Source organism: Monodelphis domestica, chromosome 8 (assembly GCF_027887165.1).
Source record: "Monodelphis domestica isolate mMonDom1 chromosome 8, mMonDom1.pri, whole genome shotgun sequence".
Lineage (NCBI taxonomy): Eukaryota > Metazoa > Chordata > Mammalia > Didelphimorphia > Didelphidae > Monodelphis > Monodelphis domestica.
In genome coordinates, this window is record NC_077234.1 from 41,681,629 (window position 1) to 41,733,320 (window position 51,692).

Genomic DNA, 51,692 nt, shown 5'->3' on the forward strand with positions numbered 1-51,692 from the left:
TCCAGAATACCTGGAAACTGACACCACCACCCCCAGACACCTCCAGGTTTGTGACTCCAGGCAGCCACTTAGCCTCAATTTCTTCATCTATAAAATGGGGATAATAACACCTCCTTCATGGGATTATTGTGAGACTCAATATATTGTTTAGGGAGCAGGGGCTATTCTTATGCCTCCTCTCTCCCATAGAAACTGCTCAGAGTTGCTCTTACTGGTTCTGTAAAGCTCTATAGAAATATCAGTTATTGTGTAGAATGTAAGTTCACAGAAAACAGAGATTGAGTGATGATACTCTGCAAAGAGCAGTGAAAATTATAGGGAATGGGGAGTGAACTAGAAGGCACAGAATCTGAGTTCAAATCCCAGCTCTGTGACTTACTCCTTGTATGATCTGTGGGTCTCAATTTCCTCATTTATAAAGGGAGGGAGGTGGATTAGATCCATGTTGGCAAAGGCATGGCACACATACCCAGTGTGCCAGAGGGGGCTGCTCCATCCCCTCTCTACCCACCTGAGGACAATTTTCATATGCCCCACCCCTCTGTCCAACAGTCCAGTGGGAGCACTTCCTCCCTCCTCTGTCTGGGGTAATGCAGGAGGCTCACAACTTCTAAAGGGTTTGCCAACACTGGACTAGTTGGTTTCTAATGTAACTTGGAGCTCTAAATCCATGATTACATGATTTTGAGGTACAATACTTGGTATATAGTGGCAAGTACTTAATAAATTGAATCAATAAAGTAGAAAATCACAGGACATCAGAGATTATGAAAGATACTTGTACGGAAGGAAAAGCAATGATTTTGGAGACAAAAGCCTTAAATTCAAATTTTAACTCTTCTATATGTCTCTTTTTTTCTTTTCTTATCTAGGTTATGCATCCCAGATTCCTTATATGGTCTGGCTTTCAGTTCTCTCACCATCTTAATCACCCTGCTCTAGACTCTATTCAGTTTGACATTGTCTTTCCTAAGAGGCGGCATCCAAAACTGAACATAATACTGCATGTAGCACCTAAAAAAAAATACACACACACACACACACACACACACACACATATATATATATATATAGTATATATATATATTGCGGATAATAATCTGCGAGATCTTAAGCAAATCATTTGTCCTGTCTGGGCTATGATTTCCTCATCTGCCAAATGAAAGGATTGGGAGATCAGCCAAGATGATAGAGTAGGAGAAAATTGTGTAGCCCAGTTCCCTTGACTACCAAACCAAGGAAGATCTCAGATGAGAACCAGATTGAGAAGTGACCAGAAAGCTAAGAACAAAACAGTGGCTCATTTTTTCAGCACAAGATCACAAATTCAAACCACATTTGGACTGGAACTCTGGAACTAGGGTGGTCTAGGATTGAAGAACCAGACCCCAGAAGCAGAAGGGGGCCATGTACTGTTTCTCTAACAAAAAGGGGTTTGTTCAAGATCAAGGAGCAGAAGAGGGCAGTTTTTATTTTTGCTCTGACCCCAGTAGTAGAACACTAGATAAATCAGGCCAGGATCATACAAGGCCATAGCAGTCTCATCAAAAGCACACAGACCCTACCCCTAACTTAAAGCAACAACCTGAGAAGAAAGGCTGGAAGAAAGAGTAAAAAGCAAAAACAATAGCATCCATAATGACAAAGGCAAAGAGCTATTATGGCACCATGGATGACCAAGACACAAACTCAGAAGAGGAGAGGGACTCTAAAAGACCTACAAGCAAAGAAAGGAAAGGAGGGAGAGTACAAGGGGGGGGGGGAATAGCTTTCATCTGAACTGATCAAAGGGGGGTTGAAAATATACTTAAAAGAATTTAGTACAGAAATAAGTTCAACTGAACATGAAAATATGAGAATAGGGAAAAGAAAAAATAAGAAAGAGAATAGATTCAGGGAAAAGATAGTTATAAACTCTTCCCTTAACCCCCCAAAAAGAGCTCTAATCTCAGATTTAGGAATAATGAAGATGGGCTTAAAAGGAAAGAAAGAAAGAAAGAAAGAAAGAAAGAAAGAAAGAAAGAAAGAAAGAAAGAAAGAAAGAAAGAAAGAAAGAAAGAAAGAAAGAAAGAAAGAAAGAAAGAAAGAAAGAAAGAAAGAAAGAAAGAAAGAAAGAAAGAAAGAAAGAAAGAAAGAAAGAAAGAAAGAAAGAAAGAAAGAAAGAAAGAAAGAAAGAAAGAAAGAAAGAAAGAAAGAAAGAAAGAAAGAAAGAAAGAAAGAAAGAAAGAAAGAAAGAAAGGAAGGAAGGAAGAAAGAAAGAAAGAGTAAATCCTGTGATAAAGGGGGGCCAAGGAGAAAAGAGAATAAAAATAAAAGATGAATAGAAGGAAATACACAATTAGCAACCATAACTATGAATGTAAAAAGTAAATGCAAAATGTAAAAATGTAAAAAAAAGAAATGTAAAATGGAAGAGGATAGCAGGATGGATTTGGGGCCATAATCCCATGATATGAGGCTTATAAGCATATTTGAAATACAGCTTCAGAGTCAAAAGAAGGGGTTGAAGAAAATCCTTTTATGTTAAACAAAAAAAGTCAAGGGGGAGTAATCATAACATCAGACAAGGGCATAGCAAAAAAAATGGCTTATTTAAAAGAGATAAACAGGGAAATTACATATCTCTGAAAAGTATTATGGATAATGAATTAATTTCAGTATTGAGTATATACACAACAAAAAGCCCACCATTTCAATTCTTAAAATAAAAGCTAAATGAGTTACAGAGAGAAAGAGACAAACATTAAAGCTATTATCATGGAAAACTTCAATGTATCCCTTTCAGAGCTAGACAAATTTGACCAAAAAATAAGCAAGAAAGAGTTAAAAGACCTGAAGAGAATTTAGAAACGTTAGATTCAATAGACCGTTAGTAGTTATTAAACGGAAATAGAAAGAGGAATACATATTTCATAACTCATCTTTACAAAAGTTATACATGTATTAGGACATAAAATCCTTACAAAATTGCAACAAACACATCATTTACTGACCATGATGCAATAAAGTTTACATTTTTTGAAAGGTAGTTGAAAATATATTGAAATTAATTGGAGACTAATATCTTAATTCTAAATAACTGTGGATCCAAGAAAAAAATCACAGAAAGGATAGATAATTTCACTAACAATCATGACAACAATGAGAAAACATTCCAGACTTTTTAATTGTGAGTGAAATTTTTCCTAAGGGAAGATTTATATCTCTAAATACCTTCATCAACAAAAGAGAAAAAACAGATCAACAAATTGAGAATGTGCCTAAAGATATTAGAAAGCTAACATTTAATAAGCTTCAATTAAACACCAAAATTGGAATCTTAAAAATTGAAGAGGGGAAATAAAATTGAAAGCAGAAATAGTTTAGTAAATAACACTAAGGAGTGGCCTCTTAAAAACAAAATAGATAAACTTTTAGCTAATTATATTAAAAAGAATAAAGACAAATCAAATTATTCATTTGAAAAATAAACAGAATGCATAAGAAATGAAGGAATAAGGAAGGGATGTTATTAGAACTGTATTATTTTTAGATTTTTTTCTAACTGCATACCAATAAAATTAGCAACTTTAATAAAATGGAGAAATTTTACAACCATATAAAATAGAAAGTAACAGAAAAATAGAGAAATTAAAATTAAATGGCAAAAAATTAAATAGGCCATAAATAAATTTCTTTTTTTTAATTTAATTTTTAATTTTTATTTGGTCATTTCCAAACATTATTCATTGGAAACAAAGATCACTTTTTTTCTTCCCTCCCCGCCCTCCCACCACCTCTCCCATAGCCCGCGTGATATTTCACTGGGTATCACATGTGTTCTTGACTCAAACCCATTTCCATGTTGTTGGTATTTGCATTAGAGTGTTCATTTAGAGTCTCTCCTCAGTCATTTCCTCTCAGCCCCTGTAGTCGAGCAGTTGCTTTTCATCGGTGTTTTTACTCCCACAATTTATCTTCTGCTTGTGGATAGTATTTTTTAGATCCCTGCAGATTGTTCAGGGACATTGCATTGTCCCTAATAGAGAAGTCCATTACCTTCGATTGTACCACAATGTATCAGTCTCTGTGTACAATGTTTTCCTGGTTCTGCTCCTTTCGCTTTGCATCACTTCCTGGAGGTTGTTCCAGTCCCCATGGAATTCCTCCACTTTATTATTCCTTTTAGCACAATAGTATTCCATCACCAACATATGCCACAATTTGTTCAGCCATTCCCCAATTGAAGGGCATCCCCTCATTTTCCAATTTTTGGCCACCACAAAGAGCGCAGCTATGAATATTCTTGTACAAGTCTTTTTCCTTATTATCTCTTTGGGGTACAAGCCCAGCAGTGCTATGGCTGGATCAAAGGGCAAACAGCCTTTTATCACCCTTTGGCATAGTTCCAAATTGCCCTCCAGAATGGTTGGATCAATTCACAACTCCACCAGCAATGAATTAGTGTCCCTACTTTGCCACATCCCCTCCAACATTCACTGCTTTCCATAGCTGTCATGTTAGCCAATCTGCTAGGTGTGAGGTGATACCTCAGAGTTGTTTTGCTTTGCATCTCTCTGATTATAAGAGATGTAGAACACTTCTTCATGTGCTTATTAATAGTTTTGATTTCTTTGGCTGAGAACTGCCTGTTCATGTCCCTTGCCCATTTATCAATTGGAGAATGGCTTGATTTTTTGTACAATTGATTTAGCTCTTTGTAAATTTGAGTAATTAAACCTTTGTCAGAGGTTTCTATGAAGATTGTTTCCCAATTTGTTACCCTTCTGATTTTAGTTACATTGGTTTTGTTTGTACAAAAACTTTTTAATTTGATGTAGTTAAAATTATTTATTTTACATTTTGTGACTCTTTCTAAGTCTTGCTTAGTTTTAAAGTCTTTCCCTTCCCAAAGGTCTGACATGTATACTATTCTGTGTTCACCTAATTTACTTATAGTTTCCTTCTTTATGTTCAAGTCGTTCACCCATTTTGAATTTATCTTTCTAATTCTTGCTGCTGAAATGGGTTAGAGATATATAGAAATGCTGATGACTTATGTGGGTTTATTTTGTATCCTGCAACTTTGCTAAAGTTGTTGATTATTTCAAGTAACTTTTTGGTTGATTCTCTAGGATTCCTTAAGTAAACCATCATATCATCTGCAAAGAGTGATAGCTTGGTCTCCTCATTGCCAATTTTAATACCTTCAATTTCTTTATCTTCTCTAATTGCTACTGCTAGTGTTTCTAGTACAATGTTAAATCATAGAGGTGATAATGGGCATCCTTGTTTTACTCCTGATCTTATTGAGAAGGCTTCTAGTTTATCCCCATTGCAGATGATGTTTGCTAATGGTTTTAGATATATACTGTTTATTATTTTTAGGAAAGGCCCTTCTATTCCTATACTTTCTAGTGTTTTCAATAGGAATGGGTGTTGTATTTTATCAGAGGCTTTTTCTGCATCTATTGAGATAATCATGTGATTTTTGTCAGTTTGCTTGTTAATATGGTCAATTATATGGATGGTTTTCCTAATATTGAACCATCCTTGCATTCCTGGTATGAATCCTGCCTGGTCATAATGGATGACCCTTGTGATGACTTGCTGGCGTGTTTTTGCTAGTATCCTATTTCAGATTTTTGCTTCTATATTCATTAGGGAGATTGGTCTATAGTTTTCTTTCTCTGTTTTTGTTTTTTGTTTTTTGACCTGCCTGGTTTTGGGATCAGTACCATGTTTGTGTTGTAGAATGAATTTGGTAGAACTCCTTCTTGGCCTATTCTGTCAAATAGTTTGTTTAATATTGGGATTAGTTGTTCTTTGAATGTTTGATAGAATTCATTTGTGAATCCATCTGGACCTGGGGATTTTTTCTTAGGGAGTTCTTTGATGGCTTGTTCAATTTCTTTTTCTGAAATGGGGTTGTTAAGATAATTTATTTCTTCCTCTTTTACATAAATAAATTTCTAAAAAATAAAAAACACCAGGACCATATGCACTAACAAGTTAATTCTATCAAACATTCTCCAAAAATCCAAAGTTACACAAATTATTTACAAAAATAGCAAAAATTTTCTATGATACAAATATGTTCTTAATACCTAAACTAGAGAGAGTTCAAAAACAAGAGTATCCCTAATAAAAATTGAAGTGAAATTTTTAATATTAACAAAGAGACTATAGCAACAGGTCACAAAAAAAAGTATATACTATGATCATGAATGCAGGATTGGTTTAATATTAGGAATTTTATAAGCATAATTGACCATATCAATATTAAGAATAACATAAAATCATATGATTATATCAACTAATGCTGAAAAAGACTTTGGCAAAATAAAACACATTTTTGGTTTAAAAATTCTAGCAAATAAGAATAAATGAATCTTTCTCTCATATGGTGTAACTGGTCTTTGCACATCCCCAGATCACCCAAGATGGATGCACCTATGTGAGAGAAGAGAAGAGGGTGGAAATCTGGAAAGCTGGGGGGGGGGGGCGGATTTTTTTTTTTAACATTCTGCATTCCCCTACCATGAGGATAGGAATAGCTTCTTGATTCCAGACTGGGTGTTGTAGTTAGCCCAGCAGGGAAGCCTTAAAAATTAGGGTGTCAGCTAAAAGACTGTCTGCCCTTTGATTCAGCCATAGCACTGCTGGGCTTGTACCCCAAAGAGATAATAAGGAAAAAGATATGTACAAGAATATTCATAGCTGCTCGCTTTGTGGTGGCAAAAAATTGGAAAATGAGGGGATGCTCTTCAATTGGGGAATGGCTGAACAAACTATGGTATATGTTGGTGATGGAATACTATTGTGCTAAAAGGAATAATAAAGTGGAGGAATTCCATGGGGACTGGAACAACCTCCAGGAAGTGATGCAGAGTGAGAGGAGCAGAACCAGGAGAACATTGTAAACAGAGACTGATACACTGTGGCACAATTGAATGTAATGGACTTCTCCATTAGTGTCAATGCAGTGATCCTGAACAACTTGGAGGAATCTACGAGAAAAACCACTATCCACATTCAGAGGAAACACTTTGGGAGTAAAAACACCAAAGAAAAACAACTGCTTGATTACATGGGTCAAGGGGATATGATTGGGGATGTAGACTGTAAATGAACATCCTAGTGCAAACAACATGGAAATAGGTTCTGATCAAGGACACATGTAATACCCAGTGGAATTGCATGTCGGCTATGGGAGGGGAGGGAAGGGAGGAATAGAATGTGATTCTTGTAACCAAGGAATAATGTTTGAAATTGACCAAATAAAATATTTAAAAAAAAATTTTTTTTAACCCTTACTCTTGGAGTATTGGTTCCAAGGCAGAAGAGTGGTAAGGGCTAGGCAATGGGGGTCAAGTGACTTGTCCAGGGTCACATAGCTGGGAAGTGTCTGAGGCCAGATTTGAACCTAGGACCTGGCTCTCTATCCACTGAGATAACCAGCTGCCCCGCAAATAAAATATTTTTTTTAAAAATTAGAGTGCCAGGACACAAGGTCAGGGGTTTTTACCTGGAACATAATGGAACCATTTTATATGGGAACTGAGTCAAACTGCAAACCTTATTCCCCTTCCCTTCTCAGACACTGAGATGGTAGACAGAGATTAACATCCTTCAGGTATTGGAGGTAGAGTTTTTATGTTTAGTCTTGCTGTTACCTTTAAAGCAAATATTCCTTTGCAAAAGTTAATCTGATTATCAAATAATCAAATGGAACTGGCATGCAGAGGACCCTTAAAAGTGATAGAATACCATTAGTGGAGGCTTATGTCAATAGATTCCCTAAAACCCCCTTACAAGTACTGAAAAACCCTGGAAAGGAATGAGAAGTAGTAAACTGGCTTCCAGGGAGTCAGGATCAGGGTAGTCATTGTTAACAAGGGTACACAATAATTATATATATATATATATATATATATATATATATATATATACCAACAGGTAACTTTAGATGTGATGGTGATAAACTAAAGACCTTTCTAATAAAATCAGGATATCTATTATCACCACTGCTATTTGAGATTGTACTACCTTTGCTAACTATGGGGGCGGGGGGGGGGGGAGGCAAACCAAGGTGGGGGCAGCTAGGGGATTAGTGAATTCAGAGCTTTGAGATAGGAAGTCCTGGGTTCAAATTTGGCCTCAAACTCTTCCTAATTCTGTGATCCTGGACAAGTCATTTAACCCCCATTGTTTAGCCTTTACCACTCTTCTGCTTTGGAGCCAAAACACCGTATTGATTATAAGACAGAAGGGAAGGTGTTTTTTTTTTATTATTATTATTATTTTAAGAAAAGAAATAGAAAGAATAAGTATAGGAGAAAGAAGGAAATTCTCTCCCTCCCTCCCTCCCTCCTCTCTCTCTCTCTCTCTCTCTCTCTCTCTCTCTCTCTCTCTCTCTCTCTGCAGATGCCATTATAATGCAGAGAACCCTAGAGAGCCATCTAAAAAATTAATTGAAACAATAACTTCAGTGATGTCATCGGACATAAAATAAACTCACACAAATCATTAGCTTTTCTGAATATTACCAATAAAATCCAGCAGGAGGAAACAGAAAGAGAAATTCCATTTAAAATAACTACAAAATATATACCATATTTAGGAGCTGACCTGCCAAGATATACACGGAAACTATTTGAATAAAACTACAAAGTATTATTTACATAAATAAAGATTGGTTCAAAAATAATTGGAGAAATATGCATTGTCCCTGAGTAAGATGATTCAATATAATAAATGTGATAATATTACCTAAATTAACTTACTTATATGATACCATGCCAATAAGACTACCAAAGGACTGCTTTACAGAAAAGGGGGGGGGGGGAGAAAATACATCTAGAGGAACAAAAAAATCAAGAATTTCAAGGAAAATATTTTTCAAGTGGTAAGGAAGGAAGCCATGCAGTACCAAATTTCAAATTATATTACAAAGTAGTAATCATTAATTTGTGGCTGGTTATAAAATAAAGGTTAATTAATCAGTAATAATATTCAAGCAAATAAACCTAGTAACTTAGTATTCTATAAACTTAAAGATTTCAACTACTAAGGTTAAGATTTAGATTTAGAGCAATGCCTTATACAAAATCCTAATTTAAACTCCAAAATAAAATATGGCCTATAGAGGCAGCTAGATGACTCAGTGGATAGAGAGCCAAGCCCAGAAATAGAAGGTACTGAGTTCAAGGCCTAGAGATGGGAGGTCCTAGGTTCAAACCTGACCTCAGATACTTCTAAGTTGTGTGACCCTGAGCAAGTCACTTAACCCCCATTGCCTGGTCCTTACCACTCTTCTGTCTTAGAATCAACACATAGTATTGATTCTAAGACAGAAGGGGCAAGGTTTAAAAAAAAATGACTTAAATATAAGGGTAAGGAAAGAAGAGTGAGCTCCAGATGTATAGAGGATGTCCACACGGAGAGAGAGGACCCATGTGTGGCAAAGGTTGTCATTGTGTGACTTGAATGGAGGCAGAATAGATGTTTTTCTAGACTCTTCTCATGTAAAACGTATTTTTCCATTATTCATTTTTGTAAGTGAATAATCTTATAGAAGCAAAACCCCCAAACATAAACCCAAATAAATGAGTGATAAGTCATACGTTTTCATCTGCATTCTGACTGACTCCAGCAGTTCTTTCTCTGTTTCTTTGTTATAGGTCCCTCAGAATTGTCCTGGATCATTGTATTGCTGAGAGTAGCTAAGTCTATCACAGTTGATCGTTCCACAGTATTGCTGTTACTGTGTACAATGTTCTTCTGGTTCTGCTTATTTCACTCTGCATCAGTTCATGTGGGTCTTTCCAGTTTTTTTTGATCAGGGAATTTTAAAATAAAAACTCCCCCTTCTCCTTTTAATGAAAGCAAAAGGGGGTGTGAGTAGTGTATAGATTGGACTAGCTGACTTCTGAAGCCCCTGAGTCCTCCTTCAACTGGCATCAGTATTATTTTTAAAACATTACAGATAACATAGAATCCTGTGGACAGAGAAAAAGCACTTTGAACTTGAATTAGCAGAAATTGTTACAAGGCAGAATTGACCCACCTACATTTTTAAAGGACCTTTTGAGACCGGCAGAAATGCTACTTACATTGTTACTTTGTTTATTGTAGTTACAATTAACTTTCCAATTCTGAGTCTCTCCTTTCCTGGATGGGAACATGCTCTTCTTCATCCAGGGGATTGTTTCAGAGGATCCCTACCCCTTTGTCTTCTTTCCAGGAAAGTATTGGTTTTCAAACAAGCTAATGAGCATAATGGGAATTCAAGTTTATTAATGCACTGAGTCACCAGCCTATGAATAGTCACCAGCCTATGAAACTAATAATGGCCCCCTAAGCTTTCTGTTTCTAGGTCATAATAAACTAATCAGAAGCTATCCTTGGCAAAGAGAAACTAGGTCTTTGGCATTTCTTTCTTTTTTTTTTTAACCTTTACCTTCCATCTTATAATCAATACTTTCTATTGCTTCCAAGGCAGAAGAGGGGTAAGGGCTAGGCAATGGGGGGGTTAAGTGACTTGCCCAGGGTCACACAGCTAGGAAGTGTCTAAGGCCAGATTTGAACCCAGGACCTCCCATCTCTAGGCCTGGTTCTCAATCCACTGAGCTACCCAGCTGCCCCCATCTTTGGCATTTCTTGAGAGTCTCCAGAAAACAATCAAATGCTTTCAAATCTTTTTTTTTTAAGCTTCCTGTCATTTATCTGATTCCTTGTTTTTATTTTGTTTTGAACCCATACTTTCTGTATTAGACTCAATACTGTGTTTTGGTTCCAAGGCAGAAGAGCAGTAAGGACTAGGTAATGGAGGTTAAGTGACTTGTCCACACAGTTAGGAAGTGTCTGAGATCAAATTTGAACCCAGGACCTCTCATTTCTAGGCCTGGCTCTCTATCCACTGCGCCATCTAGCTGACACAGAGTCACTTACAGAAACATGGGGACATTTGTATGAACTAATGAAAATGGAAAATGCGAAACCAGAACAATATCAACAGTGATTACAGCAGTCCAACACTACAGAGAAATAGTGTTCGATTTGGGGTTAGTGAACTTGGATATGAAAATGATGATCTGTGTGACCTTGGGCAAGTCACTTATCCTCTTTGTTTTTAAACTATTTTATGGATGAGGACTTGCATCCTTTTCCTAAAATGAGGAGGTTGAACTAGACAGCCTCCAAAATTCCTTTGCAGCTCTAAATCTGGGATCCCAGTATCCTAATATAAAAAAAATATATTTTTAAACCTAGCAATAAAGTTTGCCAGACAGTGATTAATGTAAATGATTAATCCCAAGAGCAGAAATCAGAGGAAGAAATAGAGAAGTGGTAGATTATGGATATGGAATATTGCATTCAACTGTCACTCAATGAACAAATATATTTAAACACCTACTATGTGTCGGGCATAACGCTAGGCACTATCAGATATGGCTACTGTGTCTGTTGGTTTTGAGTAACTGCTTTTCTTTGTTACAAAGTAGGGTTCAATTGCAGTGTGACCACAGAAATAACTGTGGAGTAAAAACAAAAAACACTAGCAAATTGTTTTTAGAAAAAAGAAAGCTGGTTAACTTGCCTCAGATTTGTAGCAGAGCTTTGGGAACACCCAAGTGTAGGGTGTGGGAACATGAATGGTCATCCAGCAAAGGAGACAGAAAGAGTGATCAGACAAGCAGGAGGATATCCAGAAGAGAGCGGGGCCAAGAATGCTCAGGGAGGAGATTAATCATCTGGAAACCCTGATTTTATTTGCTGACAGCCCACGTTGTGTGGTTGGTGGGGTTTTTTAAGAGTTAAGATTAGCTCATTAAAATCCTAGTAAAATCACACCTCCTGATGCACATTGCATCCATTTCCCTTTCAGAAGAAGGGCAAGTCCCAGAACTCCATTCTCCAGGCTGTCGGTCACTCCTTTTCATCATCTTTGAAGCCAGGGTACATAAAACAAAATGTCAGTGTCAACCAGAGGCTCTCCTTTGGAGCCACTCAAACCCTTACAATCTGCTTCCAAACCCATCATTCAGCTGAAACTGCTCTTCCAGGTTACTCATTGGTCTCTTAACTGCCAGACCTGGTGATTTTTTCTCAGCCTTCTTTCTTCTTGACCTCTCCAATGACAAACCTGCTCAGCCATCCCCTCCCCCTGAACACTCTTTCTTCTTTGGGTTTTTATGGCTTTGACCTCTCCTCAATCACCCCCTTCCTATCTGACTGCTCTTCCTCAGTTTCTTTTGCTGTTATCCTCAGTCCTCACTCTCACTCACTTTATATATCCAAACAGTAGCCAAATTGTGTTTCATTTAACTCCACAGTGTGTCTTGCATCCATCCCCTTTCTTTACCCAAATAGCCCTACTATAATTTAGGTTCCTTGTATTCCTTGCCTCTGCTAGAATAGGCTCCTAATTGCTTCTCCAGCCTCTAGTCTCTCCCCTCTCTAATCCGTCTTCTGTACAATTCCCAAGCTGAGATTTCTTTCTTTCTTTTATTATTTTTTTACCAATGACATGTAATAACAAATTTCCACATAGATTTTCCAAAGTTTTTGTCTCCCTTTCTCCTTCCCTTCCCACTCCTGGAGCTGGCAAGTAATTCAATCTGAGTTCCAAACTGAGATTTCTAAAGCATAGTTATGACCATGTCACTGCCCTATGCAGACCACATTGTCTCTCATCCCTCACCAAATTAGCTTGTATTTATTTATACATGGACCACCTCCTCTAAGCAAGACTGTGACCCCATGCACCCCCTTCCCCGCTGTGCTTCTTATTGTCACAGAAAATTGGGTCCCTCTGGAGAATGACTACATCAGATTCAAGGTATTGTGGGTCCACCCTCCTAAGATATAACCCCTTTGCAATGCTCAGGATACAAATCTGAGGACACAACTCAGAGCAAAGACACTTACTAAAATGGCATGGTAAAGGGGGAAGCTGGGTAGCTCAGTGGATTGAGAGCCAGATCTAGAGATGGGAGGTCCTAGGTTCAAACCTGACCTCAGACACTTCCTGTGTGACCTGTGTGACCCTGGGCAAGCCACTTGACCCCCATTGCCTAGCCCTTACCATTCTTCTGCCTTGGAGTCAATATATAGTACTGACTCCAAGATGGAAGGTGAGGGTTTAAAAAAATAAATAAATACAATGGCATGGTAAGAACATTTCCTCCATAAACCTGGGGCACACTCTACCATAAATACACATAGGCTGTTGGAAGAAGAGATACTCATGGAGTATACAGAGAGAAATTGTTGTTCATCCTTCATTTTCAAAGAGGACCAATGACATCATGAGGAAATGTCTTGACTTGCACATCAATTAGACTGAAGGATGACAGTTACACAAAATCCATGTCCTCACTCTCTCTACCAGAGCCATTGAAGTCCAGTGGCAAGACAAAATGGAAACACCTGGAAATGGCCTAGGATGTAGTGGATGACCTTGGCATCTTCCATGTCAAACCAAGCTCTAAATTCTCCATCAGTGTCTGCTTCAGCTTCCTTCATGGCCATTGGAACAAGCTGTTCTTATCCACCCTTTCCAATAGGGGAAGTCTTCACATGCTTGGGGTGGACATCCCCTAATTTACCAACAAGTATGAGGCCTGTTGGCTACCTTTATCCAGTTTTACTGGAGGGTGGCTGCTGTGCATGCTACAGCTTCTTGGAGCCAAAGAGTTGGGTGAAAGGTGCACAGCAGAGGTAGATGAGAAGCCCTGAAAAGGGATTGGTAAACCCTCAGAGCAGAAGTACTAATCCTGTAGGGAATATCCCTGGCTAAGGCAATTCGCCCCTTGGGCACTGCAGGATCCCAAAGTCTTTCCTCCCACTCCTCAGAATGAAGACGATTCATCTTCTTTGGAAGCTGATCCTTTGGGTCTTCATCTCCTCATAGTTTAACTCTCTGAGTGAGTTATTATGCTACAAATGGCAAAGAGTTAGACTTCTCTTCCATAGCTACCTTTTGTCTCAGTTGCCAGAGATGGTAGTCTTCATAGAGTTTGCTCATGCTTTCTAGAGTCCTCGGGGGCTGATAGTTCTGCTAGCTAATCACTGGCTCCCCTATAATTCCATCAAATTGATTGATTAAGGAAACAAATTAATTATCTTTCTAAAAATTGATTGATTACCTCCTAAAGACAAAGAAGTGTGAGAGACACTTTCTTTCCAATTATTTGAAGTCTTGAATCCTTTTAGATATGTATCAGTTGGCTTAGACCCATATCAGGAAGGTTTTCCTCTTGTCAAGACTAATAGTAATAATGGCTAGCATTTATGGAGTGCTTTTTGGTTACAAAAACACTCTACATGTGTTATCGCTTTTGATCCTCACAACCCTATGGGGTAGGTGTTGTTATTTCCCCAATTTTACAGATGAGGAAACTGAGGCATGCCAAGTTTACGTGATTTGCCTAGGGTCACACAGCTAGGGAGTGTCTGAATCAGGATTTGAACTCAGGTCTTCCTGACTCCATATCCTGAGCTTTTTCCACTGTACCACCTAGTTGCCTAAATTTGCCTCTTGGCATCTCCCACCTATTGCTCCTGGTTAAGCCTTCCAAAGTCAAGGAGAATGTGTCTGACCCATCTTTCACATGACACAGTTTCTTTCATTATTCCTTCCTCACGCTATGTTTACTCTGCTTTTCATTTCAGCAGTAGAATTGTGGGTGCTTCCTTCCATGGCCAGTATGTGATTAAAAACGCCCTCCTTTTTTCTTCTCTCACATTCTAGAGAGCAGGATTCAGATGGAGTAAGCGTACAATTAACCACGAAAGGGTTTCCAGCACCTTCCCTGAAGAGTAGATTGTCATTCTTTTCAAATGTCAGAGGCCACTTTGAAAACTCCTCCTGCTCCCAGCATGCCTCCTTTGACTTGAACTCCCCCTAAATAACATCAAAGGAGGTGCCTGGACTTAGTCATCAGCTCCCTGATAAAGCTGGTCTCTTGTAAAATCTTGCTTCTCCATTCTGGCTAACACAGTACTTAATCATTCCACCATCAGTTTCTCCCCATGCTGCCAGCGTACACTGTGCGCCCCTACTTTGATGACAAGCATTCTTTGCCCACAGCCCCGCTACCTGTCTTGCTTTCAGTCTTTACTAGGATAGTATAATTGGATATCATGGAGCATAGATTTGGAGATGGAAGAGACCTCTGAGTTCGTCTAGTCTAATGTCTCCATTTTGCATATGAGGAAACTGAGGTCTAGAGAGGTCCCCATTTCCGTCACAGAGACAGGAGAACCAGAATTTGAACTCAGGACCTTTGATTCGAAATCTCTTTTCAATATGCCAAGCTGAAACAAATATATTCTAGGTGTGAAGGAAGGAGAGAAACAAGCAGAAAACAAGCATGTTTTTATCTGCAGGAAAATATTTTCTACAAGATTGAATCTCTCAATACCTTCTTACTGGAAGGCATTGTCAGGAGCCCCCAAACCTCCATTGAAAGAGAGGTCCCAGCTGTCTTCTCCCCATTTATCCATAGTGGTACTGCTTCTGGATGTCTTGTATTTCTCCAAAATGCTCCTTTCATGGGTACTTCCTCTCCCCCCTTCTTCCTCTTACTTTTCAGCTTCCTTTTGTAAGCTGTCTCCCCCTATTAGATTGTAAGCTCCTCTGGAAAGATCCACTTGAACTGATGCAGGGTGAAACAAGTAGAACCGGGAGAAGCCTGTACACAGTAACAGCAATATTGGACGATGATCAACTATGAAACTTGGCTACTCTCCGCAATACACAGATCTGGAACAATCCTGAAAGACTTGGGACACAGAATGCTATCCATCTCGAGAGAAAGAACTTTTGAAGTCATTTTTCACATCAGTACATTTTCGGTTTCTTTTGGGGTTGTGCTTATGTACGGTATGCTCTTACAATGGTGACCAACATGGAAGTCTGTTTTGCATGACAATAAAAAATGAAGAAAAAAAAAAGAATGAAGATTCAAGGATAACACCCAGTTTTTGCACCTGGGAGACCGGAAGACAGTGGTGCCCTCAAAAGTGACGAAGAGATTCAGATTTCAAAACTCTTTGTAGCCCTGACCTCTCCTATCTTTCTAGTCTCTTTTTACCTCAAAGCCCAATATGTACACTTCTATCCAGTGGTTCTGGACTACTGGCTATTTCCCAACATTCCCCATCCCACCGCCCAGACTTGGAATGCTCTCCCACCTTCACTGACTAATGAATGGCCTCTCTGGTTTCTTTTAAGTCTCAACTCAAACCTCACCTTCTATATAGGAAGCCTGCCCCAAACTCTCAATCCTAGAGGGCTTTCCCTCTTTTAATTATTTCCTATTTGTCCTGTTTATAATTTGCTTTTTGCATGTTGCCCCTCCCCCCACCATTAGATTATAAAATCCTTGAGAGCAGAGACTGTCATTTGTCTCTTTTGGTTTCCCCAGGAAGTAATGCCTAACACATAGAAGGTGTTTAACCAATGTTGGTTGATTGATCAATTGATTAGGCATCCTAGACTCTATTACATTCTGCCTCCAAAATTCATGATCTAGATCAGTGATGGCAAACCTTTTAGAGATGAAGTGCCAGGTGCTGCCCCCACCCTATAGACTGAGTGCCATGCTGGCCCCCCCTTACCCTACACAGAGGAGGGAGAAAGCCCTCTCCTGGGGCTGCTGGGCGAAGGGGTGGAGAAAGTGAGAAATATCCTCAGCAAGTGTAGATGGGGAGGAGAGTGGCCTGAGCTCTCTGCTCTCCTCCAGCTTTGCCACCTGTGAGCCACCCACCTCACCCCCTATGCTCTCCCATTGGGCCATTGGGCAAAGGGGTGGGTGATGTGAAAAAAAAATGTCATCAGGCACAGTGGAGAGGGGAAAGGGAGCAGTTCCACCCAAGTCCCTCTCCCTTTATAGTAAAGGAACTATGAGGGGTGGCGGGGTGGAGGGCAGCCGAGTGCCCACAGAGAGTACTCTCCATGCCCTCTTTAGCACCTGTTCCATAGGTTCACCATCACTGATCTAGATGGATTTTTACCTGGAGCAGGAAACTGATGGTTTGGGAATTGGGGAAAGGATTGAGGATTAGGGAAAGGGGTGTTGCCATTTTGTTAAAGGAAAGAAGGATTGGAAATTAAGGAAAGGGGTGCTGCCATTTTCCTAAAGGAAAGAAAGTTTACTCCCCTCCTTTACATGCTGGTTTCCTTTCCATTTATTCCAAAGGCTCCAGGTTAGATTCTTTCCCTTTTCACTATGCCTAAGGCAGAACTGAAAGAGTGAACAGAATTTGCAGAAAGAAAGATTTCAGCTGTCTGAAAGGGCAGTGACCAGTGAGTCAGAGCCTGCAGCCCACCCCTCCCCCTTTTTGTTTTGGGTGAAACAAAGTTGGCTGCATAGAAAGGAGTAGGCATGACTAAGAGATCAGAAAGGAACAAGGAACAACTTTTCTTAAGTATTCACTATGTTCTAGGCATTGCACACTCTACCAATATTCTCCTATGTGTTGGGTTAGCCACGGGGACATCATCTGTCCCCTGAGCCAAACTCTGCCATTACAGTGTTTTCAAGGGCACCAGCATCCTGCCATTCACTGGATTCACAACCTTGAACTTCTCTTCCACTCCTCATTCGCATTCACTGCACAGATCTAGGCAGTTCCCAAATGTTGACCCTTCTCCCTCCACAATGTGTCTTACTTCTGGCACCTTCTTTCCACTTACGCTGGCAACACCCTAGATCAAACCTTCATCGCCTCTCACCGAGCTATAGCAATAACTAATTGGTTTCCCAGCCTCAACTCTCTCCCGACTTCAATCCATCTTCTTCTCAGTGGCCAAAGTGATTTACCTAATGTGAAGCACTGACCGTGTCACTCTCCCTTCTCCACCAACTTCAATGGCTTCCTATGGACTCTCGAATCAAATATTATTTAAATTGATCTTATCCTTTTACATTTTATTTTGGGGTGAACTTTATAATGTAGGTCACACATTAGCACAATAGTGCATGTATACAATTTTATATAAGCAAATATATGCATGAAAGGAATGAATGCTCATCAAATAGGACTTTTCTTCTAAAACTCTGAGATGAAGCTCTACAGTATAAGACAAATTATACTTACAAAGAGAGCAAACATTTTTTTTAACCCTTACCTGCCTTCTTAGAGTCAATACTAAGACTTGGCTCCAAGGCAAAAGAGCAGTAAGGACTAGGCAACTGGGATTAAGTGACTTGCTCAGGGTCACACAACTAAGAAGCCCATGAGGCCAGATTAGAATGTAGGACCTACAATCTCTCAGCTTGGCCCTCTATCCAATGAGCCACCTAACTGCTCCCTTGAACCAGCATTTATTAAGTGCCTACTAATTAGTCCATAGATATGATTAAGTGCCGAGAACTATGCTAAGCACTGGGGATCAAACAAATAAAAAGAAAGGTAGTTCCTGACCTCACTGAGTTTACAGTCTAATGGCAGGAAACTGTAGCTAAAGAAAAGCTGAAAAGCTGGAGGTAGGAGGAAGAAGGTACTCATACTGGGGCATGGTGGAGTTGAGTCTAAGGAATCCAATGGTGGGAAAATGGAGAGATGGTTGATCTAGTGGCTCTCTTTAAGTGGAGACTTTGGCAAAAGGCCTTTGTTCTGCTCTCCAACCTTACAGCGAGAGGGACAGAGGGTACTGACAGTACTAATGAGGGAGGAATGAGTATCAAAACTGGTGTGATCTTGTAAGATGCCAAGTTTCTTTGGGAGCTGTAAAAACTAAATTGGTTTCTCTTCTAAAAGTATTATATTTTTAGAGGTTTGTTAAAGATTATTAGAAATCAAAGATAAAGGAATACAAAATAAGAAGGCACGTGCCTAGAGCACTAGCCCATTCACAATTCACTTACTACATCTTGAGAGCAGCGTGTGCTTAGAAGCGGATGCAGAGAGAGAGCAAGTAGGCGGTATAGTCAGTTTAAATACCCATTTTGTTCTCTCCCCTTTTTTGTGAGATCATTTGTGAGTCATTTGTCCATCTTGATGTTCCCCTTTGAAACCCAAACCTCAGTTTAACTCTTAACTCTGTGGCACCTTGATCACTTTTCTGCTGCCTCCGTTTTATCATCAGTCAAATGAGGGAAGTGGCTGCCTTTCAAATGTTACAGGGTTGTTTGGACAGCAGCATTGTGTAGCAAAAATTGGGTTCAGATCCCCCCCTCAGCCACTAGCTATGTAAGTCAGGTAACCTTCCTGAGACTCAGTTTACTCATCTGTAAAATAAGTATTATAGTGCTTCAAAGGGTCGTCATGAGACTAAAATAAGGTAATTTTGCAAGTGATAAGGCATTACATAAATGTCTGTGATGATGATAATGATGATGAGAATAAAATGGTCCCTTGATCCTCCATTCTCTCCATCCCTTTCTCTCTGTCTCTCTTTTTCCCTGTCTCTATATTTATCTCTCTTTCCTTCTCTCTCCTCCGCATTCTGACAATTGGCCCCCAAGAGAGTATGGAACCATACACTTGTCTTTCTGTCTCAATGAATAAATGAATGAATGTCTCTCTTCTCCACCTTCTGGCTTCTTTTACTTCCTTCAAGTTCCAAAGCTAAAATCCCACATGCTACAAGAAGCCTTTTCTAATCCTAATTCTACCCTTGATTCTAGTGTCTTTTTCTAGTTTTCCCCCCAATTTATCTTCTATATGGTTTGTTTGAATATAGTTATTTGCAGGTTGTCTTCCCTCATGAGATTATGAGTTCCTTGAATGGAGAAATTTTCTTTTCTTTCCTTGTATCCTCAGCCCTTAGCACAGTGCCTGGCACCTAGTAGGTGCCTCACAATTATTTGCTGACTGTTTGAATGAATGAATGAATGAATGAATGAATGAATGAATGAACAAAGAATATCTCTACTATCCAAAGCACTAACACCAACCCCACCAGTTAGATCAGTCTCATGCAAAATGCCCCAAACTTGGCTAGAAATCCAAATGATAAATTTGTTATAATGGAAGATATTTAAAAGAAGAAAAAGTTCCGTATTCCTTCTCGGTTCCAACACAGCACCTTATATATAGTAGATATTTATTTGTTCCTCAAATTGCCAAGTAATTTGGGACTTGGGAGGTTAGAGAACCTGAGTTGAATCCCAGGTCTACCATTAATTATGTATTCTTGGGCAAATTACTGCACCTCTGTGACAAGGAAATCACTTTAAAAGACTGATATATATCAATTTAAGGTCGCCAAGGAATTCAGCTATGTAATTCCTAAATGAAAACTCAAGTCAGCAGTCAACCTTTTATGGAGTTTAATTACAAACAGGAGGAAGAAAGGAATTAGAGATAGAGAGAGAGAGGGAGAGAGAAAAGGGAGAGAAGGGAATAGGGCTTAAATACCCCCTCTGTTTAGGCTGGGCCAAAAGGCCCAAGCCCTTAGATAGCTGGGGCAAAGAAAAGAGATCAGTCCCTATTACTCATGTGACCAAAATGGAGAAACAGTCTCAGAGGCCCCCACCTTCAGCTTCCTTCAGAGCAAGCTTCTCAGAGCACACTCCAACCACTCAGACCAACTCCTCAACCACCACCCTGAGTCTTCAGACCCCTCTATCTTTAAGGAAACCATCCAAGTTCCCTCCCCTCAGTTCTCACATCTACCAATCACTGTCCATCAATTTCCCTGTGCCAATGGAGGCTCTAGCTTAACCCAGGACCGCCCAGAGGTCTCTGGCTTTGCACATGTCTGTTGAAGGTCATATTTTCAAATAATTAAATCTTTGATCCTTTGCTACAGCCCTTCCTAAATCCTGTTAACCTGAGTAGGGTAGAGATTGGAATAATTAAATTTTGATCTATGCTGCAGCCCTTCCTCAATCCTGTTAGGACTGAGTAGGGTGGAGATTAATTCCAAGTATCTCCATTGTATCAATTCTAAAATCAATCATGACTCAAAGAAATTCCTGTTCTATGCTTAAGCATAGGTCAAAGGCCGTTCCATTGTTCAGCAAAAGGTTTCTGTCCTAAAGTAATCTTAAGAAGGGAGGAGGAGGAAACTCTCATGCCAATGGGGTTCACATTCCAATAGCCAAGACCCACTATCAATAGGAAATTTTTCAAGTATGAAATTTCCCAATGGTGAAATTTCCAACATTTATAAGTCTAAGAAATTTTGAGGTTTACACCTCTCTCCGCCTCTGTAAAATAAAGAAATTGGAATAGATGATCACTAAAGTCTCTACTAGCTCTAACACACTGTGATTGTGGAGATTCTAATATAGCCTAACTTCTCTTGCTGACTAAGATGACTACAGATAGAACTATCCTGAGCCTGAAAAGCCTAGAGCTATGCCTGGTTGTCCAGGTATTCTAGATATAGTAGGTCAGAGATGAAAGTAAAATAGGTATTCCACAGCCCCCCAAAGGACTTTTGTCTTGGGGAGAGGGGAGTATGATGGATATATTTTATGTTGTTAAGTTCTTACTAATGCAAACTTATGAGTCTTTTGTGCTTTCAGTATTTCTGTAGTGGAAGAAATAAATAGCTGTCCCATACCTTATCAACTTTGTGGGTTGGGAGTATCTTTTTTGAATGGATCTTGTTATCCCTTATGGAGTGACTATACACAGAAGCCATCCCTAAGCTTTGTTTTAGATACTTTTTCTGGAGTTTGGAGGGTGGAGGGGCATGAAGAGTGCATTTGTTCCTCTCTCTTTGGGGTTAGGACTGAACCCAAGTTGTGTGAGTCCAGAGCAGGATCCTCTTGTGAAAAGTGTTGTTTATAAACAGCAGAAGTCACCCCATGAAGATAACACTAGGTAGAGCTTCTCTGATAACTTCCTGGGACTCCAGAAACCTGGGTGACTCAGTGCTGAAGAGCTTTTGGGTTTTGCAATGATGATGCAATCCTTTATTGGTCACTGAGCAGAAAGAGTCAATGATTCCATTGATTTTGAAAAGAAAACAATCAAATGGACACTTTTAACTAAGTAAAACTAAAAAGGTTTTGCCCAAATAAAATTAATGCAGTTAAAAGAAAAAGAAAAACAGTTAAATTGAGGGAAATGTTTTACAGCAAACTTCTCTAATTAAGGTCTTATTTCTAAGACATATAAGGAACTAGTTCAAATTTACAAGAACAAGAACCATTCCCCAATACATAAATATTCAAAATGTATCAACAGGCAGTTCTCAAGAGAAGAATTCCAGGCTATCTATAAATACATGGGGGAAAATGCTCCAAATCACTAATAATTAGAAAAATGCAAATTAAAGTAACTTTGAGGTTCCTCCACAAACCCATCAGATTGACATAGATAACAAAAACAGAAAATGATAGGCACAGCTAGGTGGCTCAGTGGATAGAGCTCTAGACCTAGAGATGGGAAGTCCTGGGTTTGAAAGTGACCTCAGACACTTTGTAGGTTTGTGATCCTGGAGAAGTCACTTAACCCCAATTGCCTAGCCCTTACCTCTCTTTTGCCTGATTCTAAGACAACAGGTAAGGGTTTTTGAAAGGAAAAGAAAGGAAAAGAAGAGAAGAGAAAAAGGGAAAAAAGAGAAGAGAAAAGAAAAGAACATGTGTTGTAGAGGCTGTGAGAAAATAGGTCCATTAATGCCTTGTTGGTAGAGCTGTGAATTGGTACATCAGTTGTGGAAAACAATTAGAATCTATACCCAAAGAGTCACTAAACTCTTATTTCCTTTGCCCTGACCAAAAAAGTATTTGGCCTAAGACCCAAAGAGCTCAAAGAAAAGAACTCATATGTACAAAAACATCTATAACAAGTCTTTTTGTAGTGTCAAAGAGTTACAAACTAAGAGAGTGCTCAGGGATTTGAAATTAGGAAGGCAATAATTTAGAAAAACTTGGAAAGACTTTTATATGAACTGATGCAGAGTAAAATAACCTTTACCAGGAGAACAATTTATATAACATCACCTAGACAAACAATTAAGAAGACAAGAACTCTGATCAATGTAATATCCAACCCAATTCCAAAGGATTGATGATAAACCGTGCTACCCACCCACCAACAGGGAAGAGATAGATGAACTCAAGATTCAGACTGAGACATACATTTTTGGACTTGGCCAGAATGGGAATTTGTTTTCCTTGATTATGAATATTTGTTACAAGGGCATTTTAACTAGGCTTACTAATCATTAGCTCCAGACTATCTCTTCCACTTAATGTTTCCTTCCTTGACCATCAGTGAACAAAGAGCAATCCTGAGAAGAACAAAGAAGCAATCCTGTGCAACCAGAGAGACCATCTTATGAGTTGGAAAAACCTGAGATATCGGTCACCTTGGCCAGAGTTGAACTCAGGCCAACAGAAGTTGCTGTGTCAGAAAAGATGACTACTGGGTACATCTATGTGAGTCAGTAGATTGAAAGCCAGGTCTAGAGATAGAAGGTCCTTGGTTCAAATCTGGCCTCAGACACTTCCTAGCTGTGTGACCCTGGGCAAGTCACTTAACCCACATTGCCTAGTTCTTACCACTCTTCTGCCTTAGAATTCTGATTCTAAGATGGAAGATAAGGGGGGTTGTTTGTTGATTTTTAAAAAACTAATATAAAGGGCAATCTTTAGGGCAAGGACTCATTTGCTTTTCTCTTTGTGTCTCTAGCACCTAGCATAGTACCTGGCACTTGGTAGGTGTTTAATAAATGCTTGCTAGGTTGATTGAAGTTCACACCTGCATCTCAGAATCTACTTGCCTCTCTACCTGTTGTCTTAGCCTTATTATAAAAGACAGCAAGAGGGAGGAGGAGGGGGGACAAGAAATACAGACAGAACTGAGGCTATAAGCACCTTGGACCCTCAGGGAGGCCATTGTATAAGTGTGCCCCTCCACCAGAAGAAAAATCACTGTTGACAGATGCAAAGGTGAAGGGTCCATATGACAGAGGAGCACAAGCAGTAGGATCAACCCGGACCATCCTTTACTGTGCTGTCAGTCCTGTGGAGTTCATCAGTTCCCAAAAAAGGGAGCATTACTGGACTCCCTGGCCACACTGAGGTCTTTCCCCTTATTGGGTAAGTCAAGGGAGGTCCATGAAGAGCAATGCTTAAGCTTGGAATATTCTACAGGCATGATGGAGGCCTAACTGTTGAGGAGATAAGGAATTGTCTGAGCTGTCTATAGGCTCAGGGACAAGTTCTTTGTAGTTTTTGTTGGGATGAGATAATGCCTGCACTCCAAGCCATGTCTGCGCTCTATGTGATGTCTTGTAACCCTGGGTGCTTACAGAGTTGCTAAGAGCCCTGTACTTTTGCAGAGAAGACTGGCAATTCTGATATTCCCAGGGGACCTGGCACCCATCCATTCAAGCCTAGAGCTTTGGTTCTGAGTCTGCTTTTCCTGGTTTTTGTTGTTGTTGTTGTTGTTTGGTTGCTTTCAGGCATGTCCAATTCATCATGACTCCTTTGGGGTTTTGTTGGTAAAAAATACTGGAGTAGTTTTTCAATTCCTTCTCCAACTCATTTTAAGACGAGGAAACTGAAGCAAATGGGATTAGATGACTTGTCCAGGGTCATGCAACTAGTAGGTGTCTTGGACCAGATTTGAACTCATGAAGATCTGTCTTCCTGTCTCCAGGACAGACACTTTGTCCACTGTACCACTTAGCTGTTTTTCCTGGTGTGAGAAAACTAGCCCCAGCTGTCATGACACTGGGTAGCTTCTAATTTAGAGATATCATATGAGTCATTTAAGCTTTTGCCATTTTTCTTTTTTTATTAAAAATGTCTTTCATTTAGCAGAATAGTTTTTTTTAAAAAAGGTCCATTTCCACACATTATAAAGCAGTTTAGAATAGAAACCCAGTTCAATAGGATATACAGAATTTCATTTAGAGATTTTCTGAGAAGCAAAAACCCGATATAATGATCCCATTCCACCCCCTTGTGGTAATTACGGTGGAGTTGAACACTTTTTTTTTTTTCTAAAAGAGTGCCATTTTTTGGCACTGTGAAATGTGGAGCCAAGGCTTGCCATGAGGGTGAAAGATCCCAGGTCAAAACCATCTCCTGCCTTTAACCAGTGGAGTTACTATGGCTGAATCATTTAACCTCTCTGCATGTTTCCTCCTCAACATACATAGGGATAATAACTACCAAGAGCTACTGTGGCACTCAAATAAGAATTGTGACAACCTCAAAGCCCCATGTAAATGGCAGCCCTTATAATCAGTCAGTGTTAGAAGGTGCCAGCAATACCTGATGACTTCATTGCTGTTTGAATTGATTCTTAAAAGTAAATTGATCTTAAAAGTAAAAAAATAAGTCCACAAAATAATTAAGACTAGAAGAGACTTTTGCCATCATCAGGTCAAAATTTCTCATTTTACAAGTGTTGCAATACATCTGCAATAATGAGAGACTGAGGGGGCAGCTGGGTGGCTCAGTGGTTTGAGAGCCAGGCCCAGAGATGGGAGATCCTGGGTTCAAATCAGGCCTCAGGCACTTCCCAGCTGTGCGATCCTGGGCAAGTCACTTGACTCCCATTGCCTAGCCTTTACTGCTCTTCTGTGTTGGAACTGGTACACAGTATTGACTCTAAGACAGAAGTTAAGGGTTTAAAAATAATAATAATAATGAGAGATTGAAGTACAAAAAGTCTGAGCTTACATATTTTTGGTAAGTCTAGCAGTTAATAAAAATAGAGGTCAATGGTCCCTCAGGAACAAAAGATCCCTGATGCAGTTATAACAGCTTTTATGCAGCTTAGTGATTCCATGCCCTCCTCCCATTACAATTATGATTGGTTCTTAATTATTCTACCTGGCCACTTAACTATAAGTCTTTGCCCATCCCAGTGACCAGAAAATCCCAATTGGGCTGGCATTCTGTTGGCATCAAGATGGAGAGAAAACTTAAATTGGATCAACATCCTCCTGTATGAACCAGCCCCGCAGTGCCCTCCCAACTTTCCAGAGTTCACAGTGTTATGAAAGAGGCTCATTGACTTAATCAACTCTCCTTAGCTTTCTCCAGAAGGTTCCTTCTCTCCAACTCCATTTACAAATGGAGCCCAGAACTAGGTAAACACCTTGAGATCTTAGTTAACTCTTTCTCCATCTATCATTCTTATCTTCCTCAACTGACATTTGGTTTTGCTCTTTAGATAAGGGTTGGGCATTGGACATGTGTAGTAATACTTTAAGCCAAAAAACCTTAAAATTTAGTTATATGATGACTCTGTGGACAGAGAGGCAGGCCCAGAGACAGGAGGTCCTGAGTTCCAATCTGGTCTTGAACTCTTCCTAGCTGTGTGACCCTGGGTAAGTCACTTAATGTAATATGTAATTAGGGTTTGCTCCCCAGAACTCTAAATCTCAGCTTCCCATGTTCCCTCTCATGTTACATACTAACACAGGGAGGATATAAGTTTTGTTGTAGCTCTGCCCTCGCACTCTCTTCTTCCCTGATTGTGGTTTGGGGAGGTGGGGTGAGGTGAGGGGCAGGAGAATTTTGCTCACCTGTCTTTACTCAGGTTTTTACTTTTCTTCTTATATTTTTTCTTCTTCAAGTGATTATTAATAAATCTTATAAAATATAATACTTGGAGTTATTGGATATTAATTTAAATCTTACATTGTGTCGACCACAAAGACCTTTTGCCTAAGCCTTACTGCTCTTTTGCCTTGGAACTGATACACAGTATTGATTCTAAGATGGAAGATTAGGCCTTTTTAAAAAATGTGGTTATACTGATAAAGTTTGCAACAATTACTATAAGTTTAGTTATAATGATTATTATTGTGACTAACAAAACTCAACTATGAATAATAACATAATAATTTATATTAAATTATGTAATAAACAATATAATCTAAAACTCAACAATAAATGATAAATATAATTTGCATAATAATTTATACAAATTTACATTTACAATACAACTATAAATAACATAATATAACACATAATAATTTATATTTGTGGGTTTTTAAATTAATGATCAATAACTAAATATTATATTTTATTAAGTTTCATTAATAATAACTAAAACAAAAGAACTGCCTGACTTCAGCCTGGTCACAGGTCAAAGAGCAGAAGAGGGAGGAGTTACAACTACTTAAATACCATCATGCAAAATGCAGGGATGCAGGAAAATGGAACTTTGGGAAATACTAAGGAACTTCTGGGGAATGACGTTCAAAGGCTCAAAATCTCCATTTATACATATTCTTTAATGTAATAATATAATATAAAATTCTTAACTAGAATGTATATTTATATTAAAATAATACAAAACTATTAGCTATAAATAATTTTACATAATTTATATAAATTTATATGTCATATAATATAAAACTCTTAACTATAAATAATACATAACTACTTAGTAATCAATAATCAATTTCACATAGGGCCATGGACAACAAAGAATTTGATTTACCCAAGGTCATGCTGCCAACAGGCAGCCCTAATACTAGAACTGGGATTTCCTGACCTGCCCAGTATCCAACTATTTCCAGTTGGTTGGTTGTTATACTTTGTACTTGAGAAAGACCAAAATGGCATCACTAGTAATGTTGTTGGTTTGTTTTTGTTTTTTTCTTACTTCTGTGTAAATTGCATTTAATCAAGTCAGAGCTCCACAAAATTGTCCGCCTGGCTCTTGCTGTTTCCAGTCTTCAGACCTGTTAACAATCATGACTTTGGAGAGCTAAAATGATGACTAGATCTCAGTTCCAGAGCTGGAAGGAGCCTCAGAGATTGTTTAGTCTAGCCTAATGTTTCACATAACAACCTGAAACCTGAAAAAGTTTAATGAGTTGTCCATTTTTCTTTCAAATACAGAATGAAACCTTTTTTCAAGCTATCTGGCTAAATTAGGTCTGCTGATGTTTGTGGGATAAGCATCTTGGATCCCATCCTATGTGTTTATGCACATTTCATTGATATACTGAACACCAGGGGCACTTTGGGCTCCTCTGGGAAAAGTCCAGGACTGGTGGGGCAGTCTTAGCAATAATGAAATATGTGACATTCAAGTCACCTTTTTCACATGTAATTGCCTGCCAAGGCCTGTGGAGATTTCCTAGGCTTGGTGTAAAACAGCTGAGCCAAATCTGGACAAGAATATTCTTGCCCTACTTTGACATGAACTGGTCTTCTCCAAGGTGCTTTATTCAATATGTGTCTGAATAAACAACTGCTCCTTTCCCCCCTTTATTTCTAAGGAGTAAAAGAGTGAGGAGGGTGAGAGGAAAGAAGGGTTGTTTTCTAGTAGAAAAGGCAATGAATTAGATCAGAATTCCTAGGGTTTATTGGAAATTTTTGACTCATTGCCCATCCTTGAGCAATAGTTTCTCTCTCTGAGCCTTGGTTCTGTAAAATGAGGGACTAGAGGAATTCTCAAGTCCCTTCCAGCTTTAAATCTCATGACCCTGTGGCAGAAGGAAAAGCCAGAGATCTTAAGTTTCATTAGAAAGGCATAATGTTCAGAAAGGGAAGGCAGTAATCCTAGTACTTCCTGGCAGACAACACCCAAATGTTGTCACTCAGGTCACACTTAATAAATAAAGACATTGATGGCTTGGGCAGCAGCAAAATGATGGCTAGAGGTCTGACTTTCAGGTCAGGAAAACCTGGGTTCATACCCTTCCTCTTATGCATGCTGGCTACATGATCCTAGGCAAGTCACTTAACTTTTCAGTGATCTAAACAACTTAAAAACTATAAATTGCAATAATTGATCTCCTTTGGCTGAGGGAAGATTCCTAAATCATGGTAGATTGCTCTTATGCCAGTAAAATTATAGGTCCTGAGATTAAAAGAAAAAGTTGAAAACTTGCATTTGTTCAGAGGAAGGAGGCTAGAATGGAAGGGATTACAAATCATGCCATAAGAGAAGGATAACAGGAGGAAGAACTAGATGTTTGGATGTTAGCCAGAAGAAGAAAAGCCTAGGTGGGGACAAGAGATCAGTTTTCAAGTACTTGAAAATACTTCAAATACTTCTCATGTAGAAGAGAGGTATAAGTTTGTTCTTCATGGTTCCAGAGAAAATTATGGTAGGAGTTATAAGTCTTATTCCATATAAGTCCAGAAGAAATTTTCCCATCCTTTTAAAAATTTAATTCGTACAGAAATCAAAATAGAAATTTGCCTCTGAAAGTCATACACATATACACACATAATGTAGAGTGAATTTCATTCTTTCATTAGAATGTAATCTTCTGGAGGGGCTTTTTTTTTTTATTAACCTTGTCAGCTGTCCTTATATCATTTCTAACCCAGGCAAGGGCTAGGCAATTGGGGTTAAGCAATTTCAGGTTCACAGCTAGGAAATGGAGGGACTGCCTTTGTCTTTCCTTACATTACCCAGTTCTAGCTCAATGAATGGCATATAGTAAGTACTTCATAATAAATGCTTGTTGATTAATTGATAAATAGAAGTTCTAAAGGCAAATTTCAGCTAGAGTCCAGCAAAGCTTCCTGAAGATCATAAAGTTGCCCAAATGTCTGCCTTGTGGGGAAGCTTTACTGTCCCACTCACTGGACTATTGGGAGAAAAGGCTGAATAACCGCTTCTCTGGGGTGTTGTAAGGGTAGCCAGGTAAGGAGTGCTGGACTTGGAGTTAGGAAGATCCAAGAACCAACCCTCCTTTGGCCACTTAGGAGTCTTGTGACTAAGCAAGTAATTTAACTTCTCTGTGCCTCAATTTTCTCATTTGCAAAATGGGAATGAATAATAATAGAACTCATTGTCAAATAAGATCATATATGCAAATCTTTCTGTAGATCTTAAGCACTATATGAACACTTGCTGTTATCATCATTCCTATAAATGACTTCCCCTAGATGTCACAAGTAGTATGTAGAATTTACTAGCACCTACATGGCCCAATGGATGAGTAGGACCTGCAGCCAGGAAGACTTGGGTTCAAATCCAATCTCAGAGACTGTGCTATCCGGAGCAATTCACTTAACCTCTGTCTATGAGTTTCCCCAACTGTGAGGATCAAAAAAGAGATTTGTAAAGTGCCTGGCACGTAGCAGATACTGTATAAATGCTGGCTATTGACAATAGTGGGAATAGAAACGAGTCCTTCAGGCTTGTAATTCAGACGGTATATAAATAGATGAACTGTTGTGCAGTCCTAAAACGTCAGGGAACCATGAGCTGCCATTATTAGTGACCGTGCTTGAGGTTGGTTCTTCCATTCATCACCCATCCTTCCAGGCATCCAACAGTCTGTCCAAACTCCGAGGTTCTTAGACTCCACCCCTGGACTTAGGGGTTCAGCCCCTGCGTGGGCGGTGCGCTGCCTGCCGGCGGATGGAGGAGATGTCCGGTCAGGCTGGGTCCACGTGGCTAGGGGCCGGCGCGGGAGGGCCCCTCGCCCCTCCCTTCCCTGACTCTGGCAGGCCGGGAGCGGGGCGGGGCGCGGGCTGCGCCGCGGTGCGGCGGACCGGCAGGGGGCGCGCGGCGGCCGCCGCCTGCGCCGGGGCTGGAGGCTGGTGGTCGCTCCCTGGCCTGGTGTGCGTGCAGCCCGCGAGCCCCGCAGCCGGCCCGCTGCCCCTCCCCCGCCCCGTCCCCCGGAGACGCACGGCGCAGGCGCGGAGCCAGGCGGTGAGTGCGGGCCGCGGCGGGGCCGGGCCGGGGGAGGTGGAGGGCGGGTGCGGGGCCGGGGCCGGGACCGGGGCGGGCCAAGGCCTGCGCGGGCGGTGCCCGAGGCGAAGGCCAGGGCGGGCCAGGGCCTGCGCGGGCGTGTGGCGTGGCATGGCGTGGCGCGGCGTGGCGTGACGCCCTCCCCGCGGCCGGCCGGCGGACTCAGCGCGTGGCCTCCTCCAGGTGTGACCTAGGCGCCCACGCTGCACGGGGCCTGGTGTGCGGGGCCTCAGTGACCTCATCCGCAGAGTGGGCGCACAGAGCGCGCTCCCGCGCCCATTGAACAGATGGGCAAACTGAGGCAACCTGGAGGGACCGCGCATGGCCAATAGCGCCGTACCGGAGCCCAAAAATACCCGAATCTAGGGCCAGTCCCAATCCCTCGCCATCTGTGACCTCGGGCCAGCCCCCGAACCGTCGTGCGCCTCAGTATCCCCTTCTGTAAACTGGGGGCGCACTAATACCTGGCTCCGACACTCGCGAGCTGTGTGGCCCGGGGTAAGTCTGTCACCCCGCTTCCCAGCCTCAGTTTCTTCCTCTGCACCATGTGCACGACGATAACCCCGCCCCCAGGGTGGCCATGACCCCCCCTTCCCCCCCCCCCCCCCCCCCCGGGAGGGTGCAGGTAAAACCTTTGGCAGACCCGAATGCCTGTGAGCTAGCTGTAATTGGTGTTCATTGATATTAGTTAATTAATTCCTTTTGTAATGACTGTAAGGCTGCAGGCCGATCTCCCGTAGTAGAAACCAGATCAGAACCTGGGCCCTCTGACCCCGACGCTGTGGGGCCCATCTCCCCTACACTAGAGGGCTTTGTCTGCCTGAAACCTCCTGTACTCGGGAGCTGAGCCATCCTCATCTCCACCATGGCCTCCTCATCCCTGCCCCGAGGCCTGGCCAGCCCCTGCCTTGGGGGGACAAGCCATTAGGCCTGGAGTGTTCCCTAAGTGCTACCTGGGTGGCAGGCGCTGAGCCAAGGGTGAGGATACAAAGATAAAAGATTAAAACCCAGGCCCAAGCCTTGGGAACCCAAGTACCCAGGCAGGGAGGCTGGGAAATGATAACTGTATACCAAAGGTAGCTACAATGTAAATGCAAGTAATCCTCGCGGAAGGCGCCAGGCAGAGGGAGGAGGAACTGGGAAGCCACTTAAGGGAAGGTGAGGAGGGAGAGCTTTCCTGCCTGAGGAAGAGCTGATGCAAAGGCAAGGAGTCTGGAGATGGGCTGTGAGTGGAGGGTGTCATTGGATCATAGAATGTGTGGGGGGGAATCAACTATAGGAAGCATGGAAGGGTAGGACCATGTCAGATCACTGAAGATTTTAAATGCCAAATGGAGGAATTCATGTTATATTCTGGAAGTAATAGGGAGCCATTGAGGTTAACAGTCTGATTTTATCACATGCACCTTAGGGAGAGCCCTTTGACAGCTGAGTGGAGGATGGAGTAGAGTGGGGAGAGGCATTGTAAGTAGCTCTCCTCTCTGAGCCCCCTAGAGAGGGAAGGACACAGTGCCACTTTCAGTCATGTGGAACCTTCTCTGCAGATACTGAGTAGTAGGTGACCTTGAACAAGTCACTTAACCTCTGCCTCAGTTTCCTCAACTGTAAAATGAGAGTAATAATACCCACCTACCAGGGTTTTAAGAATCATTTGAGACATTTGGAAAGTATTTAGCACAGTTCCTGGCACACAGTGGGTACTTAATAAATGCTTGTTTCTTTGAGACATTTGGAAAGTATTTAGCACAGTTCCTGGCACACAGTGGGTACTTAATAAATGCTTGTTTCTTTCCTTCTACTATATAGTGGCTCTAGCACCAAAAAAAGAGGAGGTTGACTAGGAGCCTGGGGAAATGGACATTCTGGACTCCAGTGGGTGTTGAGGAGTTTCTGGGTTGGAAGCCTGCTGCTTGTCAGAAGAAGCAGCACTGCAGCGGATAACTAAAGGGCCTAAGGAAGCCTCCCAAGTCGTGTCCTGACCAGCAGGATAGTCTGGACCTCTGGGCATTCAGACACTGCAGGTCAGAGACAAAAGGAAGTCCCCTGTTTCTGCTGCATCACCAAATCAGCTTCCCTGTTTAGAAGAACATAAGCATGTGATGGGCTTAAGAACAAAAGAGACAGTGTGACTGTGGGCAAGTCACTTAGCTCCATTCCTCTAGCCCTTGCCCTTCAGCCTCAGCATTGTTACTAAGACAGGTCGGAAGGGTTTAAATAATAATACTTATGTCAAGAGCTTTGCCTTTTGCCTCACCACCTGCTTTTAACCTCAGCTTCCTTCTTTACTACTCTGTGTGGCCTTGGACTATTCAGCAGTGGTTCTGTTCAAGCATTTATTGAGCACCTATGATGTGTGAGGTTTTGAGATCTCACGGGCTATAAAGAGACAGTCTGGGAGTCAGAGCCATGAATTCAAGTGCTGCCTCTGACTCTACCCCACTCTAGTAAAATCAGATTTGGTGCAGCTAAGCACAAGGGAGAGAAGGATAAGTCAGTTCCTGTCCTCCAGGAAGAGGACATTCCTTTTTTTTTGAAGGATGAAGGGAGATGCACCATTGAAGCCAATACAGTAACTTCGGGAAAGGGACAGCATTATTTGGGGGATCAGGAAAGGCTTCCTATAGCTAGAATTGAATGAAAGCTCAGGATTTTAGGAATAGAGGTGAGGAGGGAGAGGAAGAGAGAGCCATCCTTGGAGGAGGCTAGCCTGTTCCAAAGACGTGCAGGTCGGAAAAGGAATGCTGACTTTCTGCAAAGACCGAGGCAGCCCCTCTGGCTAGAGAGGAGAGTGCTTGAAGTGAGGAATGATTTAAGAAAAGGCTGGAAAGGTCGCCTGAAGCCAGCTTTTCCGGGGCTTTCAGTACGTGTTTTTTTGGCTGAGGTGCGCCACTGGCATCCTCAAGCTGGGGGGTGGCACTGCCAGGCCCGAGCTTTAATATTGTTCTTAAAAATAACAATAAAAAAGGAAAGCTACGGCCATATAGGGGCGACTTAGTGAAGGAGGGAGACTGAAAGCAGGAAGACCTAGAGGAGGCTGTTGAAATAGTTGAGGGCAGAAAAGGGCCTGAACTAGGGTGGTGGCCATGTAGGAACCCAGAAAAGAGTAGTGTGAGGGCTGTCGGGATGGTAGCATCCGAGAGACTTGGCATCTCGAGATGTGGGAAGGAAGCTCGTGGCCCTGGTGCTGGATGGGAGTTGGTGCCTTCAGAAGCAATGGGCACGTCCGAGGGAAAGCCGTGGGGGGAGAGGGGAGTCGTGAGCTCTCTTGAATGTGTTCTTGGTGAGAAATTTGCAGGATGTTCAGGGTAAATGTGCAGCAGTTAGTGATGCTAATTTTGAGGTTAAGTTACCAGAAAGGCCAAGCTGCGAACCCTTTCTGAGCCTCAGTTTCCTCATTTTTTTCCCTTTAAGCCCTCACCTTCCAATTTAGAGTTAATACTTTGGATTGGTTCCAAGGCAGAAGTGAGGTAAGGCATAGGCAATGGGGTTAAGTGACTTGCCCAGGGTCACACAGCTGGGAAGTGTCTGAGGCCAGATTTGTACCCAGGGCCTCCTGTCTCTGGGTCTGGCTCTCCTACCTCGGAGCCATCTTGCTGCTTCTGTTGCATCGCCTCATGATCCGTGTTCTTCTCCCGCCTTGTTGCGACCTTTACGGGATCCATTTAGATGCTGTCTCGGTGGGTTCTGTGAGCAGCACCTTCTCGGAGTGCTCGTCTCTTCGGCTCTGCCATGGGGCCGGAGCGGGCACTTCCCACCTGCTGCACTGCACGCTGTGTTTCCTAGGCTTGCCGACGGGCCTTGAGCCGTGGGTGCGCCTCCCCCAGGGATGGACGGAGGGAAACGGAACCTGTCACTGGAGACCTCAGTCAGCCAGTGACAGCACGAAGCGCTGGCTCAGTGCTGAGCGAGGCTGCACTCGTTGCTGGTTCGCGGAAGGGCATTTTCCCATTTTAGAGGAGGGGGTCGTGCCCTGCCCGGGTGCCCTGAATCCGCCCACTCAGCCCCCTCCTCCTGGGTTCAGCACGTCGTGCCCAGCAGGGGCCTCCCCAAGCGAAGTGGTTTCTGATGCCAGCTTGAAGTCCTGACTGGGGACCCCTGTGCTAAGACAGGCCACCTTCAGGTGCTCTTCAAGTGCTCTTTGTCATTGCTGGGATCCCCAGAAGCTTAAATTCATTCTGTGGGAGGAGCCAGCCTGTGGCTGTGCCCTGTCTGTGTCTGGTATGTACATGCGTGCATGTATAGACCAGGAAAAGGCCCGTCTAGACCTCCTGCACATTCTGAGATGGGACCAGGAAACAGCGGGCATCTGGAGCTTGCAGTTGGGAGAGTCTCCCAGAGGCGGGCGGCCGAGCTCTGAGAGAAAGGGGATTGTGGAGGCTCAAGGGAGGCCAGGCCAAAGGCTTGGACCAGGGACCCAGTCGAGAGTCGGGTGAGGAAGGTGAAGCCGGCTTGTGGGGAGTCTGCGCTGCCCAGCAGGGTTGTGGCTGCTCCTAGAAGCAGTGGGAGGTGCAGGGAGAAGAAGCGCATTACAGGAACCCTTCACTTGGCAGGCCAGAAAGTCGCCTCTTTGTAGCAAGTGCTCGGCGGGAGTGGAAGAAAGCTCGCGCACGATTGAGTAACAATAAACTCTCCCCACAGTTTGACAACAGTAACACAGGTTTGCATAGAGAGTGGATACTTAGTAAGTGTTTGTGGAACTTCACTAAAGTTTGCCTTAGTTAATTTATAAATGAGTTGTGCAGACAGAATTACTGTAGAAGTGGAGAGGAGTGGAGGATCGCTTAAGGTCAACTGGGTATGGTCAGAAATACCCCAACTCAGTGATGGGGAACCTATTAGAGATGGAGTGCTGGGCCATGCCCCCCCCACCAGGTTCTGTGCCCCCCCTTACTTCACCCAGGGGAGGTAGGAAGCACCCCCATTGGACTGCTGGGCAGGGGACAGGTGATATCGTCAGGCTTGGGGAGAGGTGAGGGGTGTAAGCAAGCCCTCTGCCACATTCACTTCATCATGTTCCAGCCTTCCTGAAGGGGGTATCCTCCAAATGAACCTTTTTTATTAGCAAATGGTCAAGGGTTGAAGTCAGATTCTAATTTGGGTGCAGGGCTGATTGGGAGATTGACAAGCCACTAGTGTGTTTTCCTGAGCTTCTAGCCCACCTGCTTTCCTTCTGGCAGGCACCCCTTTGCTGCAGGCCCAAGAATGCAAATTTTAAAGTCCCCCAAGTTTGCTTGTGAAAGAAACTGGGGAAATTTTGAACATTTTTAAAACTCAAAAGATATCCCCAAATCCCAAAAATACTTTGTATAGTAAAGTCTTAAAGACATAAGTTGTTTCTGTCTCCTCAGGCCAAAGATAATGAAGAGGCTGTTGTGTTCTGAATGGGACGGGGCAATCCTGTCTTGAAGAGACCTTACTAACTCCTACTGGGGGGAGGGAAGAGGAGAGCAGCCCTGTGGCTCCTCAGGGACCGGGTCCTTGGCAGGTGAGCCCACAAAGAGCTCTAGGCATGCCATCTCTGGCACATGTGCCATAGGTTCACCATCACAGCTCTAACAGAAAGAATGGGCCCTGGGCAGCTCTGGGCTACCATGAATTGAGTGCTGGACTTGGAGTTGGGAAGATGCATCTTTCCTAGTTCAAATCTGGCTTCAGACATTTCTTAGCTGTGTGCTCCTGGACACACCACTTAACCCTGTTTGCCTCCATTTCTTCATCTGTCAAATAAGCTGGAGCAGGAAATGGCAAACCACTACTATCTGCCAAGAAAACTCCAAATGGGATCATGAAGTCAGGCAGGACTGAAGCACAACAGGGCAGCTGGGTAGCATAATAGATAAAACTATTGGGCCTGGAGTCAGGAAGACCAAGTTCAAATCCAGCCTCAGACATGTACTAGCCATGCCACCCTGGACAAGTCACTTTACCCTGTTTGCCATGGTTTCCTCTTCTGTAAAATGAGCTGGAAAAGGAAACAGCAAATTACTCCCATATCTTTGCCAAGAAAACCTCCAAAGGGGCCATAAGGAATCTGACGTGACTGAAAACAACAAAGAATAAATAGAATCCTGGATCAAGATTGAACTAAAAGTTTTTGGTCACCAGGAATTAACACACTGCTGACCAATGTAATGAGAAATGATGTTTCTCTTTCTTTTCCCCTTCCCCCCCCCCTCTTCCAATCAGTTCTACCTCCACATCTCTCAAATCCCTCATCCCTTTTTCTCAGTTTGCACAGCCTTAATTCTGACAGTTATCCACGGTCCTGAGGAGCCTGTGAATTTGATCCTTCTGCTTCCATTCTTTCTCCTCTCAAAACTGTCATTCCATAGCATTTTTCTAAAACCCAGGTCTAACCATGCCACTTCCCTAAGAATCATTAGTGGCTCTCTATTGCCATCTACAGCCTGACTGGTTATTACCCTTCCCAGACTTTCAAAATTCATCCCCTTTGCGTCCTCTCTGCTCTTCTGTCCAAACTAGCCCGTGGTATTCCCCCTAACTCATCGTTCTGTCCCCTGTATATTAGGATGGTAATCTCTCTTCACTTTTGCCTCTTACAATTCATTCATTCTTTAGAATCCTTAGCTTCCTTCTTGGTTCCAGGGCTTCATTCAGGTGTCATCTACCTAGGGAAACCTTGGATTTTCCTCCTCAAATCACATGGCATTTTTTCCCCCTGTTTAAATGTTGTAGACCTCCCTATTCAGGAGAATGCAAACTCCTTGAGGTCAAAGACTTTTTCATCTTTGTTTTTATATCCCCAATTCCTATATATAATAGGGGGTTAAAAATGTTTTTCAAGTTGGGTTAAATAGAAGAGTATTCATATGCATTTGTATCAATCCCAAATGGAAAGCCTATGCTCCTATTTCACTCAAGTAAATAAGCATTTATTTAACGTCCCTGCTTTAAGGGCCTTTAATTCATTAAGAGCCAGTGGGTGGAGGTGCCAGAGATACAAAGATTGTGTGAAAAATAGCTCCTGATCTCAAAGTGGAAATATACAGCTTTTAAGTTATAAAATAATGGGACTGGCCTCTTTAAACCAGAGAAGAAAATACACATCTATCTTTGTGACCTGTGGCACAGCAGGGATAGAACATAGATTTAGTCTAATCCAAAATATGAGGACTGTTTCTTGCTCTGCAAGGTTGTTAGTGGTAATCCACCTCAAAATTTAAGATTATTTCTGACAGATCCTCAGTTTCTGTCTGCTTCAGAAATTACCTTAATGATGGGCCGATAACCTGTACCATAGGGAGCAGTGATTTCAGAGTGATTGTGATTACCTTTGCCTTGTGTTTTCTTCTTCTGATTGCTCCTTTCAGATGTTTTCTTCTTCTGATTGCCCCTTTCAGATATAGCTAAAGCTATATACCTTCCCAGAGTTCCAAAAGGTTATTTGAATGTTAAGGGCAAGGAGGATGAGATGCAAATATAACTGAAATAGGTGAGGAGTCCATTGGAAAGCATCAGGAAATGTTGTATGAGAGCATGTAGAAACAGTCTGGTTTTGATCACAGCTTTCTAATTTTTACATTGGAAATGTTGCCTAGAAGGGAGTTTGGAGATCATTGATTACAACAATTCCCTCACTTTGCAGATGAGGAAGCTGAGGCTTGGGAGGTCAAGTGACTTGCCCAGGATCACATAGCTAGTAAATATGTGAGGTAGGATTCAAACCCAGATCTTCCAGACTCCAAGGCCAGTGCTCTATCCATTACACACCATGTTGCTAATAAGTGTAGACCACTTCTATCAAATCTTCAAATAAAAATACTTGTTTAACTTTCATTCCAGTCAGTTTGTTGTTTTAGGCAACTTGGTTTTGGATTCTGATGGTATTCTTACAACTTGGGAAACTCTCTTTGTTTTTGCTACAATTGAATATCTACTGATAGTTTTTGGTGGTCTTACAATTTCCTGACTTTTTTTTGGTTGTGTTTTATTTACAGGTATTTCCCTACTTGTGAAACTATTGTAACATAGCATTCCTTTGAAGTTCTTCCAGATTCTACTGTTAGTAATTACACCAAGTAAGTTGGTGGGAGAGGAATTCTTTATCATTTTTATAACCATTTTGGTAAATACCATGATTTCCTTCGGATATCCCCAGCATTGAATGGTTTCTACATGGACTGTGTCTAGATCACCAGTAGAATGCTGAATATGACTTCATAGTTGAGCAAAGGAATTTTCTTTAGAACAGCTTTGTAATCCCTCTAATTCTGGGAACCAAGAATCAATGCAGATTGTCTTGTCTTTTTGAGGGAAATATTATATGAGTTTGGAGTCTGTCGTAAAATGTTTAGATTGTAGGAATTATATTGGTGGAATTCTCCTAAGTAATAACTAATGCAGTATCATAGACAGTTTTAGGTACTTAATTTTTTAAAATAGATTTGTTATTTTTATTGAGTTTGAGAATGTTTAATGAATTAAAAGCATTCTTTGTTTATAACAGATAAGCAGCTTGTTACAATAATTTGTCATCGTTAGAAGTAGTTTTAGCATGTATATTTAGACTGGGAGAGTATTTCTCATTCCAAACTAAGAAATAAAACTGCAAGCAATATCCTGATTTGATACTTGGAAATTAAATCCAAAATATAAGTAGAAACAATTTGATATGCTTTTTTTACAAAGTAAATTATCAATTCACACCATTTCTAAGGTTTCTTTTTGTTTCCCTTAAAAATTGCATTTTTTGAATTAAAAATTTTAAATTGCCCATTTAAGAAGTCTTTATTTCAACATTAGGTGGTTTTCACCCAGTCTTTGTTTCAAATGACTTATTTTCATTTACTTTTAGAGTGAAAAGATATGAATGAACATCCTAAAAAAAGGAAAAGGAAGACTCTACATCCCTCTCGTTATTCAGGTCTATATGTCATTTATTTGTTTTTGAATTGATTTATGAATTAATGCAATTTTCCTATAAATGTTATCTTGGTCTCTGTTGATAAGCCATCAGATAAAGGTTGAAATGCAATGACTTAATAACTTGTGTTATTCATCTGAATGTGTATGGTCTGATTCAAACAATATGTTGTCCATCTTTAGAGACAGGTTATAGATGTTCTTTTGCCGATCCATGGTTCTTTTCCCCATCAATAGAAGATATTTTGCAAGCCAAATACTTTTATTGCCTCTTAAGAGATAACAGTTCTGTGGCAGTTATTTTTAAAAGCTATAATTTTGGGTCCTGCGGTAGCAGCAGGTGATATGATGACCAGGATGATTTGGTCTTTTGGGTAGGTAGGCAGTGGCATACATCACCCTCTTCTTGGTATTATGGTTTGTGATGGGCCCAGGCCTGTTGTAGGACTTGAATAACCCCCATGGTCTAAATCCCTGGAACAATGCTTCTCCTCCTGTTGCTTCCACGTTGCCTCAGTACTCAGGCCAGAATTGAGAGATCCCAAGAAGCTTCCATCACCCTAGTCATTCCAGGGTAACTAGCCCCCCACCCATGTAAGTAGGGGGCTTGAAGAAATGCTGCTGGACTTCTAATCTTCTTTGTGATGAATTCAGTTCATCACATAGTAGCAAAGCCTTCCCTGGTACATTTATAGGTTGCAAATCCAACTAAAAGGTAAACCTGTTTGAATGGTGTTTTCTTTTACTATTGAGTGTGCGTGTGAGAGAGAGAAAGAGAGAGAGTGTGAGTGTGTGTATGTGTGTGTGTGTGTGACAGAGACAGAGTTTTCTAAGCCCTTGTGAAAAGGTGAACCTTGTTAGAAGTACTAAAAATTGATGAGCTGAAAAAATATCTAAGGAAAGTCCTAATGCTCCCCCCCCCCCAAAAAAAAACCCTTCTTTCTGTCTCAGAATGGCTATTGTCTGTTCTAGGACAGAAGAATGGTAAGGACTAGGCCGTTGGGGTTAAGTGACTTGTCCAGGAACACACAGCTAGGTAATTTCTGAGACCAGAGCTGAGCCCAGGACCTCCTGTCTCCAGGCCTGGCTCCCTATCCACTGAGCCACCCCGCTGCACCTTAGAGCTTCTTTTAAATTTGCAGATTACTTGGTGTGAATGTAACATGGCTACAGTTAAATGTACAGACTGCTTTCATTTTTTTTGTATTCAGATTCTACTGGCATAACCAAAATTGCAGATGGATTCAATGGAATTTTCTCCGATCACTGTTACAGTGTCTGTTCTATGAGACAGCCAGATTTAAAATATTTTGAAAACAAAGGTAAATATTTGAAGTGTATTTTAATTGAAATATATTTATTAAAGTCCAGGTAAATATTTTCCTTCAATATGAATGAGAAAATTGGTTGAAATATTTCAAGTGGATTGAAATTTTTAAAAATGTATTTTAAATATGGATATAAAACCTCAAACACTTGACTGATTGACCAGTTGCCAAACGACTTGAGTGGCAAAGACACAGAGAGTGGTTGTGGGTCCTGGTAAATTCCTTTTCTTTCCTTCCTCTTGTTCTCATCCACTTACCTCCCTCAGCTTCCTGTTTCATTTTGGTAGGCAGATAGGATCAATTAGAATAAAGAGCACAGGGGGAGTTGTTCCTTTTGACTTCTGCTTCCCAAGTCTTATTCATTGTTAGAAAAGAACAGTTCTGGGGTACATCTCCTGGCATTCATCCCTACACCTGGAAACTTTTAGATCAGGAAGGATCTGGAGGGAGGTAGTCTACCCTACACCCATTTTACAGATGAGGAAACTAAGGAAACTAAGAATTACTAAGATTAAGGGATTTTTCTCTGGTCATATAAAAAAGTATGAATAGCTTGGAGGCACAGCGGATAGAATGCCAGGCTCAGAGTCAGGAAAGCTCATCTTCCTGAGTTCATAAGTAGCCTTAGAGTCTTACATCTGTGTGACCCTGGGCAAGTCCCTTCACCCTGTTTGCTTCTGTTTCTTCTTCTATAAAATGAGCTGGAGAAGGAAATGGCAAACCCCTCCAATAGCTTTGCCAAGAAAACCTCAACTGTTTCTGGGTAAGTCACTTCACCCTGTTTCCTTAATTTCTTCATCTGTAAAATGAGCTGCCAAAGCTTTGCTAAGAAAGCCCCACATGCTATCACAAAGTGCCGATCACGGAACAACAGAATAACAATCTAAAAAGGTGGTTCAGCGCAGACCTAGAAGCTAGATTTCTCTGATTCCCAGACCTCGTACACTGGGCTACGTCCTAACATTTTCCCCCATCTGTGCCTGTGATTTCATTAGTAGGGCCCCAGTGAGCAAATTCATTCCTCCCACCCACGTGGGTCCACGTTTCTGCAGGGTGACGTCTTGGAGAATTTCCTGGGAGCTCCCAAGGTTTGGGGACTTCCTCAAGGCCATACAGCCAGCGGGGGTGAGGCGGCCACCCTCACATTTTTTCTCTGGAGGGAGAGAGGGAAAGAGAGAGAGAGAATGCGCGTCTCTTTGCGTGTCTCTGGCAGGCTTCTCTCTCCCTAGTACCTAAAGTCCTCTGTAAGAAAACCTCATGCTTGAACGTTGAGCTGATGTAAATGGCGTTTGCTGTCCGGTTTCTTTCACAGATGACGATTCCGATACAGAGACCTCAAACGACCTGCCTAAATTCTCAGAAGGAAGTAGAGGAAGGAGCCGAAGCCAGAACCCCCTGGTTCCCAGCCCCGTGCTCAGGATCCTAGACCCCGCTGCCTTCTCTGCAGGTTAGGACCCGTCCTCGGCTCGGCCGCTCCAGCTCGCCCGGTGCCTGGTTCTCACCGTTTGGTTTTTCTCTTTTAGAGAAATCCGTTGCCGATATTGAGATCTGTGAGGAGTGCGACTCTCCGGAGCCGGTTCAGCAGCAGACGCGGGAGGAGAGCCCCATTGAAGTGCGCACGGCCGAAGACGTGCCCATCGCGGCCGAGGTGCACGCCGTCTCTGAGGACTATGACGCCGAGACCGAAAACCTGTCCTCGGAGAGCCTGCAGGACCAAGTGGGCGAAGAGCCCCCCGTGAAGCTGTGCCGCCTTCTGGACAAGAACCCAGCCCTGAACGTCACCAGCCAGCAGAAGTGGCCCCTCCTGAGAGCCAACAGCAGCGGCCTGTACAAGTGTGAGCTGTGCCAGTTCAACAGCAAGTACTTTTCCGACCTGAAGCAGCACGTGGTGCTCAAGCACAAGCGCCCCGACGAAGGCCACGTGTGCCGAGTGTGCAAGGAGAGCTTCTCCAGCAGCCGGCTCCTGCTGGACCACGTGAAGCTGCACGAGGAGGAGCCCTACCTGTGCAAGTACTGCGACTACCGCACCGTGCTCCTGGAGAGCCTGAGCCAGCACATCGCTGACGCCCACTTCAGCGACCACCTGTACTGGTGCGAGCAGTGCGACCTGCAGTTCTCCTCCAGCAGCGAGCTCTACCTGCACTTCCAGGAGCACAGCTGCGACGAGCAGTACCTGTGCCAGTTCTGTGAGCACGAGACCAACGACCCCGAGGACCTGCACAGCCACGTGGTCAACGAGCACGCCTGCAGGCTCATCGAGCTGAGCGACAAGGACAGCGGCCGCCCGGGCGGCGGGGGCGCGGCAGGCGGCGAGCACAGCCAGTACAGCCTCCTCAGCAAGATCACGTTCGACAAGTGCAGGAACTTCTTCGTCTGTCAGGTGTGTGGTTTTCGAAGCCGACTGCATACAAACGTTAACAGGCACGTGGCCATTGAGCACACCAAAATTTTCCCCCATGTCTGTGATGACTGTGGGAAGGGCTTCTCTAGCATGTTAGAATACTGCAAACATTTAAATTCACACTTATCGGAGGGGATCTATTTATGTCAGTACTGTGAATATTCCACGGGACAGATCGAAGATCTGAAAACTCATCTCGACTTCAGGCACGCAGCTGACTTGCCTCATAAATGTAACGACTGCTTGATGCGGTTTGGGAATGAGAGGGAACTTTTAAGCCACCTGACAGTCCACGAGACAGCTTGATTGTCCTCTTCTTAATTTTCAGAGTGTTGGTGTAAAATAATAATAAATTCATCTTTTATTAGAGGTTCTACCCTGGATGGTTTTCATAATGATCCCGAGGAGGGTGATAGGTAACCCTATTTATTTATTTATTTATTTGAGCCGTGAGGGTTTTTCTAGCTGCGGGGTGTAGGGTTTTCAGCCCACGAGGGTGTCTGAAATGTGTTGCTGTCAGTTTGATCTTCCAGGATTCTGGGTTCCCTGCCACATGGTCAGTGCTCCTAGGTGTCAGGGATGGAGGCAGGAGCTGGGTTGCTTGGAAGGGAAGGTACACGGGCCATTGGTATGCTTTAATAACTAACTGCTTCCGTTTTTTTAAAAAACACAAAAGTAAGCATAGTTCTGTTGTTAGACGTCATCCAAGTACCTAAGTTCAGGAGGCATTGACAGGAGACGGGCACTGTGTGTGTATGTACATATGTGTACATACTTGTGTATATAATTAAGCTATTTCCAGGCGAGGACCCAGACCTTCGACTTCCTCTCCCCTCCAGCCATCATTCCCAAGTCCTTCAGATTTTCCTTCCTTTATTGGACAAGTGTTTCTCCCTGACTCTTAACCATTTTTGCCGCCATAGAGTTCACTCAGAAGCACTATTTTTAAGTTAATTTGGTGAGAGTTGTAGTCTTCTGTCCTGTTCCACCATCTTCCCACAATGCAACAGTCTTCTTCCATCTCCATCCCATCCTTTTAGTTGTGGTGGTAAGATATTATTCTTCACTTGGTAGTTCCTTTTAAATAAAAATGTAAAACACCCTTCTTCCCCATCCCCCAGACTTAGTTTTGAAAAATTGGTGTAAGATAATCTTTAAAGCAACAAGATTTTGTCCGCTGGTTTGTTTTGATCTGGATCTGTCATTTCAATAGAGTAGAAAAGCATGTGGAAACTCTCCACCAATGCCAATTAGCAACTTGTCAGCGACTCTTTGGCAGTCATACCAGAGAGATACACTGAAACCCTAGAAGAGTGCAAGTGTAACAATACCTGATGGTGAAATGAAGAAAGTTTCCCAAAAGAGATTGCAAATGCACCTAATTGGCTCTTGTAAATCTTTGGCCCAACAATGAACGGTAAACCTGAACAGGCTGTCGGGACAGACAGCTCGACCACATATAGTTCCTGGTCCTCAGGTTCAACCTTGTTACAGTTTGCACAGGGCAGTTTTTCCATGCTGGAGTTAATCTGTTCTTTGACTCTTGCCGTCACAGTCTTTCACAATCCAGCTCCGTTTCTTATCTATTTCTACCTCAGTAATGTGTCCTGATTTCCCCATGTGCAGTATGCCTATTAACCTCCTCCGTGGCAAAATCCCAGTGTCCCAGGGGCTAAGTGGGTCCTGGGACTTGGCATTGCAGAATGTTAGCAGTAAATCCCTACCTTAGAGAGCATGCAACCAACCAAATCCCTTCATACTGTATTTCTTAGCCTAAGAAAAGTGAAGTGATTTAGCTCAGGTCATACAGCAACTAAGTGGCAAAATATGGCCTGGAATCTGGGTTTCTTGTGCTTTTTTATGTTCTTTGTCTGTCCCGGCTCATTTTTTGTCAGTTTTGATACATTGGCTTCATTTGTCTGCTGTGCTTGACCAGGCCAATGGAACTAAGTCGGGGGAGCAGAACTTATAAAAATTGGACATAGAAGGCAGCTGGGTTGCCCAATGGATTGAGAGCCAGGCCTGGAGACAGGAGGTCCTGGGTTCAAATCTGGCCTCAAACACTTCCCAGCTGTGTGTCCCTGGGCAAGTCACTTAACCCCAGTTGCCCAGACCTTATTCCTCTTCTGCGTTGCAGTCAATACCTAGTATTGATTATAAGACAGAAGGCAAGGTGTTTTTTTCTTTTTAATGATCATGATAATGCTTTGTATTGTCGCATAGTGCATTTGCTTTTTAAAGCCATTTATCATGGATTGGCCACAAACTATGGCCCTCTTGATGATCAGATACTTAACACGGGGTAAGTGAACTTTACATAGGTGAGCCTAGTAGAAAAGTCCTCAGAAGTATGACTACATCTGTGTTGCTCACCTTTTGATGAGCCTGGAATTGAGATCCTTGCTGTCAGCCTCAGGGCATTCTTGGCACTGTCCCAGTTTTTAATTAAACAATCTTTATTTGATGGTAAGCTACCAATATAGCCTGAGATGTATCAGTTGCTTTCCAGTCTATAGTATTCCGTTAATGGAATTATTTAGGAAACCGGAGTCCTCTTCATTTTTCCTCTAAATGCAGCCCTAATTTCCATAGTCCTCACTTGTTCCTTGGCTACATTTCTATTCCGGGGGCACATGGCTGATCATGCTTTATATGTCAATACAAAAGAATTCTAACTGCGATGTTGGCAGCAGAGGCAAGCAGTGTGATGTGCCTGTCTAAAGATAACTTGGCAGAGCTCTTGTTTTTCCACAGTGAAAGAGTGGTGTTTTTTATTTTTAAAGAGACATTATTTTTGAAATTACAAGGGACTTCTTCTACTCTCTGTGGGTTGAAGAAAAGCTCTTCTTGGGCCAGTTTTCAAAAGTTTGCCAGTTAAGTCGAGAGGTCTCGGTTCTGACACTTGTTGATGGCTCTAAAGCTGAACTACTAAGTCCTGGTGAGTTTCTCCATTCTCCTTGGCTTTATTCAGATGATGTTCCAGTCATGTAGGTAGTATGTTATAGGTATATCAACATATTTTTATTTTTAACATGATACAAAAATATAATACCAAAAAACTTGCTCTATAAAACCTCACGTTTCTTTATCTCAGCATTCTACCGTCAGTCACATAATAAAATATGTCAGGCGGCTTGTTCAGTGTATTGTGTATATCACTCAGCCTTTCAGGAGATTTTCTTCTACTTATTGAAAAGTGTAGGAAGGATATTTCTTATTTGGCTACAACAGTAGCCTCTGGCATATTGCCATCTTTTTTTTTCTCCAACCTGAATTGCTACTATTAAAGAAAAAAAGTCTCATTCAAGTATCTCCAAGGCACTGGTAATATGTAAATTATGTATAGCTTTTTTAAAAAAAGGAACAAAAATCAAAGATCTTTAAAAATCAAAATGAGATTCTAGCCAAAGGAAAGAATGATCATGGTCTTATTTTCTGATTGTTGCCAAGTTTAAATGGTGTAAGAGTATTTGCTCTGTCAGTGTTTACCTCCTGGTTATACATTACCCTATCCATACCCCTTGATAATTGTCTGAAGACTGGAAGTGAAACTAGACTTAATGGTTTTTCATTTTCTCACCTTTAACTCTTAATTTCAATTCCAGTAAATTAATCTCTTCTTGAGAATTATGAGAGCGTGAATTATAAGTGAAAAATACATTTTTGTAACATTTTTATATTTTTAATTCTGCCTCATCTTCACTTACATTTCATGTAAATTTTTTTATACTTCCATAGTTTTCTATTTGAACAACTCAATGCAAGAATAAGAAAATTAGAGAAAGTGCATCATGGTAATTACAGATGGAAAAAGGCAGCGAAAATGCCTGCAAATTTCTATTTGTGTTGAATGTATTTATTAAACGAGAAAGTTTTATATAAAATTCATATTTAAAATATTTATGCTGTGATATTACCTTGTTAATATAAAGTTACAAAGTGAACATATGCTCATAACCCATAATGTTTGAAAAAAGCTCATTTTAGTCTTATTCATTGAGTTTAAGAGTATGATTTTCTTCATATCAATGATCGTCCATTGTGTATGAAAGAAGAATTTTCTGAATAGTGAATTCCAGCATGGAAGTACCATGAACTATTTTTGATGATAACATACTCTTGGTTTTTTTTTTTTATTTTAATATTTTCCCCAGTTAGATGGGAACATTTTTACCTTCACTTTTTACAATTTTGAGTTCCATATTCTCTCCTCTCTCCTCTCTCCCCTCCCTTCTCATTGAGAAGGCAAGCAGTTTGATAAAGGATTATATATGTGCAGTCATGCAAAACATATTTCCATATTAGTCATGTTGTGAAAAAAGAACAAAAATAAATAAATTTTTAAAACAAGATGCTTTGATCTGAATTAGATTCCATCTGTTCTTTCTCTGGAAGTAGGATGCAGTTTTCATCACAGGTCCTTCTGAATTGTCATGAATCTTTGTATTACTGAGAATAGCTAAGGATAACATTCTTTTCTTAGAGGTATTATTACAAATACTATTCTTATAAAACTACTGGAAGCTTGAGTAAAATAGAAATAACAGTACTGTAATATAAAAATAGAAATTATCAAAAAACAAATGGTAAAATGCTAGTTGTAATTTTTAAATTACAAATTTATTTGCCAATTAGAAACATGGTTACTTTGTCTCTTCATACCAAGACTGTATAACTTGAAAACAGAATACCCCCCAAATACATCACAGAACCCAAAGCAACTCCAGAATATTAAAATCAATCTTTTAAACAATGATTATTAACTATCATAGTATTATTATCTCATTTAAGAAGCACTAATGGTTTCTAAAGAGAATTTTTACTATAATGAGTTGTTACAAAGTGTTAAAAAAAAAAGGCAAATGATTTCAAGCAATCATATATAGTATGGAGAGAGCACTGAGTTTGGAACTAGAAGACTTGAGTCTATATGTCCCAGCCCTGTTATTTGTGATCCTGAGCAAGTCAACTTCTCTGGGCCTCCTAAAATGAAAGAAATGAGAAGATCTCTAGGTCCTCTGCAGCTTCCCTCATCCTCTGACTTGATAATATTTGTAAGACTCAGAGACCAAAATGAAAAAGACTGTAATCCATCCTATAATGGGGTGGAATAGTATCAGAGACCCCGAGGGTAATCAGAACCTAGGAATCCCTAATCTTCATTAATGATATTAGCCAGTTGGCATCAACCAGCAAAAACAATTCCTGGGAAATATTTTGATTTGTTTGTTCCTATTCTTGGACTTTGAATGTTGCTCATGTAGTTTGACCAAACTTGATAGTGTGACTGCTTCACAAAGTTCCTTCTTTAAGGTGTTGCCTGGGCCCACTTAGCTTACTTGCCCCCCATTCTTTCCAACATTGCCCCTTGTGCTCTGTTCAGTTTTATTTTTTCATTGCCCTTTTATTCTTCCAGCTCCTCATTTTACCAAACTATAACTTATTTACACCTTCCCACTTTTCAACTGAAGCTCTCTCCCAAGTCATCTTTTTAGAATTTTAGAAATCCTCCAGGAAGTCAGAACCATTTCCTTGGGGCAGCAGAGTGGCTAAGTGGACAGAGTAAAAGAGCTGGAGTCAGGAAGCCCTGGGTTCAAATTTGGCCTCAGACACTTCCTAGCTTTGTGACCCTGAGCAAGTCACTTACCCCCAGTTGTCTAGCCCTTTTCACTCTTCTGCCTTGGAACCAATACTTGTGTGGATTAAGACAGAAGGTAAGGGGTTTTGTTGTTGCTGTTGTTGTTTTTCAAGCATTTCCTAATGACTAGTTGTCATTTTTTTATTTGAAATTTTAGAAAAACCAATTCCTCCCTTCATTTTCTGGATCTTTGTACCCTTTACCATGCCAAAGAGACTTGATCTGTATATTTTGTAAATGTATCATACAGTATTACACACATGGATATCTATGGTGTCTGTACAGTTTTGGCCTGCCAAGTTTGGATATGTCAAATGTGTTTCATTTGAACTTGTGAGTAGTTGGGCTAATGTGTTCTACATGCAAAAGAATTCCATATGAGTCTTAATAAATGTTTTTAAATGATGACGTGTAGTGATGAAATGACTTCTTATCAAAACCCAAAGATCTTTTGACATCCAGTTGTCATCTCATGCATGTGGTTCCCAGATCTTTCTACTTGGTTCTTGTGCCTAACTGTTCTTTCTCCCTCTGCTGGATTTTCATCCAAGTTATACCCACTAACTATTATAATTGAAAATTAATCTTGGAGGCTTATATCAAATTCATAATTATTTACTAGTAAAGAGAAATAAAGAGAGAAAGAAAAAGAAGACCAGATTGTCCCTGAACTACCCTAGTCTCCCAGTCTGTGCACGCTTCATCAGGTCCCGGATTCCCAACCGGCTCTGGCCCATTTTACAAGTGGCAACAAAAGACCCCAGCCAACTACACGACCCAGCCAGATAAATTAAGGCCTGCCAAGGAGCGGGCTTGTGTTCAGGAAGGGACCAGAACAAAAAGTACAATTAGAAAGCTTGGAAAGGAAATTATACACAAAAAGTTGCTCAGTAGTGCATATCCTTTGACCCAGCTCTACCACTGTTTGGCCTATAGCCAAAAGAGATAAAAATGAACACTGTCCTATATGTATAAGAATATTTGTAGCTACTCTTTTTGTGGTGGCAAAACTGGAAAATAAAGATGCCTACTGATTGGAAAAATGGCTGAACAAATTGTACATGAAAATGATAGAATACTATTATGCTTGAAGAAATGAGGACATGGATGACTTCAAGATGAACGGATAAGATTTATGAACTGATTATGAGTGGTGTGAGCAGAACAATTTATGCAATAATAACCCTGTAAACTTAGAAGGGATAAAAACTTATAAATGCCATGACCATCCCCATTTCCAAAGGACTTCCAGACAAAGAGGAGATGACTACAGAGAACAAAGTGAGATTGGCGAGAGGGCAGAACATGGCCAATGATGATATTTATTTTGTTTGAGAATGCATAATTGTTACAAGGAATATTTTTTTTCCTAATGGGGTGGGATGTGGAGGGAAAGAAAATAGATTTCTGTTAATGAAAAAATAAAACTTTTTTTTTTTTAAATGCCCTATGGACAGACACATCTCATTGAAAATGTACAAAAATCTCATTATCTTTCTCTCCAAACCCTCTCCTATTGCTAAATTCCCTGTTCATGTTGAGGGTACATCGTCCTACCAGTCAGCTGTGTTTGCAGTGTTGGAGCCAGTCTTGACTACTCACTTGCACTCACCCCATGGATCCAATGTACTACCAAGTTTTGCTGTTTCTACCTTCACAAGATCTTTCCCACATGGCCCATTCTCAGCATTCATACAGTCATCCTGCCTGCCTGCATGCACAGTGCTTCATCATCTCATGCTTGTATAATGGCAATAACCTTGTGCTTGGCCTTTCCACCTCGAGGCCCTTGGAATGGGTAAGACTTAAGCTAAAGGAGATTAGGAGAACACAGAGAAGAAGGTAAGACAAACAGCTTAGTAAGACAAGGAAAGGAAATTGGATAGTTTTCCTGTCAAGATGTTAAAGCAAGTGAAGAAAATGAAAGCTCCAGCACCAAAGACCACCACAAGCAGTTTGCCCAGGCAGCTCTTCAACAGGGCTATAAGCAAGAATCACAAGGCCTTGCCATTTTTCAAGAAAGTAGGATATGCATAGTAAATGTAATTGCTACATGGAATGAATGAATGAAAAGCATTTATTAAGTGGAGGTTCAGAGGCAAAATTGATGTAGTTCCTATTCTCCAGGAGTTTTTTATTTGTCCATTTTCTTTCTCTCTCTTCTTTCCTTCCTTTCTTCCTTCATTTCTTTGTTTTGTGGAAAGGAAACTAGACTAACAGTTGGTGGGGGAAGGGGCAACTGGGAGTGGCAGTTGGGTCTTGTGACTAGTACTTCCTTCCTATTGGGTTTGGGGATCTCCTTCCTGGTGTTGGAGGAGAGAGGAACTTGTTTAGCCCAGCCTGGTGTGGTGTGCCTCTACTTTGTTCAGCCCGAAGACACAGGCTTCTGAAGGTTAGAACTGTTCTTGTTTGCTTTCTGTCTACTGCTAAGATTCTGCTAAGATTCTGAATTAGACTAAGCAGGACTGATATAGAGTAGACAGGAGTGGGAGAAACCCTCCACCAGCCTCAGGGTCTGGCCTCAACTCTGAAGCTGAGAAAAAAAACTCCAATCCCAACTGATTATTAAACTTTACATTATTTGAATTCGCAGTCAGATAAGTGGACTATCTTTTCTGATCATAGAGGGAGCTGAACTTCAGTTCAGTCATTCCAGGACAAACAGTCCTTATCGGACCCCTGCTTCCTCTCATCAGGGGGCATCTCCCTCCTTTGCTTCACTGAGCGATATTCCCTCTCTTCCCTCAACTCCTCCATACCCCATACAAACCTCCCATTATTCCCCAGGTTTTTCCTACCCCCCATTTCCTTTCCCAATAAATATTAAAGTTTTTGGCAGAGCCAGCTAGGTTTTCCA

At 41.4% G+C, this 51,692-nt stretch overlaps 1 protein-coding gene across 5 annotated transcripts; it reads left to right on the forward strand.

Moving 5' to 3' along the window:
- The first annotated feature begins 30,254 nt into the window (after window positions 1–30,254).
- Window positions 30,255–49,241, forward strand: ZNF639 (zinc finger protein 639). 5 transcript variants are annotated; one of them, XM_007501966.2, is made up of 7 exons: window positions 30,367–30,546; window positions 35,934–36,070; window positions 38,544–38,624; window positions 39,401–39,469; window positions 40,680–40,790; window positions 42,109–42,243; window positions 42,320–49,241. In XM_007501966.2, exons 4-7 carry the CDS (start codon window positions 39,412–39,414, stop codon window positions 43,501–43,503), a joined length of 1,488 nt encoding a protein of 495 aa, XP_007502028.1. In that variant the 5' UTR covers window positions 30,367–30,546; window positions 35,934–36,070; window positions 38,544–38,624; window positions 39,401–39,411; the 3' UTR covers window positions 43,504–49,241. The 5 variants fall into 5 exon arrangements, with proteins under 5 accessions (XP_007502026.1, XP_007502028.1, XP_007502027.1 ...); XM_007501965.3 differs by lacking the exon at window positions 30,367–30,546 and adding an exon at window positions 30,625–31,083; XM_007501964.2 differs by lacking the exon at window positions 35,934–36,070 and having other exon boundaries at window positions 30,255–30,546.
- Window positions 49,242–51,692: the final 2,451 nt, after the last annotated feature.

Excerpts from the sequence above, each read along its gene's own strand:
- ZNF639 (XM_007501964.2), top strand. The coding sequence starts at position 39,412 with ATGAATGAACATCCTAAAAAAAGGAAAAGGAAGACTCTACATCCCTCT. Across the intron at positions 39,470-40,679 it reads ACATCCCTCTCGTTATTCAG|ATTCTACTGGCATAACCAAA; the intron begins GTCTATATGTCA and ends TTTTGTATTCAG. Across the intron at positions 40,791-42,108 it reads AAAATATTTTGAAAACAAAG|ATGACGATTCCGATACAGAG; the intron begins GTAAATATTTGA and ends TTTCTTTCACAG.